This window comes from Humulus lupulus, chromosome 9 (genome assembly GCF_963169125.1).
Source record: "Humulus lupulus chromosome 9, drHumLupu1.1, whole genome shotgun sequence".
Lineage (NCBI taxonomy): Eukaryota > Viridiplantae > Streptophyta > Magnoliopsida > Rosales > Cannabaceae > Humulus > Humulus lupulus.
Window position 1 is genome coordinate 142,856,765 of NC_084801.1, and position 72,089 is coordinate 142,928,853.

The window sequence follows — 72,089 nt, forward strand, 5'->3', positions numbered from 1 at the left end:
TCCCAAGATGTAAGTATGGGCTAGTCCGTAGGGTAAGCTGGTAACGAACAAGTCAAAGAACTCAAATAATACAATCAGTTAGAATACTAACCACTCAGAATTGAGATTGAATTGACCTATGGTCAACTATATGATATGACTAGAATAGATAATAACGGTATGTTTACTTATCTTATCAACTGTCAATATCGGTCCTGTCCGATGTAACAAATACATCCGATCTTATCTACTTTGCTAATGTTCTGGAAAGAACATAACACTGTAATGTGTAAGTAGATCATATCGTAGATTGGCAAGTCAGTGTAAATCCGGTGCACTGACTAATCTTAGGACTAACTTATTTTTTAACATATAATCATATTTATATTCCACTGTGATTACGTCACTATAAATAAGATTAGCTATATGCATGCTCGGGATTTAATAGAAGTTTATATTAAACAAATAATCATGAAAATAAAACATGTGAGCAAAGTGATTGACCAAGTCAAAAAATGATTTCTATTCTTTTATTGATAATAAAAATGAGATTACAAAGAATTTGGGTTTTAATTAGGGCATAAAACCCCAACAGAATAAGTGGGGAAGGGAACGGGGAATAAAATTGTAAATGGGGATGGGGGTGCACTCCCCGCAAATTCCCCACCCCGTGGGTATCACTACCGTCGAGGTCATGGGCTAGGGTTTAGAGTCGGGTCCGGGAGCCGAGATTAGGGGTTAGGATTCAGGACCGGGGGTCGGGGTTGGGGTCGAGGATAGGCGTCGGGGTCGAGGTCGAGGTCACAGTCGGGGTCTGGGTCGGGCTCCGGGGTTGGGGTTGGGCTCTGAGATCCGAGGTTGGGGTCGAGCTCCGGTGTTTGAGCCGGAGCCGAGATCGAAGCTCGAGTTCGGGACAGGGTCGGGGTCCGAGTCCAGGTACGGGTCCGAGTCCAAACCAAAGTCGAGGTTGGGATCGAGATCGGGAGTCAGGGTCGGAGTCTGGGGCCGGAGCCAGGGTCGTGGGCTGGGGCCAGGGTCAGGGTTGTGGGGTCGAAGTTCGAGCCGGGCTCGGGGTCAGAGGTCTAGGTTAGGATTAGGGTCGAGGTCGGGTTCTGTGGTTTGGGGCCAAGGTCAAGGTCAAGGTCATGGGGTCGGAGTTGGGTCCGGGGTCAGGAGTTAGGGTGAGGACAGGTTCCGTGGTCTAGGGCTAAGGTCGGGGTCAAGGTGGTATCACATATGATATTGTTTGAAAATATTTATTTTATTTAGTTTTAATTAATACAGTACAATATAATTACATACCAAACATAATATAATTTAATACAACATTTTAATACAAGTGAATACCAAACATAGTATTGTATAAAAATAATACTATACAATACAGTATGGTGTACCAAACGTGCCTAAGGAGAGAAATTAACATAAAAAATATTGAAAAAAATAAATAAAAACTAACACTACAAGAATATTAGGGTACCCCACACAAGACTGCCGAGATAGGAAGTATGGTGAACGTAAACCAATTTCGATAGTTCTGAGATAGGTTATTACAATAGTTGGAAATCCCAATGAGTAGCCTACCTCGGAAGTTAAAAAATACGATTATAGTCATTTTTTTAGTAGAGCATGTAAGAGGTTAAAGTAAATATTGTATATATGATTATTATGGTACAAAAACACTACATATGTATCAAAAATTTAAGAGAAGGTAAACTAAGGCGGGCCAAATCTAAGCCTAGAGCTCCCAAAATAACAACAATAAAAACAATTTAAAAAAAATAATATTAATTAAAATTTATAAAATTAAAGGTCTAGACAATTACAATTTCACTAAAGAGAGATGGCATTAGTGTGTGTATATGTACACAATTAATAAGGGTAAAAAAGTTAAGAATCGTGGCAAAGATGGTGGGCTAAACAAAAGGATGAACAAGGCGGGCTCTTTGATTGGTGGTGGATTTCATCATTAGCCAGTACCAAACAGCTTGGAGTTTAAACATAGATTTGCATAAATAAAAAATGTAGATTACAAGAGCAATTGTTGATGTGGCTATTGTGAACACAAACAGCACCCAAAAACTCTTGAGGCTTAAACTAGGAGGTTCATCATCATCATTGCCATATTCTTTTCTTATGCATGTGCAATTCTCAGACTCAAGCATGGTTTTCTCCAATTCTAATAGCTTTCCTTTTTCAGAAACTTCCAATAAGGCCTTGTTTATACTTGGAAGTAATGGAGACTCTTTTGGAAATGCCTGTGTCACAACTTAAAATAATCCACGTAAGAATTATATATATCGTATGATTTTTTCAGTACACACTCAAACTGTTTCAAAACATACATATGATAATACAATACAAGTGAATTAAAAATAGAGGTCTTTTGCAAAATAATCCTCTTTTAACAGTATTTGGCAAAGCAGCATACATTCTTTGTTTGGCAAAGCAGCATAGTATTTGGCAAAACATACTTTGTTTGAAATACTACTTTGTAATCATCAAAAGAAAACTAATTTTGCAAAAAATATTATTAAGAAAGAAAAAAAATCTACTTTCACCTATTACACTATTAATTTAATTTGAATTATTTATAAATTTTCATTTTATGTCATCATGTACTAAACTTCATACAAAATTTTCATTTTATATGTTCTAACAATAAATATATAACACTCCAAACTAAGAGGTTAAATCACATCTTGAAGAGTTATTTTTAATAGGATTTATATTTTTTTTCGACCATGTGTTTTGTCACATAATCTGTTTGGATAATTTGTTTTGTAAAATGATTCAAAAAGACCCTTAAATTCAATTTCAATAGAAAAAAAATGAATATAACAACACAACTATTAGGCTGAATGGTTGTACTTTTGTTCTTAGTTGTTAGTTAATCATTTAGCCTAACAATACAACTGTTAGGCTGAATGGTTGTACTTTTGTTCTTAGTTATTAATTTAGTGGAATATTTGTGATTTTAGTTCAAAAACTTTGATCAAAATCGGGTTTTGTGAGTCTATTTGAACCATTTTACAAAACACAAGTTCCAAAAAATAATTTGTCATAATACATGATCCAAATAGATAATGGAACAAAATACAAAATCCAAAAAGGTGTAAACTATTTTTAATAACATAAGGTGGGCTAGCAAATTAAGACAATTGTATTTGAGCTAATATTCTACATTAGGCTAAATAAGTGATTTGATTATTAAAAATGTCAAATTAAACATCTTATACGGTATGATCTTTGTAATGTAACGTGTAATACCCAATAGTAAACTTAATTATAGGATTAATGGAATTCTAATTAAGTTATTAGACTAGTCTAAGGAAGACCACATACTCATAATTTGTTCTTTAATTCTACATCATAAATTCAAGTATGTTGTTTATTTGTTGTTCGTGTAATCCTGATGATCTAACATAAATTTGAATTCAAATATTTAGTCCAAACAATTTTTTTTTAGAATAAATCTTATGCATCACTCTTATAAATATATTGAGATGGAAAATATATATATATATATATATATAGTCTAAAATAAAATAAAAGTAGAGAAAGTTATAAACTTACAAATCCAAAACCTCCAACTTTGTAGGTTGGTTCAATCATGGTGAAGCCTTTGCAGTGTTTGGCAAGGAAAAGTTTGGCGAGAGGAAGTTCAAGAAAAACACCAGCAACTTGTTTGATTCGAAGGGCTTCAGCATATTGATCTTGTGTGGTAAAATTCTTAATTTGATTTGGGTGTAATTTCAAAACGTCTACTAAGTACCTTTGGAGATAAGATCCTCTACAATAGCCAAACACGGCCTTACTACTGTGTAGTGCTCCAATATCTGGTTCGAGCTGTTGTACGGTCAGCATACTCGTAAGGTTGGCTGTGTATGTTTGTGTTATCACTAGAGCCACAAATAGCCATACCAACATTGTCATCCGTGACAAATTACTGTGTAACTTATCACCTATATATAAACCAAAATTTATATAATTAAGCTACTATATATAAAAAATATATATAGATCACGGCTACAATAGTTCATGCTTTGTATGCACTATCATGGTTAATCATACATTTTACACATATATATAAGTTATGATCCCATGATTTTTTACATGACGGTGTTCATTGTAGTCACAACAAACCTACTATAAACTTTTCAGGAAAATTTGACTAATTTAGGATGCCGAAAAAATATTACATTCATTATCATCTCTCACGCAAATATTGTTTTAGACCATATTTTCGGTACCCTAAATTATTCTAATTTCTTAAAAATTTATAGGATGTTCATTGTAACTACAATGAACAACATCATGTAAAAAAAAATGGTCCACATGTTTAAAAATGTAATATTCACTATGGTAGTGCACAAAAACGTGCACAATTGTAGTTGTGCCCTAACTATATATTGTATTACTTCCAAATTAGTCTCAATATATGAAGGGAATTTTACAAAAATACCTCTAAGATTTAAAAAAAAAAAAAACTAAAAACATTGAATCTGAGAACAATTACAAAAATACAGAGGGGTATAATCGTAAATATAAAGTTTTTTTTATACAAATTTTTAACAATACAGTTTTTTTGTAACCAAAGTTTACAAATTTGTCACTACGGTTTACAAATTTGTAACAATATGCTGTATTTCTGTAAAGAATATCTACAGACTAGATAGAAAATTGCAACAAGCAGTAACAGAGTTGTTACAAACTATTATCCATATTTTTATAATTTTTGTGAAATTCAGTACTTTTCAAAAAATTAAAATAAAATTTAGAGTACTATGTGTAATTTTTCCATATGTAATGGTTATATATCAATTTTTTTAATCATGAATTCTCAGTTATGACTAGCTAGTTCTATCCTTAAATATCTTTACTATTGGGTGTGTATAATATATATATAGATACTAGTCAATTGCTACTTGCACGTAGCCCGTTAATTAAAAATATATGTATGAATATATATATTTAATGGAGTACGGAAAAAATATTAAAATTATGATCAAAGAAATAATGAAAAAACACTTAAGTATATTTCCCATCATGAATTTACATTAAATGAATAGGAAGAAAATATAATATAATTTAAATTTATGGAAAGAATGTACAAAAATATAAATAATTGAAAGTTTAGGTAACAACAAATATAAATAATTGAAAGTTTAGGTAACAACAAAAGATAATTATCAGTAAAAATAATAATAATAAACAAATGAGAAGAACAAAAAAATTGACAGAAAAGACCAAAAAAAAGCTATGTATTAAAAGACAAAATATTTTATATAATGCTTTTATACATTTATTAATAAATATAATAAAATAGTATTTTCAGATGAGTAACTATGAATATGAATAGCAAAGATAAAAGAAAATCAAAATACAATAAATTACAGCATAATATAAAGAATATATCAAATATGATAAAAAGTAGAATAAATTATTTTGTCATTGTTATTACTAAAATAAATAAATAATATATATTATAATCATAATTATATAATATATAAGTGATAGTTGTACAAATAAATAATACATGTGACATATATATTAAGTGAAATACGTGTGACATTTTGATCAGTGAGTCTTTTAAATTATAATAAATAAATAAAATTACATATAAAACAAAATAATAGAATAAACGGTATATATATATATATATTGAGTAAGACCATCTTTTAAATTATAATTAATAAATTAAAATTATATATATAATAAAATAGTAGAATCAACTACTATATCCACTCTTCTATATATTTAATAGATATAAATATGCCAATTCAAAGAGACTCTATATTTGTAAGAATTTTAGCATAATACCCTTGATGAGTTTTGCATACACATTCCTTCTTCTATTTTTTAGACGCAAAAAATTCAAAAAAATTTGTTCGAAAACTATGAATTTTATTAAAATAAACAATAAAAATTTGATTACTACTGTTTATAAAATCATATAATTGATTGTCATCTCATTTTTTTTACAAGGGATGAATGGCTAAACAAAAATATTTAATAATTATATGATATAACCCCATATTTATACAGAAGAATTAGCTTTTTCCCCTTGAATTTTTGACAAAATTAATAAATATTTATACTATATATAAAACCTGTTTATTTATGGACTATGTATGTGTAGTACTACTGCTTGTAATATGTAATTATATGCAATAATATATATATACTATTTTATTATTACTAGCAATTATATATATATATACATAAATATATCTTACCATGTAGGGAGAAAAGTGTGGAGAAGGCCAACCAAAATAGGGTTCCAATTTGATCCAGAATGGGGGAGTCTTTGAGTTGAGGGCAGTAGTTTCGTTCAATAAGCCATACAACAAATCCATTGTAGATATTGACAATTACTATAAAAAGCCACATTGACATTGTAAAAGGCTTTAGAAATAACCATGCTCTATTTGATGTTTTCGATCGAACAGGAACAATCATCACCAACCCAGTTTGTGTGTATGGAAGTGTGAATTCTGCATGTTTATACCGATCTGCCACTATTGATACATCACCCACCACTGCATCAAATTCCTGCCATAACATACATATCCATGCATAAACCCTCATTATAAATATCACATGCATATCTATATATATATATGATATTAATATCATGCAAAGATCTAGTGTTTATACTATTTTAGTTCTTTTTATTATTAATTTGGACCTTCATTTTTATATAATTACAAATGGGCCTTCTGTTTTTTAAAATTAGAAAGAAAAGAAATAGTACCCTCAACTCAAATTTGGTCAACAATAAACTCAAAAATTAGCTGAATTTTTTTATTTTGGTCTCCTATGACAGACGGAGTTTTTATACGAGGGAAGAGAAAGAAAATGAGAAAGAATAGTCCAAACTTTAGAGCCGAGAGTATGTACTATTTTTTTCCAATTTATAAAACAAAGGGTCTTGTTTGTAATTTTTTGAAACCAAAGTTTCAACCTGATGATATTAAAAATAAATAAAAACATAGGAACACAAAATTGTATAAACGTAAAGATATATTACCTTCAAGTAAATTTTCTCCACTAGTTTATCGTATGTGTCATTGAAAGGGATGAGAGTATATGGCAAAGAAAAGGAAAGTTTGTCTACTATCTCTTCGAAGACATCGATTACAAATCCACTAAAAGAAACATTATTGAAGATTTTTGTTGAGTCCAAGCTGTGTTCCTCGCCCATTTTCACATTGAGAAACTTATCAAATAATGATGTATTTGGTACACCAATTTTCAAAGGGTTAGAAATCGTTGGTGTAGTCCATCCTTTTGGAGTTTTCCAATCTCCCCCTGGCCAGAACATTACTTGTCCTAAATCTTTCAACGAAGATTTGTTATTACCACCTTCAATGGTTTTTGAGAAACCAAACTCGTCTGACCAAAACCCTAACTCTCTATAACTCTTTCCAAACACATTTATAATTTGAAATATATGTTGGTTACTACTACTTAAGCCATGAAAATGATCACTTTTCAAAATTTGACCTAACACTTCTTGTCTATCTTTATGGCCACTATTAGAAAAAGCTTTTTTGGTGACAGCTAGAGCCATTGCCCTAGCAGCATCATATGCTTGGGTTGCAAACATACCAGGCTCATGGCTATACTCCTTTGGATATTCAGAGCTAAATCTTTTGCGAAATTTATGGTAGAAGTGTTGCCAATGAGGCTCATCATCATCTTCTTCACGAAAATAGCTCTTGAGCCCTAGAACACCTTGCATAGAGGAGAAAGTTGAGGCATTGAAGGAATGAACAAAGCTAGTAATAGAATCAGTTGTGATCCATACATATTCCATTTCCACCATTTTCATTTCTCTGGCCTTATCAAACAATTTGAGTGCAAATTCGACAGATGAATGAACCACAAAGACTTTACTTTGGTTTTCTTTGAGCCTTTCAAGTTGGTCTGTCATGGAAGAAGAAGAGAAAAATGGTGGAAGTGACACTAGCTGGCTAATCTTAGCGCCTACTTCTTGGAGGGATGAAGAGAGATGAGGTAAAACATCATTGATGCTCATTGAGTTTTCTTCATAGATTAGAGTCACTTGATACCACTCCCAAGATCGTACTATAGCAGCTATGGCTTTCATTTGGTTTAGGTTATTGTTTGGTGAGAATTGAACAAGAGAAGGCCACATTTGAGTTGCCCACTTTGGAATTAGATTAGGATCGGTTAACGAGAGAATCGGGATGTGATACTCGTTACCAACCTTGGCTACCAATGAAGTATCTTCCCATGAATGCGAACCCATTAAAATGGCTTCCACCCTTTTTTTTGTGATAAGGTGCCTTGCTGCAATGCAAAATTCATATATATAATAAATACATATTGGATTTGGGATTATAACAACATCTTACATCGAAAAAATGTAAGGATATTAATAATGCACTTAATAATAAGAGCCATAACTTATACGTCACTCCATTATCAATTGGATTTTAGATATGGAACTCCATATATCTTAACATAGTATTAAAGACTTATAACTCAAACAAGCTTAAAAAAAATTGCTAACTAGAGATTTGATATATAAAAGATTAATGAGTCTTAAAAAAGCTACTCTCTAGTCTCACTTTGAGAATATTATTATACTCCTAGGTTACTTTGCTCACTTTCAATTAGTTTTATAATATCATAGATTTTAAGGAAGATTGAGATAAATTCAATGCTATCTTCTATTAAAATTTTAATTAAAAAAAACTCTATGAGCAACATGCATGTGTTTATTTATGCAAAGAATACGTAATGATATGTGCATGCACAATTTATACTAAAATAATACACACTTATGTGACAAGTTTAATTTTTTTTTATTGGTCTTACTATGTTAAAATGACTTATCGCAGATGTGTGTAAAGTTTTTATGTAAATTGTTAAATTAAATTATAAACTGATATGTCATTTTCATATATGGTGTTGGACATTATGCCCTCTATTATTACTCTTCTACAAATAAGATTGTTAATCTAATAATCCAAAAGATAAGGGCAGATGTTGCCAAACTTAACCACGGTCAAGAAGGACCACAACCTTATTATACCACATGTGTACGTAGTGGTAGGCCATGAGTTCAGAGAACTCATTTGACCATATATGGCTTAAGATCTAGTGGTAATTATAAGCCAATAATTGGTTTACCTATAATATTTAAGGACACGTCAAAAAGAGAGAAAGCCAAAAAAAAAAAAAAAGACAGCTACTCTTTACTCAAATTGAGTTAAAACTAACAAATACTGGTCAGAAAAGATGATAGACCTACAATGGCTAACCAAATCGTTACAGAGATGAACACTGTGATTAATCGATGAGCCCACCTTTATCTGATAAAATTACATTAAACAGACCTACAACTTGAGATAAAAATCGAAAACAGAACTATGGCAAAAATTCAAAATAAAACAAGGTGCTAAACATCATTATTAACGACAAAAACTAATTCTGAAAAGCTTATTATAACTTTTTATTAGTATGCAATCAATAAATTAAGAGTAGAGGAATATAAGCTAAAAAAAAGTTAAAATTAGTATATATTACCAGCTAGGGCTGCTTTCATGGGATCTCTTTGAGAGTTCTTTATGTGGATATCCTTGACTGCCATTGTTATGGCTATTTTCTCTTCCTTCCCAACTCGGCTACTCTCATCTACAATGGCACCCATCACTACTGCTCTATTATCATCACATCTTATTGATTTTTGTTCAAACATAATCACTACTAATAACATTACTAATAACCTTAAGTTTGAACATAACCCAAAATCAACAACTCTACTATTGCTTTTCATATTATTTTTTTTACTTATTTTCTCTCTTTCTCTTTCTCTTTCTTCCCTTTATAAATTACATCATACATACCACTTATTCCTATATTTATATACACAAGACTTGAAGAATAAATAAATAAATATATATATATATAATAGTCAAGTCTTCAACTTCTTGAATTTGGACCAATTACTAGTAAAGGTAGCTATATAGCTTCCTCGAAATGTTAAGGTAACTTCCTTTTTATAGCGACCGTTTAAACCGTTCAAAAGGTAGACTTTAATTATAACTCTCTCTATACATATGATGACTGTTTGTATTATTAGAATCTAATTGAACTGAATTCTTGAATCTTCACTCTTTTATAATTCATTGGTTATTGACATGCCAACTCAGCTAGCTGCTTTGTTGAATTAAAATGAGATCATAAATAAATATGTAGTCATAGTCATAGTCATAACATATTAAATGTGGGTGGGAAGTTTTGATTTAAGAAATAAACTTGGTGGTAAGATCAATATTAAAATAAACTTGAACGTATTTACTACGTGATCACTAGTCAAATATAATATATGTTCACATATATCTCTTCTATATATAAAAAAAAAAAAAAAAGTGTGTAGATAAGGAATTTTTTTTGTTTTAACATTTGTTTTGTTACTTTTTACAAAATATTCTTAATACTTAATATAATATACATTTAAAACTTATTTAAAATAGATATTTATTAATTATATTAATATAAATTAAAATATTATAAAATATCATTATTATTATAATAATCTTTAATATAAGACTACATATTTATATTAATACAAATTCGAATTCAATTGTTATAAAATATCTTACAAGACTAAATATTTAATAATTATATTAATATTGTACGCCATGAATATCCGCACGAACTTTGGCGAGCTAGAAAATGGCCTAAATCGATCTGTCACGTGTCAGCCGTCTACCCGGGGCTATTTGTTACGGTCCCTTAAACAACTAACCTGAGCTGATGGATCATTTAGCTGCTCCTTGCTTGGAGCCATTGTGTCAGCATAATAGAAGCCATGGGCTAGCACCACATTGAGCTCGTGGTTCATCAGAGGTCTAATATACCCTCGGATCCTTATAAAGTCAACCACGCAATATAAACGTGCGAATACCAGACATCACGTGTCTGTTCTATTCCTGAATTCTCGGATACGCAGTATAAACGTGCGTGTTCAGACATCCCACGTCTGAATTGGGTCATGCTGCCCATTACTCGTCTTTAGCTATTGATTAGACCCCACTTCACTGTACACTACAACAAAAAAGGCCATTTGCGTCAGTTTAGCACTGCCACAGTTGAGTTTTTGCGTCAGTGTAGTATGTGACGCAATTGCCCATGACGCAAACCAGAGTGTCATTTGCGTCAGTAGGGCACTACCACAAACTGGAATTTGTGGCAGTGCCCCACTGACGCAAATGCCTGGCGTTTGCGTCAGTGGGGCACTATCACAAATCTGGCATTTGTGGCAGTGCCCCACTGACGCAAATAACACTCTGGTTTGCGTCAGTGGGACACTGCCACAAATGTTAAAAACGAGTATTTTTTGCGTCAGTTGGGCACTGTCACATAAAGTATTAACCAGGGAAGTTGTAAATGTTTATGCCAATTTCCCTGGTCTGTTTTGATAAAAATAATCAGCAGCAGAAACAGAAAAACAGCAGTGAACAGAAAAACAACAGTATAAGTTTTTATAAATATTTATCTAGACTTAACATTTGTGATCAAAACTATAAAAGTAATTCAAATATGAAAGTTAATATATGTACTCTTGTGTTCTAAATTTCTAAGTGTCAAACTTACTTAAACTAAAATCTCCTCACCCACTTGCTCATTTGATAATTGAGATACGCCATAATTGATTCAGTCCACTCATCCCGTATCTCGTTGATTTCGTCAGCAGAATATTGACTCGTATTCGTAAACTAATTAGAAAATATTTAAAATAATAAGTTAGAAATAATCATCCAAATAAAATCATGAACGATAGTTTAAATGAAAATTAAAAAGCAAAACAATACCTTATTTTTCAAGTAGGCCTTCGGTCTAGGCTGTGAAATCAAGTCTCTAGCAAATTTCATAATGTAAAAGCCACACTCGGTTGGCCCAGTCTGGTTTTGACACTATTACAACATAGTTATCCAAAGTTAAGTATTATATTTAGTAAGTTATTATAATAGAAATATGTCAAAACGTTGAATACGATAAGTAATATAATTTACTTACCTTAGGAACACAAACTTTTAGATTGATTAACTCTTTTAGTCTTCGGTGTGTATCATATTGATCCAACACCCTGCACACAATATTAATATTTACCCATATATGAGTTTGAAATAAAATCATAAATTAATTAAGTAAAATGAAAAACTTACACGATAATTATCTCCTTGATTTTCGGACGAAAATGTGAGTTTACAGGATCCAAAAAAGCTACCGAATGACTGTGGGGCTGAATTAATACTAACATCCAATGAAAGCTGCAATAAAAAAACTTGTGTAAGATATTTATCAATAAAAAAAATATATGAATATAAAATTAAGTTGACTTACTTGTTGTTCCAAGGACAAATTAGAAACTGTGTCTCTAGCTCCATCTGTAGAAACCGATCAAAGAGGTTTTTAGCACGTATTTCATTGGTTCCTGCATTAGTGGACACTAAAGCAGGATGCATGAAAGTGTACATGTGGTTCAATCCCTTCGTTTGCACCAAATCATCGAGGAAGCTACATATAATTAAAAAAGTTAATAAACTATTAAATTTCAAGTTAAACTAAATAAACTAAGATTATAAACACCATTGTACCTCATATATAATGCTAGCTCAGTCTGTCCAATCATCTCATAGTTGCACAAGTGAAGGATATCATCTTTCCCTAATAGAGCGATAGTTTGGAATCCAAATACCCTTTCAACAATTGGAATTTCTACCACGCGGTCAGCTTGCCATTTATCAATAAACTTCACCAAACACCTCAATATTTTTGTGATAGGCACTTCTGTAGGCTCCTGTGTCAATGCATCTATTCTTTTCTTTGATTGTCTTGGTTGTTAAGGTTTAAAATATTACCTCTAATATAAAATCCTCCAAAGCTTGATCTCACCAACAAAGTTGTCAACAAAATACCTACTCAAATATAACAATATACAAAAAAATAATAAAAAAGTTAACAAAATATAAAGAAAAATATCATAAAGCTATATTGTAACTAAATAAATAATAAAATGCTTAAAGAAAACAAATAATTTGTTATATGTACTCATTTGTTTACTTAAACCCGAAATAATTTTTTTTTTTTTTAAAAAAGTTAACAACTCACATAAATAAAAATCGACTATAAATATCCTAACTAAATAAATAATAAAATATAACTTAAAAAAACAAACAATTTTAATATATATATATATACATATTTAACCAATTAAACCCAAAATTTAAAAATAATTTTAAAAAGTTAACAAAATATAAACAAAAATTTACTAATAATAATCAAACTAAACATTTAATAAAATGAAATTTATACAAAATATATACATTAATCTATATATATACTCATTTACATAGTAAATTTGAAATTTAATTAAATTTAAAAAAAAAGTTAATAAAACTATCTAAAAATTAAAAATCTGAAATATAGTCAATTTATAAAAAAAAAATTCACAAAAATTATATTTAAATCATAAAAATTAATAAAATTACACTTACTTGTGGTAATTGTGCAATGTGGGTTCTTGATGTAGAAAACCCCAAAAATCCAATAAAGATTATGGGTTTTCAAACTTTAATCTTCAAAAAACAAAATCTATACAAAAAAAATCCAAAAAAACTATATATAAGTTTCATAAACATATATAAATCATTATTTTAACATTAAAATTGAAAAAAAAAATGGCTGAAAACGTACCTAAATGTGGAGAACCTCGGTTGGGCGCCGCTGGTTTGGGAGGAAAACGCAGTCTGAAATGGTTTGAGTGAAATGGGGCTCGGCTGGGACGATGAGGGTTTTAATATAGGAGACCCAGATGCGTCAATGGCCCACTGACGGTAATGGGCATTTGCGTCAGTAGGGCACTGACGCAAACGACAAAGTAAAACGCGCGTTTTACTTTGCCGTTTGCGTCAGTGCCCCACTGACGCAAACGCTCCGTTACCGTCAGTGGGCCACTGACGCCGTTAACGACCCGTTTGCGTCAGTGCCCCACTGACACAAACTGTCCCATTAAACAGCGTCAGTGTACGTTATGACGCAATTGGGCCCTCATTTGTGGCAGTGTCCAACTGCCACAAATGCTAATTATTGGTCAACAGCGTCAGTCAACTGCGTTGACTGACGCATTTGACTGACACAATTGCCCTTTTTTGTAGTAGTGGTAATATAAAATGTAAATATAAATCATTGACGTAACATATATGATTTGAGCGATCAAATGGGTCACGGGATGACCATTTTCCCTTGCCCAGGGGTCAACCTCCTATAAATACCAAAACCCTGGATAGTGCAAAGGGTTGGCTTCTCCTTGTAAAGTATATACTTTGTAAGCAATAGTCAGGAGAGATCAATAATATTGACTGGTGGACTTGGGGGATTTTAACCTCCGAACCACCTAAAAAAGGAGTGATCATCTTTTCTTTGCAATTATCTTCCACATTCTCGATTATTATCATTTTTATATTACAGTTTATCAATCAGTACTTGTTGACTGCGTTTTTGGCCAACGACGTGTAGACGTCAAAATGACAATAAACCTTCAAGAGAAAAATACGACACAGACAAGTTTTATAGTGGTTCAGCCCCAATGTGTTGGTAATAGCCTAATCCACTTGGAGTTGTGATATATTTAGCCTACACTTAAGATCAGATGAACTTGAGCCAATTGAGTTTCTTAAGTGCAAGTAGAAAAATATAGAGTTTCTCCCTCTAGAGAATACAAGCTTTATCTCTCTAACCTCTCAGAAAATGCCCCAAGAATGCCCCAAGTAACAGTCCCCAAAATCTCAAAACGAGAGAGTTTTCTCAGTCTAAAAAGATCAGATCCCTAAAATGATACCATGAGCCATTTATTTATAGGCTCATGGATCGTACATCAGATATTCCCTTTGACCGGGTCCTTTCTGTTATTCTCACAATATTTAATTAATAATAATATTTAAAATACAACAATATGCGATTCCTTGGGATAATATGAGATATTCCAACGCAGGTATGACCGATTCTAGCTGAAGCCGTTACTGGGATCTCTTGCGTAGCAATGATCTGTTTAGTCGGTCAACATCACACCCAGAAGGAAAACTGGAGAGCCAAAACACTTCACCGGTCGGCCAAACCCTCACTGGTCGGCCAAACACATGTCTGGTCGGCCAAACACTTGACTGGTCGGACAAGAACCTGACTGGTCAGACAAACACTTGACTGGTCGAACAAACACCTGACTAGTCGGACAAGCACCTGACTAGTCGGACAAGCACCTGACTGGTCGGTCATGACACTTCTCTGGTCTAACATGACACATCTCTGATCTAACATGACACATTTGTGGTCTAGCATGACACTTTACTGGTCAGTCAAAAATCTTCACCGGTCGGACAGAAATTCTATCAGATTGGTCAGATCACTTTATCACAACTCCGAAGAGCCAATGCATTTATTGACTATTAATGTACCTTTTACTGACCATGCATTGCCACTTGTCACTTCTGATTGCCACGTCATCAAAATGAAATTTTGGGGATAACATTTGCCCCCCAAGTTTATTATATGATTTACTAGTATGATAAACTTTTCTTCTACCAAAATGTTTTGAGGTCATCCAAAAGCTTCCATCCAATCGATAACTTTCACGTAAACCCACGATTGAACTTGTCTTTTGATTTCTTCACATTCTATTTTTTGTTCTTGTTGTAGTATCCCATGAGTAGGAAAACATGTTTGTGCCCCATGCTCTTGAGATTTGTTGTCACCTTGGAATCCTCTAGCCAATCGGTTACTATTTTTGGCCCTCATATTCGTACATGACTAGTAGGATAGCCTAACTCCTCGGAAATAGCTTATTGGAAGTGCATGTGTATGGCCGACCGGTTATCCTCTTCTAACCACTCGGACACTTATACATTCTTCTCCCAAGCTGCTCGGACACTCCATGCAAACCACTCGGATGCTTGGCCTAAACACTCGGACACCGCATCATCCGCTCGGACACCACGTGCACCACTCGGGCACCACGGCATCCGTTCAGACCATCACCCAGCTGGTCGGGGCACTCTTCCATCCACTCGGATGCCTGTCAGATTGCTCGAACGCTCACTTAAGTCGCTCGGATGCAGCACCATCTGCTCGGACGCAGACGCCAACCACTCGGACGCACCCTCCAGGTTGTTCGGACACTCATGCTAGCCGCTCAGACGCACCCTTACCTTCCGCTTGGACGCCAGGGCACCACCTTTCGGATGCACGCCTGGCTGCTCAGACACGCCCCATCCGATCGAACACACAGCCAAGCCACTCGGACACGCTCCTGCCCTGGACACGCAGCCAACTGATCGAATGCAGCCCCCAGCTGCTCGGACACGCAGCCAACCGATTGGACGCAGCCCCCCAGCTGCTCGGACACCAACCTTTGGACGCGCGCGCGAGCCTGCTTAGGCACACTCGACATCCGCTCGGGCATATGGCATAGCCACTTAAGCCTATGCCTAAAACTTACCCCACCAAAAACCATCAAAGCACCTTGTTCGAATCTCCCAAAAGTATTTTGAGAGATTGATTTCTCTCAATCAATCTTGGGGAAAAATTGACTTCTCTTCTCAAAGACATTTTTTCACTATGTAGTATTTACTTTGCATTCATTTGTTTGTGTTTGTTTGATTCCTTCCAGGGACTCATCGCTGTTAGTCATGCTCAACAACAGACTACCCGACCAGTGATATATGCTCAGCTGACCAAGGAAGTTGTATTTGCTCTCTCGACCAGGAAAACTTTGCACCTGATCAGCTAAACTTTGTACCTGGCTTGTAGTTTACTCTTTTTTCTTGTGAAAACAATTGTTGCTTAGCAACTTTGATATTTTTCTCGTACAGCCGAGCTATTGGCATTTATACTTTACTTTTCGTTGATAACTTGAAACATTCTAAGTCCTTTTAGACTTAAAAAGTTATAAGTTTTTTTGTGAATAGTAAAGTCACTCTGATGTATGCCTTATATTTTCACAAGAGTACTTAGTTTTCTAACTTTAGAAATTCTAGACATTTCATAAGTCCATACTAAGTATACTTTCTCACACTCTTATTACTCTAACATTTTATGAGCACAATGTTTATTGTCACACGAATATTTGCTTCTAACTTGAAATTTTAAAAAAAATTCAAGTTACTTAAGCTTTGTCAAACAAGTTAGCTCAATGGCCTGACATCTTAACTTGTGCTCTTATTGCGTGTGTTAAATTATATAAAGTATACCCCATGTGCCCCCCAAATGATCGAGGGTTGTAAGATCCTTAGTCACTTGCTACTTGACTGAATCTGTTCGAGCAATTAATTACTCGTGAAACACATAGAATATATTGAAAATATTCGAGCAGTTGAACACTGCTTGAACGAGTCAACCAGTTGAACACTGTCCTATTTTACCGACCAGTTAAACACTGTTTGAATAATTAACACACATGCACATTTGTAGCAAGAATCGACCACGCTATGCGTAATCTCTTTTATTACTCGTAAATTAAAAAAAGGCAATACGTGTCTAATAACGAGTCTTACACAACAAAAATTGTTCAAAAATAGATGATTGGTCAGCAAATAACCAGCTCATAAACCAAATTTAAATAACAAGTTAAACAACTTGAAATTAAACTACCACTCTGAAAGCAATATTTAGAAATAATATATTCACAGACGCCCGCCGTTCCAGTGGCTCCTGATCCTGGCACTCCCACTCAGCATACCTCTTCCTTGCTTCGTTGCTATCCTCAGCCAAGTGTGGACCTCCACATATAGTGTCTAAGGTAAAGTCCACAGGCCCGGGCTGCAAGGGTGGAGATCTTTGTCGTTTGAAACTAGGATTGCTGCTGCCTCCTTCTCCTTGGGGTGTCTCTGCCCGGTACTTTCTCAACTTGCCCGACTGGAGAAGAAATTCTATCTCGTCCTTGAGGTGATTGCATTCATTCGTGTCGTGACCATAATCTCCATAGTAAAACGATAAAACTTATTCATATCTCTCTTCCTCATCTCTTTCCCGATGGGTGGAGGTTTCTTGTAGGGAACCTCTTCATGACTAGCAAGATATATTTCCGCTCGGGTGGCCGAGAGAGTGGTGTCATTAGTGAACTGGGGCTCATACTTGGTTAGCTTTTCGTTTGAACTCAACTTTGCTTTCTTTTCCTCATGGTGGTCAGACCCATTATTTCCACGTTTCTTTCCACCATTCTTAGGAGAGTCAGTTGATCCGCCTGGATTGTTTATGCCATTCTCCTCTTTCTCGATTGCATCATCCAATTTCATATACTTGTCTGCTCGGTCAAGAAATTGTTGAAGTGTTGAAATTGGATTTTTATGTATGCTATCCCACAAAGGGCTCCGATAAGTTATCCCAACGGATATTGCAACCATCTTCCCCTCGTCTACTACAGCAGTTGCTCTATTGGCTTCTCTCATGAATCTCTGTATATAATTCTTTAAAGACTCATCTTTTCCTTGTTTGATATCTGCCAAGTGGTTGGCATAAACTGGTGGGGTCCGGCCAGTGTTGAATTGTCTACAAAACTCCTTCCTGAATGCCTCCCAAGAGGTTATGGAGTTCGGCTTAAACTTCCAATACCATTCCTGGGCGGTATCTGACAAAGTAGTCGGGAAAACTCTACACCGATAATCGTCACTTACTCCGAGAAATTCCATCTGGTCCTCAAACTTCCCAACATGTCTGATGGGATCTGCCTTTTCTGTATATACTGGCAGAACCGGTGCTTTATATTTTGCCGGAGGCTGGGCTGCTCTAATCCGGGCACAAAATGGGCTGCCACTCCGGTGGTCTATCGCATCTATCCCGGAATGTTGTTTTGACAAACCTTGCACTGCAGTTGTTAGCATGTCAAGCTGGGCTTGGATGGCTGGTGCAACTGACGAAGTTCCAGGGTCTTGACCGCCTGGTCAGGCATTACCATCTGGTGCACTGTCGTCAAGTATTTCTACTTGACTGGCAGGGCGGTTCAGATTTCACTACTACAAAAACACTCTTTTAGTACACCTTCTTAGGACACTCACATAAATGCGAGTCCTAAAAACAACTCCTGTACTTTTTAGGACTCGCAAGAATTTCTTTTAGGACTCGCAGAGAGTCCTAAAAATGGATGTGTCCTAAAAGTTTGATTTTTTTTTTTAACAAAAATTTATGGACTTTTTAGGAAACTCATTGAGAGTCCTTAAAAACACATTTTAGGACTCGCAATGAGTCTCCTAAAAACATATGTGAGTCCTAAAAGAGTATTGATGATACTCAAAGTGGGCTCTAAAAAATAATAATAAATTAATATATTATATAAATATATTCTTAAGAAAATTAATAATTAAAAATTAAAAATCTGTTTTTTATTAATTAATTAAATAAGAAAATTTTAATTAAAAAATCAGACCTAAAAGTCACTTTTTTATTGATTAATTAAGATCATTTTTTAATAAGAAATACATATATATTGGGATTGGGGCTTTAGGGATTAGGGTTCATTCTTTTTTCAGCACAACAAAGAAGAAGAAGTTTTGTGCAGCTGGGTTCCCCATCTCACCGGCGGTGCAATTGTTCTTGGTGGTTATGGTGCTCGGCAACGGCTATGCTGCTGGTCGGCCACGGTTTTTGATGCCTAGACAATCTTGGCCAAGGTTCTCGGCGGCGCTGCAGGGGTGCTCGGAGCTGCAAGAGGTCTCGACACTGCAAGCATTTTCGGCCACGACGGCGGTGGCAGCAGAGGTCTCGGTGAAATTTGAGAACCCACTAAAATCCAGGTTACTCTATTTCTCTCCCCTGGTGCATTATTTTTTGTTAGAAAATCTGAATGTCTTTCCCTCTCTCACACTACTTCTATCAATCTCCATGGCAGCATGGAGGGCTCAGAACGGCGACAACTCAGGACAAACGGTGGATCTCGGAGTGGCTGCGGCTTTGGACGAACGGCAGAGGTCAGCCCTCCGAAAGCTTCACACGGGCTCACTACTCATAGTGGTATAAGTCTAAATATCTTGGTTTATCTTGTTTGTTTTTTATCTATTGATTGCTTTTGTGTTTTTTTTTTTTTTAAAAAAAACCTATCATCTGTGTATGTTTATAACTCTATTGTTTTATTTTGATTAAGTTTTCAGTTTTGCATCTTTTGGATGGATTGAGTTTTGTCAAATCTCAAATGTTGGTTACTTGGATTTATAGATATAGATAGAGATTTGTATTCCAACTCTTTTGTTTCTATTAGATATTTTGAATTGGTGATGTTATTTACTTATTCTTGTGATTGATATTTATAACTTGTGAACATTAATTTGGATTAGATTTGGTGGATGAGAAAATTATCATATCAATTTTCATTAATTTCAGTTTCTTGGAAGTTATCTCTGTTTAGTGCTCACAGTGGGTTTGTTTTTGTTTCAATAACTTCTTAACAATAATTATTTCCATTGCTGCAGTGACATTTTTCTTTGATTGTTTTGATTTGTCACAATAATGGATCATATACTTAAATTTGTGATTGGTTACTTGGATCATTACTTCTCTGTTTTTTAGTAAAAATATTTCACATGCTTTGTTGCTGAAATTGTGTTTATATTGGATATAATAATTCTGTATTTTGTGATTAGGTTGACATGATTTTTGTATAGTAGTTTCATGAACTCTCTTTATTTTACTTGTTCTGAATTAATGTCATGTTTTTAGTATAAAGAAAATTCAAAACTATCTTTATTTTACTTGTTTTGATTTAATGTCTTTTGTTTTTAGTAAAAAAAAAATCAGAACTATCTTTATTTTACTTGTTTGGAATTAATGTCTTGTTCTTCATGGGAAATTAATTTCAAGGTAACAAGCAACTTAATTCTTAGAGTTGTATTTCAATTAAAATTATGTATTTCCCTTAATATGATATTATCTCATATATTATTATTTATTCATGTATCCATTTGCTTTGTCTTTGGTACGGGTGGTTATGAGAAATTGATATCACCATGAATGTTGGATTTTGGTTTGGGCTTTATTTTCTACCTTCTTGTTTGAATTTGAATTTTGGCTTTTAGACTTATTAGATATTTAGACTATGCAATTTGGACTTTTTGGTGTGATTTCTCTATTATGTTGTGGACTTAGAATTGATTTGTGTTGTATTAGATTAGTCTATTACTCTATTAGACTTTTTTAACAATACAAATATTTAGTTTATCTTAATCTATGCTATATTATATTAAATTGAACCAACTCATCATTAGTGAAAATAACAGAAAGTATGTTTCTTTGAGAATTTATCTATTGGCATTTAGCAGTAATGCTATTACACATATCAGCTTCTAACTATCACTAGCACAGCCTTTTTTTCTATCTATTTTTGGCTCTCATTTTTTTCTTGGACCAATTAAAAAATCTAATTTATTATTTAGGTTAGGTCATTTATAAACAAAACAAAAAGGAATACAGTTATACAGTTAACTTAAACCTTTCAAAAATGTTCATGATTAAGCTTATTTATAAGCATTCAAGACTCAAATTTAACATGCTTCTTTTATTTGAAATTAGAAAAACTATGTTTAGTTATCCAATACAGATGGAATATAGCATGATACAATTTCAGCAAATCATCAAACCATGGTAATGAAAAGTCTGCCCTTGATCCAAACTTTGGCCAAAGTATAGAGGCCTTGTTCAAGAGAGACCAATAACCTTTCCAGTAGTGGTGTCGAGATCAATTTCGTAGAAGCATGGCCTTGTAGGAAGTCCTGGAATTGTACTCATTGTTCCCACCAAAGGGTATATGAATCCAACCCCAATACTAGCCCTCACATCCCTTATCGGTAGGACAAAGCCGCTGGGGGCTCCCTTCTCAGCTGCATTGTGTGAAAATGAATACTGAGTCTTGGCCATGCAGATGGGCAGACCTGAAAATCCTTGCCTACTGTACATCTCAATCTGTTTCTCTGCCTATTTAGGCAAAAAGAAAACTTTATTTCATGAGTTAAACATGTAATCTTTGCCATGAACTTCATCTACAATCACATTTTTTATTCACTCACAGTATATTATATCACTACGAAAATTTGTAGAATAACACAACATCACAAACCTTCTCTTTAATTCAGAAGTTTTGTTCTTAACAAAACATTGTTTCATTCTTAAATAGAACTTTCTGAAATCATGTTTTTTTGGGTTCTCACATCCTTTATTAATTAATCTTTGAACATCAATTCTTAAATCAAAAAGATTTACATGATATGAAAATGTTGTAGAAGCTTACCTGTTTTGAGTATACAACACCACTGGCACCATATGATCTTGCTATAGCCTCAATCTTGTCTTTCATATTGATATCCAAAGGATATAAAAACTTGAATGGTTGTGTAAGGTTCTCACAGGCCTTTTGAACAGCAATGCCTAGGTCTACCTGAACATCATAAATAAGTTTATTAGTTATAGAAGTCATTTATACACACACATATCATCTGTTATGTCAAGAAGATGAACATATATAGCAGATTAAACAACGCAAAATTAGTTAACAAAAATTGAATTATTGGATTCACTGGCTAAATTGATTTGTGGTTATGGACTATTGGACTTTTAACTAAGTTATGGTTTTTTTATGTGGATGTAGCTATTTGATTTGTTGGAAACGTTGGCTTGAAAGAAACAACCAAACTTTTCTTTTTGTAAGGACTGGAATCATTGGATGTAGTCATGATTGTAGTTTCACCATTCTTTTTGTAAACAAAGATGACTTCTTATCATCTAATTTACTTAGAGACTAGAATATTTGGCTTGTTATTTGTTGTCATCTTATTATGTTTCCTGGCTTTGTTCATATGCTATAGTTTTGATACATATTCTTTTCTTTTACTAGATAATCTTGGAGAAAATTCCCCTTATTTTTAAAGGTTTGTCAAATATATGCCGACAGAACAATAGGTAAATATATCAAGTTGGTCTTGTTGTTAGAATTTCAGTTGTTTTCTTTTGAAGTCAATAACATTTGCTTATTTTGTGACATTGGTCTTAGGATTCTTGTTATATATATGCCTTGGTCTTAGCCTATGAATCTTGGAGCTTTTAAATCATCATGTTTCATTCATCATGTGTGCATTTTTCACTGGCTTAGTACTTGATTGCAGTATGTATATAAATATATTTAAATTTTAATTTCTTATAGGCCAAGTGTTTTGGTTTGTGATGTTCTGAATATTTTTGTTGCAGTCTTACATGGATTTAGAAACCAGAGGGATAATGGTAGTATATGCCACTGGACAGCTAAGGAGAACTTCCGATATTATATTTATTGCAATCTGATGCTTTTTGTTGAGGGGACAAGCTTCACACACTTCTCATACACCATTTGGTTTGTCCTTTTATAAATAATGTAAAATTAGAAAAATTTTGTAGTGATATTATTTGTAAGATCCATTAATAGAGTATCATATTGAAATACTTAGATTGTTATTAGGACTTATAGTTGGTTTGAGTTTTTTTATGTATTTGTTTATTTTTATTTTTATTGATAAATCTTGAAAGATGTTATAAGCTAGCTTACAATACATGTCGATGAGAAATTTAGCTTTCTTTCAATTTTTTGTCATTTTTAGTATTTTCTTTTAATACATTTTGGACACTCGAGATATATTTTTTAAATTAAAATGAAAAGTGTAGCTACATTTTTTTAAAAAAAAATTACTTTTAAGGGCATGCAAAGAGAGTCCTAAAAACTTAATTTAAAGATACTTAACTAGATCTTTTAGGACTCGCAAGTCCTAAAAACTTAATTAAAGGCACTCAACGGGACATTTTAGGACTCACAATGCAAGTCCTAAAAACATTATTTTAGGACTTGCAATGCGAGTCCTAAAAAACTTTAGTTTTTAAGGTTCTCAAATAGAGGACTCGCGCCCTGCGAGTCCTAAAAACTTTTTTAGGACTCGCAAAGCGAGCCCTCAAAAGCCTTGTTTGTAGTAGTGTTTTGCCCTTTGACCAGGATGGTCTTCCTCTTGTTGGTGATAACATTCCTTAGATCCTTCCGGGAAGCATGCTCTCCTGCCCGATCGAACACCGTACTCTTCGATTTTCCAGAGGGCTTACTACGCGGGACTTGCTCTCTCCTACTACGCTGCTGGCCGGGGTACAGTGGAGGCTTTTCGGTACGTCCCGGGCAGTCTTTTCCTCCTTGTTGGTCATTGCCCTCCTTTTCCTTTGACTGGTCAGTGTGATGACTATCAGCCTCATCACCACCATGCCCATCTTTGAATTGTGAAGTCCTCTTATCTCGAGGAGTCCTGATCTGATCCTGCTTGGGTGGAGTCCTTTTACTGCTCGATCGGTGACTTCCTAATCTCGAAGTTTCTGATAGTTGGCTCCTGGAGGGAGTTCTAGAGTTCTCCCTCTGTGTTGATGCAGTTCTAGAGCGGACCCCGTCATCTTCCCGACCAGGGGGGTTACTCCTGCTTCTGTCCGGTCCACGAGAATTGGCTCTATCAGTGGTCCTCCGATCAGCATTATTATTTCTTGCTCCTTGGGAGGCTGCTTGTGTCGCGGCTTGAGCATTGGCTTTGGCCAATTGGGTAGCCGCTTTTAGAGAAAGTGCTGCTTCATGATGTCTCTGGTCGACTTCCTCCTATCGTTGTTTGAGCTCTTCGCTTCTGGCCTCCATATCGCGCCTTTGCTGCTCTAACACAGCTCTCTGCTTGGCCATCTCTTCAGCAAAAGACTCCTGCCTAGCATTGAATTGCATCATCTCCTCTTGGAAAGCGCCTATTGCTTCCTAGAGTTGTTCAACTTCTGGAGTGGTCTCCTCGAGAAACACCCTGGGCTCAGTCTCTGGGTTCTACGGTCCCGAACCTTCTGATCTAGCAGGCTCTTTTGACGTGCCTAACTTTTTGGATGCTACACTGGTATTCTTGGGTGCCATCTTGATACGATAGTCGTGTGTTTCTTCTCTTCAGGCTCTCAATGAAAGCACCAAAATGTTGACCGCGTTTTTGGCAAATAACATGTAGACGTCAAAACGACAATAAACCTTTAAGAGAAAAATACGACACAGACAATTTTTATAGTGGTTCTGCCCCAATGTGTTGGTAATAGCCTAATCTACTTGGAGTTGTGATATAATTAGCCTACACTTAAGATTAGATGAACTTGAGCCAACTGAGTTTCTTAAGTGCAAGTAGAAAAATATAGAGTTTCTCTCTCTAGAGAATACAAGCTTTATCTCTCTAACCTCTCAGAAAATGCCCCAAGAATGCCCCAAGTAACAGTCCCCAAAATCTCAAAATGAGAGAGTTTTCTCAGTCTAAAAGATCAGATCCCTAAAATGATACCATGAGCCATTTAGTTATAGGCTCATGGATCGTGCATCAGATATTCCCTTTGACCGGGTCCTTTCTGTTATTCTCACAATATTTAATTAATAATAATATTTAAAATACAACAATATGCGATTCCTTGGGATAATATGAGAGATTCCCGCGCAGGTATGACCGATTCTAGCTGAAGCCGTTACTGGGATCTCTTGCGTAGCAATGATCTGTTTAGTCGGTCCACATCACACCCAGAAGGAAAACTGGAGAGCCAAAACACTTCACCGGTCGACCAAACCCTCACTGGTTGGCCAAGACAAGTGACTGGTCGGCCAAACACTTGACTGGTCGGACAAGCACCTGACTGGTCTGACAAGCACCTGACTTGTCGGACAAGCACCTGACTGGTCGGTCATGACACTTCTCTGGTCTAACATGACACATCTCTGGTCTAACATGACACATCTCTGGTCTAATATGGCACATATCTGGTCTAGCATGACACTTGACTGGTCAGTCAAAAATCTTCACCGGTCGGACATAAATTCTATCAGGTTGGTCAGATCACTTTATCACAACTCCGAAGAGCCAACACATTTATTGACTATTAATGTGCATTTTACTGACCATGCATTGCCACTTGTCACTTCTGATTGCCACGTCATCGAACTGAAATTTTTGGGACAACAGTACTGATTCATCCTATTTATTTGCATAATTTACGATTGGCAAAAAACCGCGTCGACAAATATAATTCAAATATTATAAAATATTATTATGATAATAATATATAAATCCTAATTATTAACTAATTATATTAAAATGAATTTAAATACTATAAAATATTACTATTATAATGATAATAATAATATTTAATACAAGACTAGATATTTAATATTTATATTAATATTGTCTTTTTCGCTATTGACTAAATTAAAGAGTATAAAAAAATTAATATAAAAGAACACAAGTGTTTTACGCGGTTCAGGCTATAAAAGAGTCATAGTCCATGATTATATGGTATTTAGTAAGCTTGAAGCTTGTTTTAGCAAGCTTCAATGGTGATTCTCAGACAGTGTATATATTGCGCTGAGTTACAGAGTTTCTATCTCTAAAAATCTGAACTCGTATTACAAGGAGATACTCCAACCTTATTTATAGAGGCTGGGGTCATTAATATTAATCATCTATCATTAATACAATTTCCCCCATCCTGGGGTATTAATCTCTTATTAATACAAAAAAAAAGGGGTGCACTAAATAAAGATCTACGGCCCAGGCAAATTGCATGGGGCCCATTGCAGAAAGTCACGCACCAACTTTATGGGGAACATATCTATGACTGTCAGGGTGTGGCGCACGTTTGCCCATTTCAGGCGACGTTGTGGATAATGTCGATTGTCGAGTGTACGAACTCGACACCACTAATCGAGGCTCACCAAAAGTTGTCAGACGATCTCCTGATGGCCCATAGTGACTGACACCTAGTAGCCACTCCGGGTCCGAGGACCAAAATCCTAGACCGGGGAGATGGGCGAGTAAGGAGAGCCACTTAGGACGTGGTCTTATACGAAGACATCCTCGCCTCAAGAACAAACCTTGGGACGTGGCCTCGCTTGGAGACATCTATGACCTGGAGATTGGCTCGGGGCATTCATGTTGAATAATAATAAATATTATAAATATATTATACATAGTGTGTGTATAAATAGTATGACTGTGTAACTACATAAGAAATTAGAATAACATATATCTTCTATCAAGAATAAACAAATTTATTCTCAACTATTAATGTAATTTGAATAATATCATGAATATTTTGTATCTTAAATATGATAGCTTGTTATCTAAAAGGTTATCATATTATATATATATATATATTTAAATCATAAACAATATTTTGGTTTAATTTTTTCTTTTAATATGTTTATGTCGTTAATTCTTTTATATATAATATTGTTTGTTTGAAATTTATATGATAATTATATAAATTTAATAAAAATAATTAATAAATTCTATAAATAAAACTAAATCAACAGTACATTATTTGTATCTAGTATATATATACACACGTACAAGGTTCAGTCTTAGGCATAGGTGGGCTAGGCATATACCTAAGGCCCAACTCTGAAAAATTAAAAGGGTCGGCCTGCATGTTTAATCAGTTTTATAAATCAATTTTATTAAGTAGAAATTAGATCCAGTAGTCACTTTTAGGTAAGTCATTTCTTTTTTTATCTACAATGTTTAAGTTTTAGTATAATACTCACTATTTCAATCAATATACTTATTATACCCTTATAATCTTTGGATATTGTTTTTAGAAGAGAACCATGTGGTGAAGGGTATTTTTGGAATTGTCTGTGATAAAAATGGGTAGAACTAAACTAAAAATATTTAGGAGATAATTTTAATTAAGAACTCGTTAAACTAGCTAATTTTCAACTTATCTCTTTTATTAACCACTGTCAAAAACCCAAATTGAAAGTAGCATTTTCCAAAGCAGACCCATAAAATGTAACATTACTTTATATATATATATATATATTTAAATGATTACATTAGGTACCTTTCTAAAAGGCAGCGTGAAACAAAGTAAAAAGCTCCAAAATAACTATAGGTTATTTTTTCTCTACATCATTTAAATATTATATTTAAAAAATATATTTTATTCATTTTAAGAAATAAAATAATTAAATATAATAGTATCACACTCATATATATACAAAAGTTTATAAAAAAAATAATAAAATTTTTATAGCTTGATGAATATTGTTTCACTACATATATACAGAAATACTATTCATTTAGGTAAAAAAAATATAACTTTACATCACCTATTGGAAGACTATTTAACAATTTTTTCTCTATATTATAAATAATTAGACATTTTATCTCCTCTATTGGGAGTGCTCTAAGTTAAGTACAAAAGTAATTGATTTGGCCTGATTGATCTATAAGATGTTTTCTCATAGGAAAATAGATAAAAAAAAAAATTTCGTTACATGTTACATATAATGTATACATCATTGTAGCTCAAAATATGTTAATAATCTTCAACTTTTATTTACAAATCCCAACCTAACATAGCACACCATAAGACGTACATGTACACCCTTAAGGGAAGAAGTGTCGAACCTCGCCACGAGAAGGGACAACAACACCACAATTACTACCACATTGGGGGACTTGCAACACCACCTTAAGGGGTACAAATCAATACATATTATATAATATGTACAAATTAAGGGTACGGGGGTTTGAACCCCAACCTTGTTACAAAGCTCAAGGCCCAACCACCCCTCCAAGAGGTGAACGGCGAAAGACACATAAAGTTGATAAGCTCATGGAGGACACTTGTTTTTAAAACAAGGGCACTAATCAAATTAAGATTTTGTTAATAAATAAAAATAGCTTAGGCGATCAAATTAGTTTCACATATAAATTAAATACAAAGAGCAAAGAACATTCATCTCTTACGTTATGTTAATAAAAATGAAATCTTATCAATTGGTTTATCTTAAAAATCAGAAAAACAAAAACAACATTGTTACAAAAACAACATTGTTAGTTATAATACAATCATATACCACTCACAATTGCAACAAAGCGACACTAAACTGAGAAAATATGCCCTTTATAGTTTATTGTGGTTTATTGGTTAGTATTCTAGAAACTACTTTCATCTTTACTTCTTTTTTTTTTTTGAAAGGTGCTTTTCTATTCTTTTTTTTTTTTTTTTTTTTGAAAGGGAAGATTTTTATTTCCCATCTACCACCATTCCCCACGGAGCCCACTGCCCAAATTCCCAATTAACAACTTTCAATATTAAACGACAAATCAAGGTATTTCTCATTATTATTATTATTCTTCTTCTTCTTCTCACTTTCTTTAAATTATTAAATTTTAAGTTGTACTAATTATTTTTTAATATATATACAGCTCCATTGAAGTGCTTGCTTAATCAAGACAGTGTTTTGAAGTGTATATTCTACTTGAGGTAAATTAAATATGTAAAAAAATAATTTTATATATTTAACATTAGGTTTAGTAGTTTATTTTTAATTAGTGATATTTGTGACTAAAATATCAAAACTTACAAATTACTAATACTTAAATACCCAAACTGATTTTTTGATGATAAAAGTACTCCAACGTTAAATTTACTTGCAATTAGAGATACACAGTGTAAAACATTAAAGTTGACCGGCTAAAAGACATGTGGCACCACATGATTGATCAACATTACTTTTTAAAAAAGTCTTTTTCATTTTTTTTAAATCATTTTTTTCCAATTTAACAAAAAATAAAATTTATATTTTTTCAAAAAAAAATCAAACTTTTTTTTTTCAATTTAAGATTAAGTATCAAAACTACATTTTTTTAAAAAACATCATTCTTAATATTCTTAAATTTTATTATTATTATTATTATTATTATTATTATTATTATTATTATTATTATTATTATTATTATTATTATTATCATCATATTTATCATTTTTCTCAAATTTTTTTCAATTAAAGATTAAGTAATTTTGTTTAAAATCTAAATAATAATTTAAGATTAATTTTTTTTACTTAATCTTAAATTGATTAAAAACAAAAAAATTTGATTTTTTTAAATGAAATTTGTTTTTTGTTACTTAATTTTAAATTGGAAAATTCCAGTTTGGCCCATATGTTTTGCCCGAATACTCGATTGGCCCCTATGTTTTGTTAAATGACATTTCAAACCCCGTGTTTTGCAAGATAGAACAAAATGATACCCTGAACCAGATTTCAGTCAAAATATTTTTCAATATAAAAAAAATTCCCTTAGGTTTTTCAATTAATGAATTAATTAAATACCTAAAAATATATATTAAAATAGAAAATAAATTAATTGATTTTAAAATAAAAAATAATCAAAAAAATATATTACTTAATAAAACAAATCTAAAATCAAATCAAAACCCTAAAATGTTTCTTCTTTCTTTCTTCTTCTTCTTCTTCTTCTTCTTCTTCTTCTCTTTCTTCTTCTTGCCTCCATATTTTTCTTTTTCCCATGGGATCTGAAGCTGGAGATGGAGGTGCGACCTAGTGCGAGTTGAGGCTAGAGAAGAGGCTCAAGATCCAGCAAGGTTCGAGTGGATCTCGATGACATATAGTGTGGCTGGGATCTGACGAATCTGGCAAGCTTCACATGGATGAGGCGACAAGATAAGGCAGAGATTCGACAGTTACAAAACTTGGATGGAGCTTAGAGGACTACAGAGATTCGACGGGAGAGGTAGAGATTGGCAACAAGGAAGGCAACGGGCTTAACAGCAATAAATCTTCACTGGGTTTTGTTCTTAACAATTTTTTATGATGATTATATATATGTTTGTGTTTGTTGGTGAGTTTCTCCTGTTATTACTACAATTTATTATTTGAATATTACAAACTAAATGCTCTTTGTCTCCCCCTGCTTAATTTTAGAAGATTTTTAGCTTTTGTGGGCTTTTTTTTAATCGAATATTTTGTTTAAAGCTATGGTTTTTTAGTTCATTTTTTAATTTCTAGATTTTGAGTTCATTACTAAATGCATTGTGATGGTGATTATTGAATGTATTTTTGGTTTTTGATTCGGAGATAGGTATTGTTGGGGATGTTGTCGACGAGATGGAGTGGTTGGATTTGTAATTTGACTAGGTTTTGTTGTTTAGACTGGTTTGAGAATTAAGTTTAACTTCAATGTTCTTTTTTGTTTGAAGAAATCTGGTCTGAGAAGAAATATGGGTCAAGAGATAGATAATTTTTTAATTTTAGTTCTTGTCAAGATTAATTTTGTTAATGTTTTAAAGTTTATGGTTTAAATTTAGGTTCTAAGATTAGTGCTTAGGGTTAATTTTAATTTTTTTTATTATATATTTTAAAGTTTAATTTAATTAAAATATGATTTTTATTATTATTTATAAAAAAAATTATTTATTTTGAATTTACTGAATCAATTAATTGAAAAATCTAAGGGCATTTTGGTCACATTGAAAAATATTTTGACCAAAATCTGGTCCAGGGTATCATTTTTGTTCCCTTATGCAAAACACAGGGTTTAAATGTCATTTAACAAAACATAGGGGTCGATCGAGTATTCGGGCAAAACACAGGGGTCAAACTGATATTTTCCCATTTTAAATTGAAAAAAAAAACAAATTGAATTTGTTTTTGAAAAAAAATGAAAAATATAAAATGAATTTATTTTTGAAAATTTATTTTTAAAAAATAAATATTGTGGACCAATTGTAATATCCGTTTTCCCGGAACGGCAATTTCATAATTTTCCCATTGTGTGCATCCTTGTCATTTTTTTTCTTTTCCTTTGATGGATTATTGGATATGTATGACTTCCAATGGAAATAAAATTCATTGTTTCTCATGTTTGAGTTTTTGTGGAATCACAACATGAGAATAATGTCAAGTGAATAAATAATGGCTCGAGTTAAGTTATTTTATTTATTTAAAAATTATAATAGTAATTATTATTATTATTATTATTATTATGAGCATAATAGTAATAATAATATGCTTGAAATTATTTTATCTTATTATGTGTAATTTTTGGTTTGTCATAATATTAAATATTAGAATTTGTGAAAAGACCATAATACCCTCAAGTTTGGGATTGGTTCAAGGGGCATTTTAGAGACTTTATTTCTTCTGTTTTAACATGATTAAATATTCATAAAATTGATTAAATTTTCGAAATTTAACTGATAATATCAGTTGTGGAACTTAGTCAATTTATTTTATTTTTTTTAAGGAAAAAAATAATAAAATTCCTTGAAAAGAGGATTTTACCACTTCAAACGCTAATTTATTTTTTAAACCTATTCTAAAACGTGTTGCCATGATAATCTGATGGAGAAATCGTGGGAATATTGAGGGAATCAAAGGATTGAAGAGAGAGAGTGTTATTATCGTTTTTTTTAAGAGAAGAAATTTTTGAGTTCTTGCACTTGGGAAAAATCTGGGCAGTAATGAACATTGTAGAATCATTCTAGGGGAGGAAATAAACATTTTGAGTGTGAGAAATACATTTATAAAGCCTCGGATTGTGATTCACCATTTTTATCCAAGAAAATGCAAATTCTTGGATAATTTTGGATTTAAGTGTGTTCAAGAGTGTATGGTGTGCGTGGTTGGTGATAAACAAGCTTAGGGGACTCCAATAATCGATTTTGACGTGAAGAAACGAGCTGAAATGGTCTAGAGCAAGAAAAACTAATTTTGAGCTCCATTTTTGGCGGTACACCGGACTTGGAGAAGAAGACTTCGGAACAAGGGGTTACGGACATCTTTTTGGGCTGGGGTCTATTGTTTTGAAGTTCTGGACATAAGGGGATCATTTAACAAGCAAGAGAAGGGTTGGAAAGCAGCAAAACTCAGCCATAGAGTCACCGGCGCCGGAGAAGAAGACAAAACCGGCGATATTTCCGGCGAACCCGATCTGGGTGTTTACTGAGGTGTTTTTTTTTTTTTTTTCAATCTTAAAAATTAGTACATTAATTTTAGAGCATTTTCCAACTGGTTTCATATTTTTCTGATTTTTCTTTGAATTATTATGATTTATTGAAGTTTAAATAAAGATTAATTATGAAAAATATTTTTATTGTTCAGAAAAATATGATTTTATGTTTCAATGATATCTATATCATTTAGAATGGCTTTGTACGTTTAGATTTAAGTTTTGATCGTATTTGATAATTTTCTTCAATTATTTACTTTTAAATGTGTGATTTAAGAAAATAAATGTGGAAAATTATTTAAAGTATTCTGAAAATTCTGAGAATTTTTGTATATGTTTAAAATGAGATTCTAAGGCTCTCTGTAATTTTATTTCGAATTTTTATCATTTATGTAATTTTCATGATTTATTTGGCTTATGTTATATTTTAAATATCAAAAAATATTAATGCTACTGTTCTGAACCTTAGATATTTTGTGTGTGTTACTGTAGGGTGTATAAACCGATCTGTATAGTTAGATTCTATTTTTAATTAGTTATTAATTCTTCTTTAATTAATTATTTTTTCTATAAAATTAATTAAGAAAATTAGTTATTTTTCCCAGAAAATTCTAAAATAATTTTTATAAGTTTATTTTGGAATTTTAAACAGTTCTGTATGTTAGTTTGATTTTTGGGCTTGGTTGTGTATTTATTTATATTATTTGGGTTTTATTTGAGAAATTGAGGAAAAATAATTTATAAATGTTAAAAATTATTTTTCTGGTCGTATATGAGAATTTGCTGATTATTTAGGGTTCTGGAAAAGTTATTTATTAAATTTTGTTGTCATATGATAATTTTTATAAAATTATTGAGTCTTTAATGTAATTATGATATTAAAGGGTATTTTGGTAATTTTCACATAAAAAGTAATTATATGAATTCATGCGATATGTTAGAAACATCATTGTTTGTGTATGTGACATGATGGTTTGAACCTTTTGTGGAAAATTGTTTTAATTTACGTGTCATGCATGTTAAAATGGCATAGTTAAATTATTTCGATAATTAAGGTTTCGAAATAAAACCTTAATGCCTATTTTATTTTTCCTAAATTTTCGCTGTGTAATTGGACGTCTAGGAGCTAGCGGTCATCGAGGTGACACAGCGAGTGGTTCGAGACACGTCAGCGGAAAACGCACTGTTTAAGGTAAAAAGAGTGGACATCTGCGCATAGGGTGTACGTTATGCGTACAACCTTGTTTTCTTATTTGTTAGTTATGTAATTATATTTGTGACCTGAATTGTTGCATTAGGTTGACTAGCATGAGGATAGTGCTAGGGATTTTAGTTAGTAGACATGCTTAGATGATAGAGTAGGCGTGCTACTAGATTTTAGCTGCTTGTGTGAGTATAACACTTGCAGGAATTATCTTGGGTGTGTATAACTCAGGATAATAGGATGCCACCACGGAACTGCCGAGTGTGAGTACAGCGCAGGCAGGGCAACGATGTCTCGAGGGAACGGCCGAGTGTGAGTACAGCGCAGGCTAGACTATGTGCCACCGTGGGAATGCCGAGTGTGAGTACAGCGCAGGCAAGGCAGATTACATTTCATGTCCGATCAACATGACTTGTTAGTATTTATGTGTGTGAGTGTAACACACATTATGTTAGTGTGATATGGTGTTTATATATCGCACGATGATTATTATGCTTAAGATGTTTATTTATGTTTAGTTGAAAGTTTATGTTTTCTGGTTTGGGGAGTTATGTCCTACATAGCTCTTCTTACTGGGCGTTAGCTCACGGGTACTCTGTGTGCAGGTAAAGGCAAAGCAAAGCAGTGAGTAGTGCGGGCTCGAGGCATGGATGGAACATGTTAGAGGCTGGGCTCCAGTTATTTTATGTTTTTAGAAATAAATGTTATGTTTTTTTAAAATTTTCAGACTTGAATGGTTATTTTCTTTATGTTTTTGATATTAAACCTAGCGTCCAACATTTTTATTTTTAAATAATGAGATCTCATTGTCTGTTTAAATTTTAAATAAATATTTTCTCTTAGTGTCTTAAAGTATTTATTGTTTATTATTTTTAAATGGACTCCCTAAGTAACGTCTCGGGAAATCGGGGCGTTACACCAATCATGTGGAGCCACGTGTCCTTTGACTGATCAACTTTCATATTTAACATTGTGTATCTCTAATTGTAAGTAAAGTTAACATTTGGGTACGGTTGCCACCAAAAAATCAGTTTGGGTATTTAAGTGTTAGTAATTTGTAAGTTTGGGTATTTTGGCCGCAAATATCCCTTTGAATTATTATTATGAAACTTTAATTATTTGTATGATTGTGTTTGATTGTATATTTCTAGTTTATGTGTTCAACTCCGTTTATTTAATATATATAATTTTATTTGAATCTATATCTTAAACTGTTTTATTGAGAAAATTATCTTTTGAAACATTGATTTTATTTTTTATTTTTTAGGGATTCAATTATTATTATATCATTGATTTTTTGGTTGAAGCTACAAAATTATTATGAAGAGTGATGACTCCTTTTAGAAAGTATAAATCTGGGGCAGAAAAAAAGAGATAGAAATTAACGAGAGAAACTTTACATAAAACTAAGTTGATTCTCTTAAAATATATTTTAGGAGCAACAAAGGAGAGACTTTTGTGAAGAATGAGATTGCAAATGAATTTGAAGAACCAGAACACGAGGAGTATCAAGTTAGGAATGATAATGAAGAACCTAATCAATCAAAAAATGATGAAGATAGTAAAATTCCGGATGAAGATGCTACAAATGCCACTTCAAGTGAAAAAAAAAATAAGTTTCCTTTCGACATGGATGATCTATAGAATTGGAATAGAACATACCAAAATATAATAAAGTTCTTAGTTGAAAGAGATCCAAGAAGAGTCATTAATATCACATTTCCTAAAGATGTTTTCAATCGATGTTTTTCTTCAAAACATTACCTACGAAATTTATCAAATGGGGAGAAACAAGATAGAAAATGGTTGGTATATTCTGTTTTTTTGGACAAATTATTTTGTTCTTGTTGTAAACTATATGCAAAGAATAAACAACTCGTAGGTCAATTCGTTGATGAAGGTTTAAATGATTGGCATAATATTTCTGATCCACTTAGAAGTCATGAAAGAAATAAGCATCACATTGAGTCTATTGCTAGTTGGGTAGAATTAGAGAAAAGAATAAAATTGAAGTCAACAATTGATACAGGTTTGCAAGAACAAATCAACCAAGAAATGGAACATTGGAAACGGGTATTAGAGAGAATCATTGCTATTGTCACTACAACAAAAAAGGTCATTTGCATCAGTTTCTAACTGCCACAATTGAGTTTTTGCATTAGTTTTATATGTGACGCGGAATCCCATGACGCAAACCAGACTGGCGTTTGCGTCAATGGGGCACTGTCACAAATCTGGCATTTGTGGCAGTGCCCTACTGACGCAAATGTCAGCCTGGTTTGCGTCAGTGGGGCACTGCCACAAATATTAAAAACGAGTATTTTTTGAATCATTCGGGCACTGTCACATAAAGTATTAACCAGGGAATTTGCAAATATTTATGCCAATTTCCCTAGCCTATTTTGATAAAAAAAAAAAACAGTAACAGAATTAGAAAAACAACAGTATAAATAAAAAAAACAACAATATAAATTTTTTAAACATTTATCTAAAGTTAACATTTGTGATCAAATCTACAAAAGTAATTCAGATTTCAAAGTTAATCTATGTATATAGGTACTCTTGTGTTCTAAATTTCTAAGTATTAAACCTACTTAAACTAAAATTTCCTCACCAACTTGCTCATTTGCTAACTTAGATACGCCATAATTGATTCAATCCACTCATCCCGTATCTCGTTGATTTCGTGAGCCGAATATGGTGTCATATTTGTAAAATAATTAGAATATATTTAAAATAATAAGTTAGAAATCATCTAAATAAAATCATGAACGATAGTTTAAATTAAAATTAAAAGGTAAAACAATACCTCATTTTTCAAGTAGGTCTTTGGTCTAGGTTGTGAAATCAACTCTCTAGCAAACTTCATATTGTAAAAGCCACACTCGGTTGGCCTAGTTTGGTTTCGACAATATTACAACATAGTTATCCAAATTTAAGTATTATATTTAGCAAGTGATTACAATAACAATATGTCAAAAACTTTAATACGATAAGTAATATAATTTACTTACCTTAGGAACACAAACTTTTAGATTGATTGACTCTTTTCGTCTTCGGTGAGCATCATATTGATCCAATGCCCTGTAAAAAATATTAATATTTACCCAGTTATGAGTTTGAAATGAAATTATAAATTTATTAAGTAATATGTATAACTTACATGATAATTATCTCCTTGATTTCCAGGCAAAAATGTGAGTTTACAGGATCCAAAAAAGCTACCGAATGACTGTGTGGCTGAATTAATACTAACATCCAATGATAGCTACAATAAAAAAAATTGTGTAAGATATTTATCAATAAACAAAATGTATGAATATAAAATTAAATTGACTTACTTGTTGTTCCAAGGACAAATTAGAAACTGTGTCTCTAGCTCCATCTGTAGAAACCGATCGATGAGTTGACATTTTCTCTTCACATGTGAAAAGACTTGGAAGAAATAAGTTGACATTTTGAGAAAGTAGTGAAAATCTATATGAGGAGAACAATGAGATTTTTTTACAAATGATAGAATTGGTTACTAAAATTTGATTCGACCATGCAAGAATATGTGCGTCATATTATGAAACATGAAACACATTATCATTATTTGAGTCACAAAATTCATAATGAAATGATACATTTATCGGCATATGAGGTGAAAAAGTCAATCATTAGTAGAGTTAAAGAAGCAAGATATTTTTCAGTGATACTTGATTGTACCCCGGATGCAAGTAATGAAAAGAAAATGTCTCTCGTGTTAAGATGTGTGAATGTTTTAGATAGTCCAATACTGGTTGAAGAATATTTTTTAGAATTCATTAAGGTAAATGACACTTCAGGGCTTGGGTTACTTAATGAAATTCTACATGCACTAAACACGTTTGATCTTGATGTTAATAATATAAGAGGACAAGGTTATGATAATGGATCTAATATGAAAGGAAAAAATAAAGGTGTGCAAAGTAGACTGCTTGAAATAAATCCTAGAGCATTTTACACTCCGTGTGCTTGTCATTATTTAAATTTTGTACTTTCTAATATGGCTAATTGCTACCCCATGGTTGTCTTTCTTTGGTGTGTTACAACGTATATACTCTTTAATTTCAGCTTCAACAAAGAGATGAAAAGTTTTTACAGCTCATGTACAAGGTCTCACTGTTAAGTCATTGTCATAAACATGCTAGGAGAGTCGTGTTGAAAGTGTTAGAGCGGTAAGATTCCAAGCTCCACAAATAAAAACAGCTTTGATTCACTTGGAAGGCAGTAACAAGGAAGATTCTGAAATAAAGAATGGTGTTGAGACGTTAGCAACATATTATATCCAAAACTTTGAATTCTTGTTAAGCATGATTATTTGGCATGATTTATTGTATGTTGTGAACAATGTTAGCAAAGTTCTCCAAAGTGAAGATATGCAAATTGATGTAGCTATTAGAAATTTGAAAACTCTTCCTTCCTTTCTCTAGAAGTATAGAGAAACCAGGTTTGAGGCATCTATGGTTGAAGCTACAAAGATAGAAATTGAAATGAAAATTCAATCTGTGTTCATTGAGAAGCGGACATGTCATAGAAGGAAACAATTTGATGAGAGTATGGTGCATGTCGTATGTCGTATCAAATTTACATAATATTTTATTTTCAGTATTACCAATTATTTAATATAACAGTAAATACAGGTCGAACCCATGAGGACTATTGATCAATTTATTATTCAAAACAAATACAAGAATTAAAAATGGGATTTTATTTTCGAAATTCAATAGCATAAAGTAACAAGCAAATAACAATTAATAATAATGATTTTAAAGAGCAGTTAAGAATTATTCTACACCTTCAATAATCAATCAAACAACAATGATAAACATTATCCATATTCTCAATTAAACTATTAACTCCGCAGATAACACTTAAGCAATCAATTATCACAATTTCCCTATCACAATTAATTAAAATTACGCACTCATTAATTAATTCTTTTTCCCAAGCAATAAATCAATTAAGCATGCAATCTATTTAACTTAGGAAAAGCATTACATTAAGTGGAAACAAGTTAATATAGGCAACAAATTCATTAATCACGGAATACATTTAACCTAGGTTCTATTCTCCATCACAATCAAAATACTCATCACAGTACTTAATTGCAATTTTATCACTCTACTTAAAACCCTAGAATATTAGGTGAATGGCAATCCTAAGATGATAATAGACCAATGCTACACCCTAAGTAGTTGGTCACCTAACAAGATATCACACAATTCATAGCATTCAATTAACAGAATAAAAACAATTTAATATAAGGGAATAGAATGAATAAAGTTCATCATTGCATTCAAGATTTAATGTCTTTGATTTTGAAATAACCCTTAACCTAAAAGAAAATTACTCCATAGTCACAAACATCATCATACACATAATCATAAATTGAGAATAATGGAGTTTTAGAGAAAATAAGAAAAACTAGATTGGATGTAGAAAAGAATGGTTTTTTTGTTGGGATTTTATACCCTAATTAAAACTCAATTTCTTTGTAATCTCATTTATTATCAATAAAATAATAGAAATCATTTTTTGACTTGGTCAATCACTTTGCTCACATGTTTTATTTTCATGATTATTTGTTTAATATAAACTTCTATTAAATCCCAAGCATATAGCTAATCGTATTTATAGTGACGTAATCACGATGGAATATAAATATGATTATATGTTCAAAAATAAGTTAGTCCTAAGATTAGTGAGTGCACAGGATTTACACTGACTTGTCAATCTACGATATGTTCTACTTATACATTACAGTGTTATGTTCTTTCCAGAACATTAGCAAAGTAGATAAGATTGGATGTATTTGTTACATCAGACTGGACCGATATTGACAGTTGATAGGATAAGTAAACATACCATTATTATCTATTCTAGTCATATCATATAGTTGACCATGTTAGGAATGTGTCCTAAAAGCATGTAAAGACATTTGTTTTTCTGTGAATAAATAAATACAATGGTTTATTATTATTGTCATATTTAGATTGTTAAATTATTGTTTGAATAATTTTGTAAATATCAGAAAAATTCCATATTCATTATTGAGGATGTGATCTTGTATTAGTACGAGAGAATTAAGATCACATGAATGAATAAAAATAGTCAACAACAACAAATTAAAGTTATGGAATTCTTTAATTGGAGTTGTAAGTACGGTTTACTGAGTATCATAATGATACAAATAATCTAGATTCGGATTATTGATGTGGAAAGACATCTCGGTAAAGTCGCTTTATATAATATGATTATATATGACATGGACCGATATGAATTAAAGTCTTTATCCAAAAACCATTTAATAATAAAGACTTGTAATTCATATCATAACTGATGATCATTTATAGATCAACCTAAATCCTAAGTGATCATGAACTCATGTTCATGTTTATTAAATCTTTTGATTCATTCATTAAGGTCTCTTCAAAGAATGAGGCTAATGACTTTTGTTTTGGAGATTTAATATTATGGATGGCTGGGAACATGTATCAACAATACAGAATCTAATCTTTCCTAACGAATTGTATATTAGTTCCCTTAAGAGTTAATTCTGGAACTGAATGATTTTGAGCTCAAATGTATAATTAGATTATAGATTAATTATTCACTAGTTAATTAATGGTACTTAAGGAATAAGAAGTAAATTAGAAAGGTTAAATGGTAATTCTTCCATTCTAATTTATGAACTAATTAAATTAGAGGGTTGAACTATTGTAAGATGGTTATATTAATGGACGACTTAAGAAAAAGATTTCTGTGAAAGTATATCTATAACATAAAGAGTGCAATTCTGAATTTATAGTGGAGTAATATCAGAATTAATAAATTAACTATTATAATTAAAGAGTTTAATTATTTAGTTTCAATTTATTGGAGCTTAATGTTATAGGTCCATGGTCCCCGAAATGGCTCAAACAAACACTGACAAAGGTAAATACAAAAATGGGCAAAAAGGACTTATGTGATAAGTAAAATATTTTTCTATGTATCAAACATAATTATTGCTTAATTATGTGTAATTAATTAATTATTTGATTTAACAAAAATATAATTAATTTTAAATTAATTTATTTTTGGGATTTTTGGTATTTAAATAATAATAAAATTTGGAAAAAAATCACATGCCATCACAGGCATGTGGTACACGTGTGGCACAGTGCACAGGCACTGTGCTACACGCATAAGAGAGTGTACTCAATCTTTTGATTCCACAATTTTAGTTATTTAAATATTAAATAAATAATGAGATATTTTAATATGATTAAAATATTATTATTTAAACAAAAATCTGATAACTGATCAATTATTTTGAATTTGTTTAAAATAACAAATATTTTAATATATAGGATATATTAAATATAGGATATCAGTTTTTCATAGAACGTAATTTTTCAGGGATAGAAAAATATCTAGGAATCTCTCTCAGAGAAAGAGAACAGTGACATAAACAAAAGTCATTGTTCTTCACAAAACCTAGGTTCAAAACTTTATCAGATCTCATGTGTTGAGAACATCTGATAAATAGTTTATTGCCTATTATTTGTATAGCGAGCCCACACTCGTTCTTTGTGTGCCTGAGACCATTTTGGAAGATCTTGGTGTGAGATCTCAAGGATTTAGCCATACGAAAAGAAAGCAGGAAGGAAGGACCTGAGGTAATTTTTCTGTTCATGTCCTTGATTCAATATATATATATATGCATGGGAAGAAGTAGATCTAGAAATCTTATGGGATTAAATCTAACAATTTGATTGTTGTTCCGCTACGTATAATCTCTGATTTGATCAATAAAAACCAAAAAACCATAGGTCAATTCAATCTCAATTCTTAGTGGTTAGTATTCTAACTTATTGTATTATTTGAGTTCTTTGACTTGTTCGTTACCAGCTTACCCAACGGACTAGCCCATACTTACATCTTGGGAACTCGGTAGTATAATTTAGTGGGAGTGTTAATTATAGATATAAACATCTATAGCTTCTGATGAAGAAGTGAAACGATGGTTTCCTTTTAGTTTGGTTCAAGGTGTTAAATGATAGAGATCTCATTTCAGTAATTAAATTTGTTTATTGAAATATCATTTACAAGGAACTAAGTGTTTTAAGGATAAAATACAACGAGGGGTAAAATGGTATTTTAGTCCCATCTCATTGTAGACCGTCTATAGAGGATTGAGTGACAATTATGGTTGTAACAATGGATGATTAATAGTGTATCTATATTTTTTATAGAGCATTCTATGAATTCAATAGTGCAATTCCAAGTCTTTAGTGGAGTCACGAGGAATTAATAAGTTAGTAAATTTATTTGTTAGATTTATGATAACTTATTGGAGCTTGATTTCATAGACCCATGGTCCCCACTGTACCTTGGATAAAATCATCTAGATAGTCTCAATTAATTGATTTAATTATCAATTAGAGAAATTAAGACAAATTTATTAATTAAGATAAATTGGTATCTAAATTAAGAAATAAGTTTAAATCAAGGTTCAAACTATAAATAATTAATTTGATAAAGGATTTAAATAATTAAATCAATAGAAAATAATACAGGTCTTGATTTTAAGTTCAATGGGATTATAATCAAATGGGAAATTTCACGGGCCTAAAGCCCATGATAATTTCGACCTGGGCTGTTAATTGGCTATTATTTTATTTATTTTTTAATTAAATAAATGACCTAATTGAATCTATGAAAGGAATGTTAAGAGATAAGTCAAAACAGAAGTTCAGAAGTCAAAAACACAAGTTTCAGATAGTTTTTAGATTCTTTCTAAGCACAAGTCATTTTCTAAGCCTCTTTGTTCTTTTCTCTTCTTCTCTCTGTATCTATCTCACATGTTGAGAATTGCCCACCCTATTCTATGTGATTCGAAGGATACTTTGGAAGACTGTGAAGAAAATTGAAGATCGGTTCAGTTTCTTGGTAATACTCTGCGACATAAAGGATACAAGGGTTAGAGAAACTGAAGGAATGACTTATTCATTCCGCTGCGTATAATGTAAGTATTTTTATCATTATTTCTCTTGAATTCAATTTTAGAAATATATTATAGGTTATCTCATATTAATTTGTTTTATATTAGATCTACATGAAAATAAATAAAAAATCATGTATGAGTTTCTCAACAACTCGCCTCAGAGCCTTTGGTAATCTTTATTTTCATGCATGAACATGTTAAAAATTGAATTATTTGATGTGTTTGAATAATGGGATGGATTTTCATGTTTTTATGAAGCATATTGATTATTAGCAATTTTTAGGTTATTTTGTAGTGTTTTCTATGTAATTAATTTTCATATATGCTTTATTTTGTGTAAAAACATGTTAAAAATTAATTAGAAAATAGTTTTGGTTTGAAAAATTGCACAAAAAAAATTTCGAATTTTTTTTTGGCCTGGCTGTCCACACGCATGCACACCGTGCATCACCACTCCCCGCGCGCGAGCGCCTGCGCACATCCTTCAGCCACATGCGCACACCAGGTAGCCACCCCCCCACCCCCCACTCCCTACGCGCACCAGCGCGCGCACATACTGTTCATCAAAAAAATTAATTTTAAAAAAAATAAAATTGTGAAAATTAATTATTTATAATTAAAGCAAAAAATATCATATTTATTTTTGTATATAAATTTTTTTTAAATAAGATATTTTGTTTGTTGAGATTTAAATAATTAGATATTTTTACAAAGATTCAAATTCAAATTTAAAAATAGACTAACAACTTAATTTTAAATTTTTTTAAATATTAAAATATTATAATTAAGATATTTTCTTTTAAATACTTGATAGTTTTTATTAAATATTTATTTGAAAATATAAATATATTTTTATTCTATAGTTTTTAATATTTAAATTATTTGAAATTTGAAATTTTTTAGTTAGATATTTTTATGGAGATTTGAATTTGATTAACTGTTTTGAGATATTTTAGGGTTATAACTATTAATATTTTTTTTAAAATGGTTAAATATTAGCTCATTGTTGTAACAACACAAGATATTTTTGAAAAATAGTTAAAATATTGATTTTAAAATTTAAAATTGGTTAAATTTTGAAAAATATCATTTTTTTTCAGCAAATTAATAAAATATATTTTTTAATAAATGGTATTTAAATTAACTTTAGTTAATTGTTGATAAATCCTATTTAAATTAAATTGATATTTTTTTCAAATTAACCTAAATCAAGTTGATTGTTGATAAATGAAATTTAAATTAACTTTTGTTAATTGTTGATAAATTTCTTTTAAATTGACTTACGTTTTGTAAAAATTTAATTAATTCGAATTTTTTGATAAATTCTAGATAAGTAATTGTGGTATTTTTGCAAATGAAATAAATTGTGGTATTTTTGCATAAATTCATAGAATTGCTCATATAGTAACATGATTAGGCCATCCAATTATAACATGTCTGTATGCACTATATGTGGCATTTTTGTAATTGGGTTTAGATGCATATAGTGGTCCATATGTTTGTTAGATATATGGATTTTGCCAAATAAAATATTTATAAAATTATAGGTTTTATTTGGGCCCATTAGAAAATGTAAAGTTTAAATTCCTCTCTTGTGGGTGATTCCGCTTGTGAAGGCTCATTTGCTTTGCATGACTATTGTGGGCCTAATCAATTAATAACAATTAATAAAACGAAAGTTTAAATTCTTGTCTTTTGGACCTTGTATGGAAGATTGGGGGCCTTTGTAGTGGGAACGACATACTGGACCCAACCCTCCTCCATGCAAGCCCAATTGTTAAGACTCATTTACCTGAGTTGGACTTAATTGTATAGGTTCATTATATTAGTTAAACATAAATATTGATTAGCAACAAATTAATTCTAAATTAATTGAATTTGTTTCAATGTGATACTTTAGAATTAATAGGAAATTATAGGACTTTGGTTTTAAAAAAATTATAATCTTACAATTTTTTGGAGAACCAGCCATTAATTTTTTATAATAATAAAAATACTATTTTTAATTTTATAATGAGCTTATTTTAATAATTATATTCAATCTCCACCGTTGATTTAACAAAGTCAATAGCTTAATAGGGCCTCAAGATGCTTTTATTCGTCCCCCTATGGAAGGCGTTCATTAGTTATTTTGACAAGGTTAAATTTCGAAAGATAGATAATTATAGGTCAAATTCTACTAGACTCACACTTACGGTTACTAGTAGGACTAAATCTATGATTATCGAAACTGTGGGTCTAGCTCATAAAATAAGAGATTTTGTTTTCTTATTTTGATCGAATAGTAGGTTGTTAATAATGGTGTCCATTATTAAATAAGTTTACAACTTTATTTAACTAGTGGTATTTTTGACTCTCATCAACCGGGACAAGGATATCATAGATTAGTTAAAAACCTAAAGAAATATATATATGATTGTTTTTGGTATTTTTTCTCATATCTTACATAATTTTGGTATAGGTTGTGCTATTTCTTGAAATTTTGTGAATAGAAGTTTTATTGAGAAAATGTGATTGATTTCTATTTTATTGATAATTTGTAGTATAATTATGGATGTGTCTACTCCCATCCTTTCTCAACTTTCGATGGAGAAACTCACTGGAGAAAACTTCCTTAAATAGAAGCAAAACATCAACATTGTGTTGATTGAGGACAACTCCAAGTTCGTCATGACTGAGGAATCCCGGAAGTTCCAGCTGAAGGAGCTACCAAGTTTGTGAGGGATAAGTATGAGTGTTGGTAGGCGGCTAAAAACAAGGCGCGGTACTACATGTTGGCTAGTATGGTCGACACTCTCAAGACAAATATGGAGAATGTCGAGATGACCTACAAAATAATGGATCAGCTCCAAGACATGTTTGGTGCCAAGTCAGCGCACACTCGTATTGAGGCCACCAAGAAATATGTCAATGCTCAGATGGCACCTTCTCAACATGTACGCGATCATCTGATCAAAATGACAAACTGCTTTCAGGAATCTGAACTGCATGGAGCAACAATAGATGAGGAAACTCAAGTTGGCATAATGCTCAACAGTCTCTCTCCAGCTTTCCTGTCGTTCACCACCAACAATGTGTTGAATAAACTCAACTATTGTAACGACTCAAATTCGCTAATAAGGCTTAAGGGCCTTGATTAGTGTGCCTAGAGGGCATAATGGGAATTATGTGTGATTTTAATGAGTAAGATGCATGATTATGATTTAAAGCATGTTTTATGACTACCTGAATATTTGAGATGCATGACTATGTGTATTAGTATGCATGTAGGCCCTGGTTAGGTTAGAAGGGCATAATCGTAATTTTGGCCATTATGGGCATAACTGCTTTGATATATGTGATAATTTTCGAGGCCACATTATTATGTGGATATATCTGTGATCTGTGACTCGAGACGATCCTAGTGAGCAGAGTAGCGAAAAAGTCATGGTGGGGATTTATACCCGGCTCGGGGTGAGCCTAGGGGTATAAATGGGAATTTAGTAAGTATACTGGAGTCTATCTTGACATTGAGGAATATTATTGGTGATTAATTAGGTATCGGGAGTTAAGCGGTAAATATTAGAGACACTCGAGGAATTAGCGGGAATTGGGTAAAATGACTAAAATGCCCTTAAGTGGACTAAAGGGTTAGAAATAAAGAGGGGGGGGGGGGGGCATTAAGGTCATTTGGCTTGCAAGGGATAGATATACTGAGGCTTTATGTTAGTGGGAATTATAGAGAGTAATAGAAGTCTGAAGGAAAGGAAGGAAGGAAGGAAAGAAGGGAGAAAACAGAGAGAGTTTTCTAAGGTCGCTTTATGCTTCCCTCATCAGTTTCTTGAGGATTTTTAGAGCAAAGTTCAGAGGAGAGCTGGGTTAGGCTGAGCATCAAGGATCCTAAGCTAGGTCTGAGGAATCGGCAGAGGTTTAGCAAGAACTCACCAACACTTAAGGTAAAATTCTATAAGTTTCTTCAGTTCTGGTTTTGGTTCTTAGTTAAGATATCTAAGATGTGTTGATGGGGAACTTTAGGAAAGTTGGAACCAAGGGTTGAGGAAGAGCAAGTCAAGGAGGTCTAGAGGCAACTTGAGGTCAAAATTCCACCAAAGGTATAAATTCTAAGCTTCTAACTTTGATGTTTTGACTCGTTTTGCTGAGTTTCTGAGCTTAGGGACAGCTATGGTGAATTTTGGGATTAGAGATGCATGTGAATGGGTTTTGAGTATTTGGGGTGCTTGGGATGAGTGGAGTATGTTCATAAGGTTGTTTTTGAGTTTAGTAAAGGTTTGGAGAAGTTTTAGTTGAGGTTGGTTCGAGGAAATCGCAGGAAGGGAAAACTGGTGTTTGTCTGTCTGTGACTAGCGCTACAGCGCTAGCCTTTGGGCGCTGTAGCGCTAGGCCATGCATGTTGAGGGGATTTTGCTTCAGTTTGTAGCGCTGTAGCGCCCTCCCATGAGCGCTGTAGTGCTACCCTGTTTTCTGAAGGGGATTTTAGGGTTGTTTGCAAGGGTTTTTGACCAAGGGTTTGGGGTTTGATTCCACCACCTTGTTCGGTGGAACTAGGACTTCCCGGGGGCTCGGGATTAGTCCCGGGGCTAGATATTGAACTTGAGGTTTGATGATGACTTTGGCCTATGGTTGTGCTTAGGTGTGCGCTAGGGCTCAAGAGGGATCGTGCTCAAGGAGTCGAGTGATCAGAGCTAGCAAATCGAAAGGTAAGAAAACTGCACCCGGTTATATGTTTGTGATGGGACTAAGTGCTCCTGATATTTGTATCGTGTCAATGATGGTATTATGCCATGGGACATGTGAAAGCGGCCTAAGAGTTTCGTACATAATATTTGCGCACAGGGCGCAGCTTGGCCACTGGTAGCCGAGGACAGCTTAATATTCACTGAGCTCGGTTTAAGCGGGCCGGAGTCACTGGGATAACGGAGGGAGCGGCTTGAGGGCGCTAGCCCTAGTTATCATCTGTGAACTAATATATGATATGAGTTGATATGTTTAGTATGTTGAATACTTGATTATACTGAATGATTACATGGCTGAGAATATGTGATGCAAAATGAGATATTGATTTGTCTGTTGATTGCTTATGCTCTGTAGCTGTGTTTTCTTGATGAGCCTTGGCTCGCGGGTGCTACGTGGTGCAAGTAAAGGCAAAGGCAAGCTGGACCAATCCTGAGATGGAGAGCTGCGGGGTTGAATGTACATAGTCAGCTGTTCGATTGCCTTGGTCGAGGAGTGGATCAGGACAGGGATTGCCTAACTGTATGTTTTGCCTTAGTATGGCTTGTTATTGTATTTAAACTTTATGTCTTTTGGAAACGGTCTTCAAACTTAATATTTTTTGGATCCCGTGTAAACAGGAAATGTTTCTTATCGAAAATGTAGCTTTTGAGACCAAAACATCTTAACTCTAGTCCCTTTATAATTTCAATAGCACATTTTTGAATAAGATGACTTGATTAGCAAGTCCAGCACTTTATAAACACACAGTGTAACGGTCTTGGCTATCCAGGGCGTTACAACTTGGTATCAGAGCGTCCTAGGTTTATGGGTCCTGAAGACTGGCAGGATATGTACATTCGCCGCGAGAGACAAGCTCAACTTAGGGTCTGGTAATTGTGTATACATGACTGTGTGCTTAAATGATTTGAGTGAGATATGATTGTTGATATCTGTTTGATGAATAGGGAGCATGAGTTACTGATAGGGCCTGGCCCTTGACTATTGCATGATGCTATTGAGGCGTGCTTATTAGTACTGCTGTGTATGTGAATGAATATCTGGATAAATTGCTATACTTTGATTGCTTGTGAATGATCGGAGTTCCAGTGATGGGTCATGGAAGGATTATTACCCTGTCATCATAGCCTAATTACCGAGTCGTTGATTACAGATTGACTTGAATAGTTATGCGTTCAAGAAAATCCACGCGACTAGCCGGCAGGTCGGGGCTAGAGATGATGATCAAGGCCAGACCCCTCCGCCAGTCCCTGAGAACTGGCAGCAGTTAATGGTCGACATGCAGGCTCGGCTTCAGAGCCAAGATGAACAGATTTGAATCTTGCAGCAGGCTCCAACTGGGAGTGTTGCCCCTATTGTGCCACCTGCAGTGGTACCGGTAGCGCAGCCAGTTGAGGTTGGGAACAAATGGGAACCGTTGTATGAGCGATTCAGGAAGCAGTAGTCCCCGATCTTTGAGGGAGGACCAGATCCACTGAAGGCTGAGCAGTGGATGACTATGATCACTACCATACTTGATTTTATGAGGGTAGAAGGACATGACAGGGTGGCATGTGCCACTTATATGCTGAGGGAGGATGCCCGAATCTGGTGGGAGGTGGCATCGTAGACCAGAGATGTTTCTACATTGACTTGGGAAGGGTTTAAGGACTTGTTTAGTCAGAAGTATTACAATGTTGCCATCAGGGCAGCGAAGATAAATGAGTTCGTGGGGCTGGTTCAGGGCAGTATGACAGTTACAGAATATGCCTTGAAGTTCGATAGACTTGCGAAGTTCGCACCAGATCTTGTGCCTACTGATGCAGCTAGGCAGGACAGATTTATCAGAGGGCTGAATGCTATGATAGCCTGAGATGTGAGAATTACCACGGTTCCTGGAGGGACAACTTATGCCCAGGCTGTGGAGAAGGCTCTTACCGCTGAGGAAGCAGAGAACAAGATATGGAGAGAGAGTTCTGTGAGAAGGGAGGGTCGTAGGGCGATGCCTCCATATTCTGGTTTTAGTAGGGGAGGAGGCCCCAGTGATTTGAAGAGGAAGACCCCTGAGGCTTCGATCGCTCCTAGTTCTGATAAGAGAGGTCGGGATACTCAGGGTGGCTATCAGGGAGGCGATGATACATGGAGGACTTATCCAGAGTGCACGACGTGCAAGAGACGCCATCCGGGCGAGTGTCGGGCTAAGGCTTGCTATATGTGCGGGGTGGTGGGACACCTCAGGAAGGATTACCCGACAGTGAAGAAGGGAGAGACAGGGAAGGTGGATAGCTTGACTCCAGCTCGAGTGTTCACCCTGACGCAGGCGGAGGTCGAGGCTAGTCCCTCGGTAGTGACAGGTCAGCTTTCTAGCGCTGGCACTTCTTTTACTGTGTTGATTGATTCTGGTGCTATGCATTCGTTTGTATCTGATAAGGTGATTGATAGACTGTGTAGACCTAGTGAGTATAGTACTTCTGGGTTTGGGACTATTTTGCCTACAGGAGAACTGGTAGTATCTAGGAGGTGGATTAGAGCACTGCCAGTGATAGTTGATGGTAGAGAGTTGTCAGTAGACTTGATTGAGTTGAGTATGGAGGATTTTGATATGATTTTAGGTATGGATTGGCTGGTTAGATATGAAGCTACCATAGACTGCAGGAAGAAGATGGTGACTTTTGAACCAGAGGGCGAGGATCCCTTTGTCTTTGTGGGAGCGATACATGGACCCCGCGTACCCAGGATATCTGCGCTGAGGGCCAGAGATTTGCTATAGGGTGGATGTGTAGGCTTTCTGGCTAGTGTGGTGGATACCACCAGAGTTTCACCAGTAGGACCGGAGGAGACCAGATTGGTTTGCGAGTTCTTGGATGTGTTCCTTGAGGATTTTCCTGGGTTGTCGCCGCATAGAGAGATTCAGTTTGTCATTGAGCTGGCACCAGGGACAGAGCCGGTGTCGAGGGCACCGTATAGAATGGCACTGGTGGAACTGAAAGAATTAAAGATACAGCTGCAGGAGCTTCTGGATTTAGGATTCATCAGACCTAGTTACTCGCCATGGGGTGCTCCGGTTTTGTTTGTAAAGAAGAAGGACGGGACTTTGAGAATGTGTATCGACTACTGAGAATTGAACAAGTTAACTATCAAGAATAAGTATCCCCTACCGAGGATTGATGACTTGTTCGATCAGCTGCAGGGTAAGACGGTGTTCTCAAAGATTGATCTTCGATCTGGTTATCACCAGCTGAGGATCAAGGATGAGGACATACCTAAGACGGCCTTCCAAACACGGTATGGGAACTATGAGTTCTTGGTCATGTCTTTCGGTTTGACCAATGCCCCAACAGCCTTTATGTACCTAATGAATAGGATGTTTAAGGATTTTCTAGACCAGTTTGTTATAGTCTTCATCGACGACATCTTGGTGTATTCCAGCTCAGAGGCAGAGCACGAGTTTCATCTTTGACAGGTTCTTCAGAGGTTGAGGGAGCATCAATTGTACGCCAAGTTTAAGAAGTGTGAATTCTGGCTACCCGAAGTGACATTCCTTGGACATATCGTAGGTGCAGATGGGATTAAGGTGGATCCATCTAAGGTGGAGGCGGTTAGAGATTGGCCGAGGCCAAGGAACGCCTCAGAGGTGCAGAGTTTTCTTGGGTTAACAGGTTACTACAGACGGTTTGTAGAGGGTTTCTCGAAGATAGCGGCACCGATGACAGAATTGACAAGAAAGAATTTGAAGTTTATCTGGTCAGACAAGTGTGAAGACAGTTTCCAAGAGCTGAAGCGACGACTTATTACAGTGCCAGTGTTGAGTCTTCCTTCGGGGGAAGGGAAGTTTGTTGTTTATTGTGATGCATCGAGGTTGGGCTTAGGATGTGTGTTGATGCAGAATGAGAAGGTTATAGCCTATGCATCACGACAGCTGAAGGAGTATGAGCAGCGGTATCCTACTCATGATTTGGAGCTGGCAACGGTGGTTTTTGCACTGAAGATTTGGCGACACTATCTATATGGAGAGAAGTGTGAGGTATACACCGATCATAAGAGCCTGAAGTATTTCTTTACATAGAAGGACTTGAATATGAGATAGAGGCGTTGGCTAGAGTTGGTAAAGGATTATGATTGTGATATTCTTTACCATCTGGGGAAAGCCAATGTGGTGGCAGATGCATTGAGCCGCAGAGGTCTAGGTCAGCTGTATAGTTCTATTCAGATCTTAAGGGAGTTAGCTGATGAGATGGTTAGAGCATGGATCGAGTTGGTGGTAGGACGGTTGGCTAATATTACTCTGCATTCGACTCTGCTAGAGCGGATCAGAGAAGGGCAGTTGGCAGACGCTCAGTTACAGAGGGTTAGAGAGGATGCCTTAGCGGGAGTAGCTAAGGAACTATTCTATTTCTGAGGTTGGATTACTTCGGTATCCGGGGCGGATTTGTGTTCCATCTGTTGAGGGGATCAGACAAGAGATACTGGATGAGTCTCATACGACACCGTACTCACTTCATCCGGGTACCACGAAGATGTATCAGGATCTGCGAACTTTGTATTGGTGGCCCGGGATGAAGAAGGATGTGGTAGGGTATGTTTCCAAATGCTTAACCTGTCAGCAGGTGAAAGCTGAGCACCAGCGACCAGCAGGGTTGCTTCAACCTTTGGGTATTCCTGAATGGAAATGGGAGGACATTACTATGGGCTTTGTGGGAGGTTTACCCAGGACAGCGGGGCTTCAAGATTCGGTGTGGGTGATAGTGGATAGATACACCAAGTCAACCCATTTTCTTCTAGTGAGGTCGACATATACTGTGGATCAGTATGCTGAGTTGTATATGAGGGAGATCGTACGTCTCCATGGGGGTTCCTAAGTCTATAGTGTCATACCGGGATCCTATTTTCACTTCCAAGTTTTGGGGTGGTTTACAGAAGGCTTTGGGGACTCAGTTAAATTTCAGTACAACCTTTCATCCTCAGACTGATGGACAGTCTGAGAGGATGATCCAGGTATTGGAGGATATGCTCAAAGCATGTGTGATTGATTTTGAGGGTTCATGGAGTAAGTATCTTCCGTTGATTGAATTTTCGTATAACAATTATTATCAATCAACGATTGGAGTGGCTCCCTATGAGATGTTATATGGGAGGAAGTGTAGATCACCCATTCATTAGGATGAGATGGGTGAGAGGAGATATTTGGGGCCAGATATGGTTCAGAGGACAAGTGAAGCTATAGAGAAGATCCGGGCTAGGATGCTCGCATCTCAGAGTAGATAGAAAAGCTACGTTGATCCTAAGCGTAGGGACGTGGAGCTCTAGGTTGGGGACCACGTCTTTCTCCGAGTTTCACCACTGCGAGGGGTGAGGAGGTTTGGAAAGAAGGGCAAGCTAAGCCCTAGATTCGTTGGACCATTCGAGATTTTGGAAAGGGTTGGTCAAGTGGCTTACAGATTAGCCTTGCCACCATCATTGTCTGGAGTTCATGACGTATTCCATGTTTCTATGCTTCGGAAGTACGTCTCAGATGTCACTCATGTGTTGAGGCATGAAGATTTGGAGTTACAAATAGATTTGGCTTATGAGGAGCAACCAGTTCAGATCTTAGATCGAAAAAGATAAAGTATTGCGGAATAAGACGATTCCTCTGGTTAAAGTGCTGTGGAGAAATAGTAAGGTCGAGGAGGAGACCTGGGAGCTTGAGACAGCGATGTGGGATCAGTATCCCGAGTTGTTCAGGTAAATTTTGAGGACGAAATTCTCATTAGGAGGGGATAGTTGTAACGACCCAAATTCGTTAATAAGGCTTAAGGGCCTTGATTAGTGTGCCTGGAGGGCATAATGGGAATTATGTGTGATTTTAATGAGTAAGATGCATGATTATGATTTAAAGCATGTTTTATGACTACCTGAATATTTGAGATGCATGACTGTGTGTATTAGTATGCATGTAGGCCCTGATTAGGTTAGAAGGACATAATCGTAATTTTGGCCATTATGGGCATAGCTGCTTTGATATATGTGATAATTGTCGAGGCCACATTATTATGTGGATATATCTGTGATCTGTGACTCGTGACGATCCTAGTGAGCAGAGTAGCGAAAAAGTCATGGCGGGGATTTATACCCGGCTCGGGGTAAGCCTAGGGGTATAAACGGGAATTTAGTAAGTATACTGGAGTCTATCTTGACATTGAGGAATATTATTGGTGATTAATTAGGTATCGGGAGTTAAGCGGGAAATATTAGAGACACTCGAGGAATTAGCGGGAATTGGGTAAAATGACTAAAATGCCCTTAAGTGGACTAAAGGGTTAGAAATAAAGGGGAGGGCATTAAGGTCATTTGGCTTGCAAGGGATAGATATACTGAGGCTTTATGTTAGTGGGAATTGTAGAAAGTAATAGAAGTCTGAAGGAAAGGAAGGAAGGAAAGAAGGAAAAGGAAGGAAAAGAAAGGGAGAAAACAGAGAGAGTTTTCTAAGGTCGCTTTATGCTTCCCTCATCAGTTTCTTGAGGATTTTTGGAGCAAAGTTCAGAGGAGAGCTGGGTTAGGCTGAGCATCAAGGATCCTAAGCTAGGTCTGAGGAATTGGCAGAGGTTTAGCAAGAACTCACCAACACTTAAGGTAAAATTCTATAAGTTTCTTCAGTTCTGGTTTTGGTTCTTAGCTAAGATATCTAAGCTGTGTTGATGGGGAACTTTAGGAAAGTTGGAGCCAAGGGTTGAGGAAGAGCAAGTCAAGGAGGTCTAGAGGCAACTTGAGGTCGAAATTCCACCAAAGGTATAAATTCTAAGCTTCTAACTTTGATGTTTTGACTCGTTTTGCTGAGTTTCTGAGCTTAGGGACAGCTATGGTGAATTTTGGGATTAGAGATGCATGTGAATGGGTTTTGAGTATTTGGGGTGCTTGGGATGAGTGGAGTATGTTCATAAGGCTGTTTTTGAGTTTAGTAAAGGTTTGGAGAAGTTTTGGTTGAGGTTGGTTCGAGGAAATCGCAGGAAGGGAAAACTGGTGTTTGTCTGTCTGTGACTAGCGCTACAGCGCTAGCCTTTGGGCGCTGTAGCGCTAGGCCATGCATGCTGAGGGGATTTTGCTTCAGTTTGTAGCGCTGTAGCGCCCTCCCATGAGCGCTGTAGCACTACCCTATTTTCTGAAGGGGATTTTAGGGTTGTTTGCAAGGGTTTTTGACCAAGGGTTTGGGGTTTGATTCCACCACCTTGTTCGGTGGAACTAGGACTTCCTGGGGGCTTGGGATTAGTCCCGGAGCTAGATCTTGGACTTGAGGTTTGATGATGACTTTGGCCTATTGTTGTGCTTAGGTGAGCGCTAGGGCTCGAGAGGGATCGTGCTCAAGGAGTCGAGTGATCAGAGCTAGCAAATCGAAAGGTAAGAAAACTGCACCCGGTTATATGTTTGTGATGGGACTAAGTGCTCCCGATATTTGTATCGTGTCAATGATGGTATTATGCCATGGGACATGTGAAAGCGGCCTAAGAGTGTCGTACATAATATTTGCGCACAGGGCGCAGCTTGGCCACTGGTAGCCGAGGATAGCTTAATATTCACTGAGCTCGGTTTAAGCAGGCCGGAGTCACTGGGATAACGGAGGGAGCGGCTTGAGGGCGCTAGCCCTAGTTATCATCTGTGAACTAATATATGATATGAGTTGATATGTTTAGTATGTTGAATACTTGATTATACTTAATGATTACATGGCTGAGAATATGTGATGCAAAATGAGATATTGATTTGTCTGTTGATTGCTTATGCTCTGTAGCTGTGTTTTCTTGCTGAGCCTTGGCTCGCGGGTGCTACGTGGTGCAAGTAAAGGCAAAGGCAAGCTGGACCAATCCTGAGATGGAGAGCTGCGGGGTTGAATGTACATAGTCAGCTGTTCGATCGCCTTGGTCGAGGAGTGGATCAGGACAGGGATTGCCTAACTGTCTGTTTTGCCTTAGTATGGCTTGTTATTGTATTTGAACTTTATGTCTTTTGTAAACAGTCTTCAAACTTAATATTTTTGGGATCCCGTGTAAACAGGAAATGTTTCTTAGTGAAAATGTAGCTTTTGAGACCAAAACATCTTGACCCTAGTCCCTTTATAATTTCAATAGCACGTTTTTTAATAAGATGACTTGATTAGCAAGTCCAGCACTTTATAAACTCACAGTGTAACGGTCTTGGCTATCCAGGGCGTTACAACTATGGTCTGACGCAGCTTACGAATGAGCTTCAGACTTTAGAGTCTATCATGGGTGGACCAAGTAAGGGAGGAGAAAAGAAGACAACTACTACTATTGTTGCTAATCCAGCTAAGGCTGAAGCTAACCAAGCTTCGTCTTCGAAAGCTGGAAACAAGAGGAAAGGTGGAAAAAACAACAACCCCAAGCCTGCAAAGGCTACAAAGACAAGTGCACAACCAATTGCACATACGCCTAAGGGGAAGAACAAGAAAAACAAGAAAGGTAAAAGTAAGTGTTTTCACTACAAAGAGAAGGAGCATTGGAAACAGGATTGCCCCAAGTTTGTAGCAGCTAAAAACAAAGGCAATGATTATAGTTCATTTATCTTAGAAACATGTGTTTTAGAGAATGATAAATCTGTTTGGATTATTGATTATGGGTCTACTAACCATGCTTATAACTCTTTATAGCTTCCTAAATCGTGGGAGGAATCGCGAAGGCTGCTTAAAGCTTAGAGTTAGGAACGATGCGTTCGTTGCGGTCCAAACTAGAGGAAGAGCTCGTCTGAAGTTCAGAAATAAATTTTTAATTTTAAATTATGTATTTTTTATTCCATATTTTAGTAGAAATTTAATTTCAGTTTCCATGTTGTAATTAGAACCATTTGTTATGACTTTCACAAGTTCTAATATATCTATTTCTTTCAATGGATCACAATTGTGTATTGCATGTTTGGAAAATGGGGTTTATCAACAAACCCCTCGCTCTTAACAATGATTTATTCAAAGTAGCTAAACCTAGGACCAATAAACGTCAAAAGACCGATAACGATAATATGACGTATTTATGGAACTTGAGACTAGGTCACATTGGATATGATAGGATTCAAAGACTTACAAAGGACGGGCCTTTGAGGGAACTCACCTTAGGTGAATTACCTATATGTGAATCTTGTCTAGAAGGCAAACTGACCAACTGTCCTTTCTCTGCAAAGGGTGATAGGGCCAAAGAACCACTTGGACTTATGCATTCAGATGTTTGTGGACCTTTGAATGTACAAGCCAGGGGTGGTTTTGAGTATTTCGTCACTTTCATTGATGATTACTCTAGATACTCATGTATTTACCTAATGCATAAGAAATCATAAACATTTTCAAAGTTTCAGGAATTCCTAGTGATGGCTCAGAACCAATTAGGTAAAACGTTAAAGATATTGTGATCTGATAGGGGTGGAGAATATTTGGATATGCAGTTCCAAGATCATTTAACTCAACTTGGGATTTTATAACAAATTACTGCCGTGGGTACTCCGCAACAAAATGGTGTAGCGAAACGTCGGAACAGAAATTTATTAGAAATGGTTAGATGCATGCTTAGTTACTCAACTCTACCAGCTTTGTTCCAGGGACATGCAATTAAAACTGCGAATGACATTCTCAATGTCGTGCCGTCTAAATCAATCCCCAAAACACCTTTAAAACACTTGAATGGACATGAACCTAGTTTACGCCATTATAGAATCTGGGGTGTCTCGCCCACGTCCTGAGGAAAAAGGAGGGAAAGCTAGAACCGCGAACTGAAGTTTGCATGTTTGTTGGCTATCCTAAAGGTACTCGGGGTGGACTTTTCTATATTCATTCAGAAAAGAAAGTGTTTACTTCTACGAATGCTACATTTATGGAAAATGACTATGTCCAAAACTTCAGACCACGCAGCAAAGTTGTTTTAGATGAGATGGTTAAAGAATTGACTCCAACCAATGTTCCATCGTCATCAACGCGAGTTGATGATGAAATTCCCACTCTTCATGTCCAACTGACTCAAGTCAATTTAAATGAAGAAAGTACCACTGTTCCTGAGCAAACAGTCACAGAGCCTCGTCGTAGTGGGAGGGTTTCTAGGAACCCAAGTCGCTATGGTTTGGATGGTGAAACCAATATGGTTATTGGTGACACTAGTGATGGTGATCTGTTGTCTTTCAAATAGGCAATGGAAATCCCTGAAAAGGAACTATGGCTCGAAGCCATGCAATAGGAAATGGAGTCCATGTACTCAAATTTCATTTGGGATCTTGTGGAAGCACCTAGTGACTTTAGGGTCTTCGGGTGCAAGTGGATATACAAGAAGAAACAAGGTGTTGATGGAAATATCGAGACTTATAAAGCTCGAATAGTGGCAAAGGGTTATACCTAAAGAGAAGGCATGGACTATGAGGAAACTTTTAGTCCGGTAGCCATGCTCAAGTCCATTCGCATCCTCATATCCATAGCAGCCGCTCTCAACTATGAGATCTAGAAAATGGATGTCAAGACAGCTTTTCTTAATGGGAATCTTGACGAAGTCATTTATATGGATCAGCCAAAAGGTTTTAAAGTAGCTGTACAAGAAGGAAAAGTTTGCAAGTTGAATAGGTCCATCTATGGACTTAAGCAAGCTTCTTGTTCCTAGAATCTTAGGTTTGATGAAATAATCAAAACCTATGGCTTTGAACAAAATATTGATGAGCCTTGTGTTTAACAACTGAAGGCAAATCTAATAGTGGTATTCCTAGTTCTTTATGTAGATGATATCTTACTCATTGGAAAAAATGTTAGGAGATTGTCAGATGTGAAGAATTGGATGAGCACTCAATTCCAGATGAAGGATTTGGATGAACCAAGTTATGTTCTGGGTATCCAGATCATTAGGGATAGAAAGAACAGACTCTTAGCTTTATCTCAAGTAGCTTACATAGATAAAGTGCTTGAACGTTTCTCAATGACAAATTCCAAGAAAGGACGTTTTCTTTCACACCATGGAATTCATCTTTCAAAGAAGCAGTCTCCCCAGACTCCTGAAGAGGAAGATGCAATGGGAAAAGCTCCCTATGCATCTGCAGTTGGAAGTCTAATGTATGCCATGTTGTGTACTAGACCAGATATCTACTATGCAATGGGAGTAGTGAGCAGGTATTAGTCAAACCCAGGACCAGAACATTGGATAGAAGTTAAGCATATCCTGAAGTATTTAAGACGGACTAGGGATTGTATGTTAGTCTACAAGGGTGGTGTTCTGAACCCTGTAGGCTACACCGATTCAGATTTTCAGACTGATGTCAATGACAAGAAGTCTACTTCTGGAATGGTTCTTACTCTTGAGGGTGGAGCTGTGATATGGAGAAGCGTAAAGCAGTCTACAATCTCAAATTCCACCATGGAGGCTGAGTACATAGCCGCGTCAGAAGCAGCTAAGGAAATAGTCTGGCTAAAGAAGTTCTGTAATGCCCCCAAAATCCTTAATAAGGTTTAGGACCTTGATAAGGAGGCCGGGAGGGCCATAATTGATTTATTATGCCATTAAATGATTATATGCATGTTTATGTGAATTTTATTATTATATGATGATAAATGCATGCATATGGGTCCGCATTTTATTATAAGGGAATTTTGGTAATTTGGCCCGTTAAGGGCGTAATTGTGTATTTTCATGCATGTTGGTGAATTTTTAATAGGACCACATTATAATGTGGATTTGTTCGAGCCATTTGGCATGAGATGATCTTTGAATGCAAGTTATCGATCTGGTCATAACGGGATTAATTTCGGGGGTCGGGGTGAGTCTCGGGGTAATTTGAGGATTAGATCATTACCAGGAATTAAAGGGTAATGGGATATGATTTATTAGTATTTCAGAATAACAGGAATTAGAGGGCGTTAATTATGATTAACAAGATAGGCGCGGAAGGACGGTTTTGCCCTTGGTGGCCTTAAGAGGATTTTAAATGACCTAGGGGCATTTTGGTCTTTTGACCTTAAGGATAGATAAAAACCCTTAAGCTGCAGCAAAACAGAGCACCATTTCGCTTCTCTCCCGACACTATTTCTTCTTCATTTCTCTTTGATTTTTTGAAGCTTTTTTTGAGGAACCAAGCTAAGGAACCAAGCCTTGAGGGTTTTGGGTTATGTTCCACCATTGAAGATGGTATGATTATGAGATTGGGGTAAGTTTTTAACCATAGAATCTCTTGTTCTTGATCTGTTTTTCTATTTGAGTTTGAGCTGGTTTTTGAGTTGGAAAATTGAGAATTCAATGGAGTTTTTGGCAAAGGTTACTTGGGTTATGATGCCTAGGGCCTGTGTATTTTGTTTTTGGGTTCAATTGGGGGTTTAAATGGAGTTTGGAAGCTTGAGTTTCAGGTTGGAAATGGAGGATTCGAAGGAGGGGAAAAACCAGGGTGATCTGCCTGGTCCTAGCGCTACAGTGCCCAAAGGGAGTGCTACAGCGCTAGCCAGGGCAAATCAACCCTGGTTGTAGCGCTGTGGCACTAGGGGGGCAGCGCTGTAGCACTACCCTGTTTTCTCTGATGCATGTTTTAGGCACTTTTGAGGGTTTTTGTCTCGGGGTTTCAATTCCTAAGGCTCGGGATCGAATCTACTCACTGTTTGGGTATAATTCGGGGTCCCGAGAGTGAGGTTTAGGTCAAGACCCTTTTATTGTTGATTTCATTAATCGGAGATTGTATTTCGTTATGACTAGGTGACCGCTAAGGGATTAAAGGATCGATCGTTCTCAAGGGTCGTTCAATTGTTATTACTCGCTCGAACCAGAGGTAAGAAAACTACACCCCATATGTGCCATACATGGTTATTATTGAGGCATGTTGAGTGTTTAAATGTGGACATTGATTGCATATCAAATGCTTAGCAAATCTTGCTCACTTGTGAATGGCACTGACTTATTAGTTAGAATCGGCAATGGTGTCGGTATTAACTGTGAAGCCATGACTTACTAGTCAAGTTCGGCAGTGGTACCGAGCACTGGTCGTATGGCATTGACTTATGAGTCAAGAATGTTCTTAGCATGTTTAACGCAAGCCGACAAAGATTACATCTAATCGACATCTGCATTGAATGACTCATCATGAGCATTAATGTCGAACCGACCTCAAGTTCGATGAAAACTAAAAGCGCTTGTCTAGTCTAAAGGCTAGTTACTTAGAGCCAGAGCCGGAAAGGCTAAGGTGACTCACACGTCACATGGCTAGGAGGGTATGGGACCTCCGAGATAGACTTATCAGTCATCTAACTGAGATAGACTTATTAGTCATCTGACCGAGATAGTCTTATTAGTCATCTGTCTGAGATAGACTTATTAGTCATCTAATCGAGATGGACTTATTAGTCATCTGACTGAGATGAACTTATTAGTCATCTGACCGAGATGGACTTATCAGTCATCTGACCGGGACAGACTTATTAGTCATCTAACCGAGATGGACTTATTAGTCATCTGACCGAGATGGACTTATCAATCATCTGACCGAGATAGACTTATCAGTTATCTGACCGAGACAGACTTATCAGTCAATTGATCGAGATAGACTTATCAATCATCTATTTAGAGAGTGACTTATTAGTCAACTGTTCAAATAATGACTTACTAGTCATCTTTTCCAGAGAGACTTATTAGTCATCTACCTCAGAGCGGGAGACTTATTAGTCATCTACTCAGAACGCTGGACTTCACAAACATTTATCTGTACCTTCTTGCATGCATGAGTAGGGTTATTACTGCTAGGCATGCCTATTGTGACTTAGTAACATATTATTACTTGTTCATGAGCATATTGAGTTTTCTTGCTGGGCTTCGGCTCACGGGTGCTATGTGGTGCAGGTAAAGGCAAAAAAAAAGTTGGATCATCCTTGAGTTGGAGAGCTTAGGTGACGATGTGTACATATGTGGCTGCTCAACCGCCACAACCGAGGGTTTAAAGAGGAACTAGGGTTAAACCCTATTTTTCCGCTTAGGTTGGCTAGTTGTAAATATTTTGTAGTAATAAACCTTTAAATTATATTTTTGGGATCCCAATGTATGTTAAACGTTTTAGTGAAACGGTGTATCTTAATCAAAAAATTTAACCCTAAACCACTAATCATACTTAGTTACACGATTATGGCCAAATGACTCAGTTAGCGAGTTTAACACTATTTAAATGCACACCGTACTGGTCCCTGGAGATTAGGGCATTACAAGTTCTATTCGGATCTTGGTGTTATTCCAGAAATGGATAAATCACTTGTGTTTTTTTGTGACAATACAAGAGCGATAGCCAACTCGAAAGAACCTCGTAGTCACAAGAGGAGTAAGAAAATAGAAAGGAAGTATCACATTATTCGAGAATATGTGACCAGGGGAGATGTGAAGGTTATGAAGATTGCAACTGAAGACAATCTTGCAGATCCGTTTACAAAGACACTACTAGAAGCTACATTTGATAAGCATATCAAGGAAATGAGATTAGTAGAATTAAGGCATTAGTTTCAATTAGTGCAAGTGGGAGTTTGTTGGGGTTTTATGCCCTAATTAAAACCCAATTTCTTTGTAATCTCATTTATTATCAATAAAAGAATAGAAATCATTTTTTGACTTGGTCAATCACTTTGCTCACATGTGTTATTTTCATGATTATTTGTTTAATATAAACTTCTATTAAATCCCGAGCATATAGCTAATCGTATTTATAGTGATGTAATCATAGTGGAATATAAATATGATTATGTTTACCCAAAAAATGACCTCTGATGACGTGGCAAAATTGACCTGCACGTGGCGGCTTTAAGTGGATGCATCCTGCTCGGCCCTCGACCAGAAAGTTGTTGATTTGTCAAGTGTCATACTTATATGCGACCAGCCTGATTGCAAACTTCCTTTTACTTCCTTTATTCATTCAAATCTATAATTATGCATCAATTGTAATTTCTTTTATTACCTAGATACGCAAGTCTTAATTGTAATTAAGGCCCATTGGCCAGAGTAACTTCTTGGAGCCTATAAATAAGAATCAAAGGGCTCTAGGGAGGGGACTTTTGGATCTTTGGATTCTGAGAGAAAAATATAGTGCGATTATTCACCAAAGTTGTAATTTTCCCAAGGCTTGTGAAACTCGTGAACCCTTAGGTCATTGATCACAGTATTGGAATTCTACATCAATAAGAACACTAAGTGGACGTAGGTCATTACCATCCAATTGGGTCGAACCACTATAAATCGTTTGTGTCATTTATTCTTCCATTTGATTTTTCTTCTTGTTTTCATATCATTTCATATCGTTTATCTGACTCTGTGTAGTTGACCAATTTGACGCTCTCCAATTCCCGTTATTCTCAATATTCTCAAACACCAATAATTCATATCTCGTTACCCTTTAATTCCCGGCAACACTCTAATCATTAAAATCACCCCGAGACTCATCCCGAGCCCCGAACTTAAACCTGTTATGACTAGGCCGCTAATTAATATTCCAAGATTGTCTCATGCCGAATAGCTCGAACAAACCCACATTATAATGTGGTCCCAACAATAGGTCACCGACATGCATATAAATATACAATTACGCCCTCAATGGGCCAAATTACCAAAACACCCCTGTAATGAAATGTGGACCCACATGCATGCATTTAACATCATATTATAATATAATTCACATAACATGCATATTATCATTTAATGGCATAATTAAACAGTTATGGCCCTCCCGGCCTACTAATCCAGCCATTAAACCGCATTAGAGATTCTGGGGCATTACAGAAAAGCTACGCTGATCCCAAGCGTAGAGACGTGGAGTTCAAGGTTGGGGACCACGTGTTCCTGCGAGTTTCACCACTGCGAGGGGTGAGAAGATTTAGAGTAAAGGGCAAGCGGAGCCCTCGATTTGTTGGACCTTTCGAGATTCTAGAAAGGATTGGACAGGTGGCTTACAGGTTGGCCTTGCCACCGTCATTGTTGGGAGTTCATGACGTATTCCATGTTTCTATGTTGCGAAAGTATGTCTCAGATACGACACACGTGCTGAAGTATGAGGACTTAGAATTGCAGACAGATTTTTCCTATGAGGAGCGACCAGTTCAGATTTTGGATTGGAAGGACAAAGTTCTACAGAATAAGACGATTCCACTAGTTAAAGTATTATGGAGGAATAGCAAGGTCGAGGAAGCGACTTGGGAGCTTGAGTCGGTGATGTGAGATCAGTATCCCAAGCTATTCAGGTGAATTTTGAGGACAAAATTCTCAGTAGGAGGGGATAGTTGTAACGACCCAAAATCACTAATAAGGCTTAAGGGCCTTGATTAGTGTGCCAGGAGGGCACGAATGGTTTGTGTGTGAATTAAATAGTTTAATGCATGATTATGTGATAAGCGTGCTTATGTGATTATATGAATAAATGAGATGCATGATTATATGAATAAGTGTGCATGTAGGCCCTGTGTAGAATATTAAGGCATATTTGTAATTTTAGTGCGTAAATGTGATTATATGTTATAATTGTGAGGACCACATTATTATGTGGGTAAATCAGCAGTATGCGACTTGAGGCGGTCCTAGCGAGCTAGTTAGCTGAAAAGTCACAACGGGACCCAATACTTAACTTGGGGCAGGTCAAGGGGTATTTCGGGTATTAGATGGTTATTTGGGTTATGAAAATAAATATTTGGAAATATATTTGAGGTTAGGAAGCTTAGGTGGGAATACTGGGTAATTTTACCATTTTTGCCCTCGGGGACGTTTTGGTACCCCGAGCCTCGGGATTGACTTAATTAACTAAGGTTAGACTAAGTAAAGTTGAGAAAACAGTGGAAAAAACTTAAACCGACCCTCTCCTTCTCTCAGTTTTATCTCTTCTCTTTCCTCTCCTTTCTCTCAAAGGAAAACCATTGGAACTTAAGAAATTCAGCTGGTAACTCAGTGAATTGAGCTGAAGTTTTTGAAGATTAGTCTAGTATTCAGCTAAGGAGTTCAACCAGGAGGGTTGAGGTAAGACTTGAATTACACTTTTGGTTGTTTAAATTATGTGGTTTTGATTGAGTTCTAAGAGGATTTTGGGTTTTGAAATTGAAGACTGAATTGAAGCTAGGAACTAGGGAGTTAGCTCAGAAATTCCTTAGAGAATTGGTGCTTCAGTAATGGTAAACTCAAATTTGTGATTTAATGTCTGAATCTTGGTGTTTTCTTGACTGGTTTTGATGTTTTTTAAGCTTTTGAGGTTCAGAAATTGAAGTGGGATTTTAGTGAGTTTCTAGGCTAAGTTTTTGTTGGATTATGTTGCTGGGAACGTGCAAGAATTTTGTGACAATTGGGTTGTGGAATTAGGATGGTTTTGGATGGTTTTGAGTGAGGTTTGAGTGTTAAAAATGGTGGTTTTTCTGGGTTCGCGTATGAGCGTCGCGACCCTGTTCTTCTGTGCCGCGGTGCTAGGATTGAATCAGGAGATGGGGACCCCTCTGGGCGCCGCAACCCCTATAGGGTTGTGCCACGATGCTAGGCTAATTTTAGGACAAGGGAAATTTGGGTTTTTAGGGTTTTGGCTCGGGGGATGTTTCCGCTACCTTGTGCGGGGAAACGGAGGTCCCGAGAGCACGGGATTGGTTCCGGGAGATATTTATGAATTGGTTAGTAATGAGAGTGCAATGTATATGTTGTGACTAGGTATTTGGCGAGGCTCAGGTTAGAGGACCGCGCTCAAGATTTCTGTGCTCAAGAAGCTCAGTACATAGGTAAGAAAATTGCACCCGGTTGTGAATTTATAATGGGACTAAGGGTTCCCTATTTTAAATGCTTATGAAGGATGGTATTATGCCATGTAAATAATAAACGAACGACCTACGAGTGCCAGAGTTTACGTTGGCGGACAGGGCACGGCTCAGCCACTGGTAGCTGAGGGCAGCTTATTATTCATTGAGCTCGGTTTAAGCAGACCTGAGTCAGTGGGGTAAACAGAGGGTGCGACCTAAGGGCATCGACCCTGATTAATGTGTGATTTGACTATTGTTATTGACTGGTGAACTTGTTATGTTGAATAGTTGAGTGTTGATTCTCTGGTTATATCTATGGACTATGTGATTAATGTGGTATGTTAAGTATGTGAACATGCTTCAAGGGTTATTCATCTGTTATCATTGCTTGTACTATAACGTTATGTTTTCTTGCTGGGCCTTGGCTCGTGGGTGCTACGTGGTGCAGGTAAAGGCAAGGGCAAGCTTGATCAGCCTTGAATCGGAGAGCTCTGAGGGCAGAATGTACATGATCAGCTGCTCAGCCGCCACAGTTGTGGAAGGGACAGGATCGGGAGGACCATAAATATATGTTTTGCCCTTAGAGTGGCTAGCGGTTGTTTGTACTCTGGAAATTTTTTAAACTGACTTTTAAACACTGCTTCTTTTGGGATCCCTTGTAAAACGTTTAATTATATGAGATGTATATTCTATAACCAAAACCCTTTTAAACCTAGCTCATTAGTGATGTCAGTAACACGTTTTAAACCAAATGACTTGATTAGCAAGTCCTGCACCTTTATAAATACACAGTGTAGCAGTCTTGGCTATCCATGGCGTTACATTAGTGGCTTCCCTGAAGTTAAGCAAGGAAGCCTCCTTGTACTTTTCCTTGTCTTCAATGGCTTTAGTTAGGGCAGTTTGGAACTGCTTCAGCTCTTTGGCCAGTTTAGCCTTCTGTTCGAGCAGCTCGGTGTTTTTCTTCTCGGTTGCTTCAAGCTGCTCGATGTGTTTGGCCTCAGCCATCTTAAGCTCCTCAGCATGCCTACCCTCAGACACTTTAAATTAACCGACCAGGGCTCCCGCGCGGTGCCAACTAGCGCTCATGGTTAGAGCTCCTGTGATCAGAAGAAAGACAAATTGTTAGTGGAAAATGACAAGATAAACAAATAAAACTCAGCAAAAAATGGCAACTTACGCTAAGCACTTTGGTCAGCGCACAGTTAATGATCTAGTCGACCTCCATGGAATTGGTACCAATGATAGCCTCTCAGCTGCGTCAGTGCCTCAACAACTTGGTTAGCCTATCTTTGGTCGAACTAAGTATAGTGTTTGTCAAGGCCTCTCCTGTTTGATCAAAGGGTGTCTGGTCAACAGGCACTGGAGGACGGGTCTGGTCGACAACGGCTGGGGGAGACATTTGGTCGATGGGAGCAAGAGGAGGCGTTGTTTCCTTTGGAGGAACTGGTGTTGGAGGATCCCCGATCCCAGCCTTTTTGTCGGAGGGTTCTTGCTACTTTCTCTGCGGTGTTGCCTACTCCCTTTTTTCTTGCTCGAAGGAACGGCAGGTTCAGATTTGCTGTATAAGTCGAGCAGATCTTCAATTGACATGACTACAAAATAGAAGTGAGCAGTCAGGTTATATAGATGGAGATGTCTACTGAATCAAGGAAATTATAAGTAAAATACCTGAGCTACAACTACTGGTCGCTACATTACTTATTGAACTACTACTACACTCACTCAGTGCCTTGAAGAAGTCTAGATTTAAATTAGGCGTGTATTTAAAGTTGTCGTCCCTGTCAAATAATTGACAGGGAATGGGCAAATTGTCTAAGAGTGAGAAGTTAGTACCGTTCTCATCTGAAGATTCAAGAATAGGCTCGGGATGCTCAGAAACTTTCCGCTTGCCCTTTCCTGGTGGAGCAGGGGCAGCAGCTACTCGCGAGGTGCTAGAGGGTTCCCTGATGGTCACTCTCGTTGTCCTCCTCCTCGGAGGTTATGACACGTCTTGGTGCTGCTCAGGAACCTCTCCACCAGTAGCACTCCCCGCAATTGATTCCCTCACATCCTAGTGAGGCACCAGAAGGCCAACCAGCCTTAGATTGTTTTCCATGACCAGCTCTTTGACACTTTTTTCTATATCAGTCAAGCTGGCCAGGGAAGCTTCTCGTATCTCCATTTCTGGAGTAAGGGTTGGTCGACGCCACAAACTTGAATGACGCCAAAGTTCTAAGGAATGTGCAGAAAAGCTAAAGGAAATTAAGTGACCAATAAATAAATAATTTACCTCCTTGAGTGAAGGCCAAATTGTTGGCAACCAAGTCCGGTGTTAAAAAGTAATCCTAGAAGTACATTCCCACATTGGACTTGTGGGTGATCTCACTCAGGAATGTGCGAGCAGATTTCTGGTTGTAAAAGTGGAAGAACCCCGTATTGTTGTGATTGGGGTTGGACTTGAGATCAAACAAATAATTGACCTCGTATGGCGTAGGCATGGGCCACTTCTTATGGCTGTACAGGATATAGAGAGCAGAGAGCACTCTATATCTGTTTGGGGGATTTGGAAGGGGGCGACCTCGAAATAGTTGGCCACCCCCTGGAAAAACGGATGAAGAGGCAAGGTTGCCCCTACCTCAATGTGATATCTCGACCAGGCGCTGAAGGCGCCCCCAGGCAGGTTTGCTCACTGGTCGATTGTAGGCTTGATTAGGGTTATCCTAGGAAGTCCGTACTTCTTGAGATAATTTCCCACCATCCTAGATGTAATGTTGCTAGGAGATACCACGTACCATTCGACCTCTGGTCGAAACACGTCCCGAGGTTGGGATTTTGTTTGGATTCCTGGCTGAGGGGTGTTTTCAGATTGGGGGCTGGTTGAAGGATTTTTAGCTCGAGGAGCAGGCTGTTTGGTAGGAGGAGTGGCTGTTTTCTTTCTTTTTTGAGCAATGGATTTTACTTGACCCATGTTCGTTGAACTGGTTGAAGGTCTATTAGAAGGGTTAAGAGAAAAAGGAATTTCCGGGATTAGTAACGACGGCTGCTCCTGATCTTCGAGTAACTGCACGAGCAAGTCGTCGTTGATTAGTCTCTCACCTCCCCACGGGTCATGCATGAAAACATGCGAACAGAAAAGGGGAGATGAGAATCTACAGCCGATAAACCAAGAAAGTGGAAAAGTTGGAATAACGTTGCTCGTGTATAAAAGTTAAGCTTTTATGCGATCAGCAGCATTCTAACAAAAGCACTGAATTCTATGCGAACAGTTTGGAAAACAGATTAAAAAGCAGAAGTGAAAAGTTTTTCGGGAAAAACTTTTCGACTCTAAAAGGGCGGGAAAAACCCAGTTTTTTCTACATGCTTAAAAATCAAATTTTTACTTCGATTTTACGCCCTAAATCAATAATCCTAACTCCCAAACTGATTCCTAAGCCTCATATAGTGTTTTTTCCTTATCCTATCGTGCTAATATCTACGTGCCCATTTACCCGAAATTGGCTTTCCAAGAACATTCAGGAATTCTAAATCTGGAGCAAACTAGAAGCTAAATATTGCATGGCATATCAACAATGGAGGAATTCGAGAAACTTACTTGGATAAAGGGTAGTGCAAACTTCCAAGACGATGAACGACTAGGCAGAAACTCTGTGGATCGTTAGGTTTGTTTTGGGTCTTCTGGGTAGGGGTGTTCATTGGATGACATCCAATGTTTTTAAGCCCATCCGATCCGATCCAATCATCCAATTGGATGTTGGATTTTTGGAACCGATCCGATCCGATCCAATCATCTTGAACCAACCGATCTGATCCGATCCAATGGATGATTGGATCGGTTCGGTTCCATCCATTGGTTATCCGTTGGATCGGATCGGATCCATCCGATCTTTTAAAACCTTTATTTAGGCTGATTTTTTTAAAAAAAAATATTATTTCAATTATAAAAACACTAATTACTCATCCAAATAATAAAAATATTTAATTGTAATGATTTAGAAGTTTACAACACAAATCTAATATAAAATTAAAAACATAAGTCTTAATAATTTGTAGGAATCCAACATAAAATTAAAAACATAAGTCTTAATAATTTGTAGGAATCCAACATAAAATTACAATAATACATCATAATTAAATAAAAAAGTTTAGTACATCAAATATAATATATGTAAACAGTAAATGTAATAAAATATAATATATTTTAACTTTAAAAAAATATATTTATCTGAATATTAATTGGATGGTATTGGATCATTATTGGATTGGATCGGTCGGTTGGATCCATTGGATTTACATGTCATCCAAGAACCGACCGATCCAATATTGGATTTTTAAAAATGTCATCCGATCCAATCCAATCATGATTGGATATCCAATTTTTAGCGGTCGGTTGACATTGGATCGGTCGGTTTGTTATTGGATCAGATCGTTTTTGCACAGCCCTACTTCTGGGTTTTGAGGGCTCTGTTCTTCAGTGTTCTTGAGAAAGAGATAGAAAGTAAAAAGTTAAAGGTAAATATGGAGGGTTATATATATTGGTCGAAGCACAGTTACAGAGGTAATCATGAGGGGTGATTTTTCGAGGCACGGGTAAGCGTAATAGCTGTCGAATCACTTTTTGGGAAACTACAAAGACATGATTGGTTGCCTTTTTTGAGAAGGCATGAACGACTCTAACAGATTTGACAAGGCATACGAAAGGTTTGTTGTCTAAGTTTACTTTATGTTGGTCGCAGTAAAATAAACTTGGGGGGCAAATATTCACCCAAAAAATGGCCTCTAATGATGTGGCAGAATTGACCTACACGTGGCAAGCACATGGTGGCTTTAAGTGGATGCATCCTGCTTGGCCAAAAAGTTGTTGATTTGTCAAGAGTCATACTTATATGCGACCAGCCCGATTGCATACTTCCTTTATTCATGGAAATCTATAATTATGCATTAATTGTAATTTCTTTTATTACCTAGATACGCAAGTCTTAATTGTAATTAAGGCCCATTGGCCTGAGTAACTTCCTAGAGCCTATAAATAAGAATCAAAGGGCTCTAGGGAGGGGACTTTTGGATCTTTGGATTCTGAGAGAAAAATATAGTGCGATTATTCACCAAAGTTGTAATTTTCCCAAGGCTTGTGAAACTCGTGAACCCTTAGTTCATTGATCACAGTATTGGAATTCTACATCAATAAAAACACTAAGTGGACGTAGGTCATTACCATCCAATTGGGGTCGAACCACTATAAATTGTTTGTGTCATTTATTCTTCCATTTGATTTTTCTTCTTGTTTTCATCTCATTTCATATCGTTTATTTGACTCTGTGTCGTTGACCAATTTGAGGGTCAACAAATTATATGTTCAAAAATAAGTTAGTCCTAAGATTAGTCAGTGCACATGATTTACACTGACTTGCCAATCTACAATATATTCTACTTACACAGTACAGTGTTATGTTCTTTCCAGAACATTAGCAAAGTAGATAAGATTGGATGTATTTGTTACATCAGACTAGACAGATATTGACAGTTGATAGGATAAGTAAACATATCGTTATTATCTATTCTAGTCATATCATATAGTTGACCATAGGTCAATTCAATCTCAATTCTGAGTGGTTAGTATTCTAACTGATTGTATTATTTTAGTTCTTTGACTTGTTCGTTACCAGCTTACCCAACGGACTAGCCCATACTTACATCTTGGCAACTCGGTAGTATAGTTGGGTGGGAGTGTTAATCATAGATATGAACATCTATAGCTTCTGATGAAGAAGTGAAACGATGGTTTCCTTTTAGTTTGGTTCAAGGTGTTAAATGATAGAGATCTCATTTCAGTATTTAAATTAGTTTACTGAAATATCATTTACAAGGAACTAAGTGTTTTAAGGATAAAATACAATGAGGGGTAAAACGGTATTTTAGTCTCATCTCATTGTAGACCGTCTATAGAGGATTGAGTGACAATTATGGTTGTAACAATGGATGATTAATAGCGTATCTATATTTGTTATAGAGCGTTCTATGAATTCAAGAGTGCAATTCCGAGTCTTTAGTGGAGTCACGAGAAATTAATAAGTTAGTAAATTTATTTGTTAGATTTATGATAACTTATTGGAGCTTGATTTCATAGGCCCATGGTCCCCACTATACCTTGGTTAAAATCATCTAGATAGTCTCAATTAATTGATTTAATTATCAAAGTTGACCAGGTCAATTTTGGATAGTTTCACAGAGTTATGTAATTTTGAGAAGAAAAGAGAAATTAGGGCAGATCTATTAATTAAGATAAATTGATATCTAAATTAATAAATAATTTTAAATCAAGGTTCAAACTATAAATAATTAATTTGATAAAAGATTTAAATAATTATTTAATTAATTAAATCAATAGAAAATAATACAGGCCTTGATTTTAAGTCCAATGGGCTTATAATCAAATGTGAAATTTCATGGGCCTAAAGCCCATGATAATTTCGACTTAGGGCTGTTAATTAGCTATTATTTTATTGATTTTTTAATTAAATAAATGACCTAATTGAGTTTATAAAAGGAATGTTAAGAGAGAAGTCAAAAACACAAGTTTCTGATAGTTTTTAGATTCTCTCTAAACGCAAGTCTTTTTCTAAGTCTTTTTGTTCTTTTCTATTCTTCTCT

The 72,089-nt window shown here is 35.5% G+C and overlaps 2 protein-coding genes and 1 long non-coding RNA gene across 3 annotated transcripts; 1 reads left to right on the plus strand and 2 right to left on the minus strand.

The window, feature by feature from the left end:
• Positions 1-1,611: 1,611 nt before the first annotated feature.
• On the minus strand, positions 1,612-9,870 carry LOC133800478 (glutamate receptor 2.7-like). Its single transcript, XM_062238444.1, has 5 exons — positions 9,541-9,870; positions 7,013-8,298; positions 6,219-6,534; positions 3,556-3,944; positions 1,612-2,237 (listed from the first exon to the last, which is right to left on the minus strand). Exons 1-5 carry the CDS (start codon positions 9,788-9,790, stop codon positions 1,896-1,898), a joined length of 2,583 nt encoding a protein of 860 aa, XP_062094428.1. The 5' UTR covers positions 9,791-9,870; the 3' UTR covers positions 1,612-1,895.
• An 11,783-nt stretch (positions 9,871-21,653) lies between these two features.
• On the minus strand, positions 21,654-21,959 carry LOC133800479 (formate--tetrahydrofolate ligase-like). Its single transcript, XM_062238445.1, has one exon. The coding sequence runs from the start codon at positions 21,952-21,954 to the stop codon at positions 21,697-21,699; it is 258 nt and encodes an 85-aa protein (XP_062094429.1). The 5' UTR covers positions 21,955-21,959; the 3' UTR covers positions 21,654-21,696.
• A 10,050-nt stretch (positions 21,960-32,009) lies between these two features.
• Positions 32,010-34,923, plus strand: LOC133802058 (uncharacterized). Its single transcript, XR_009877131.1, has 3 exons — positions 32,010-32,814; positions 33,940-34,008; positions 34,252-34,923. It is a non-coding gene; the product is annotated as an uncharacterized LOC133802058 (long non-coding RNA).
• The last annotated feature ends 37,166 nt before the right edge of the window (positions 34,924-72,089 follow it).

Coding starts and splice junctions, on each gene's coding strand:
- LOC133800478 (XM_062238444.1), bottom strand. CDS start 9,790: ATGAAAAGCAATAGTAGAGTTGTTGATTTTGGGTTATGTTCAAACTTA. Junction 6,535..7,012: donor TGGAGAAAATTTACTTGAAG/GTAATATATCTT, acceptor ATGTTATGGCAG/GAATTTGATGCAGTGGTGGG. Junction 2,238..3,555: donor AAGTTGGAGGTTTTGGATTT/GTAAGTTTATAA, acceptor GTTGTGACACAG/GCATTTCCAAAAGAGTCTCC.
- LOC133800479 (XM_062238445.1), bottom strand. CDS start 21,954: ATGTACAGTAGGCAAGGATTTTCAGGTCTGCCCATCTGCATGGCCAAG.